The sequence below is a fragment of the Nymphalis io genome, chromosome 3, assembly GCF_905147045.1.
Source record: "Nymphalis io chromosome 3, ilAglIoxx1.1, whole genome shotgun sequence".
In the NCBI taxonomy this organism is placed as follows: domain Eukaryota; kingdom Metazoa; phylum Arthropoda; class Insecta; order Lepidoptera; family Nymphalidae; genus Nymphalis; species Nymphalis io.
In genome coordinates, this window is record NC_065890.1 from 7,485,586 (window position 1) to 7,557,674 (window position 72,089).

The following is a 72,089-nucleotide window of genomic DNA, read 5'->3' on the forward strand; positions in this document are numbered from 1 at the left end:
TACAAGGTAAACCTATTCAGAGAAAAGTGTAATTTCTCCAATAGATACTAGATCAATTTTCTAAAATAATCCAAAAGTCGATGAAAATGAAACACAATTGATTTCGTAAAAAAAGCAGTTTGAAAAATGACTGTTTGAAAGGTATTAGTAATATTCAATTCTCGTTTATATTTCGAATATATTTTATTATAAAATATAAATAACAATTTTATAAAATACAAAATTGTTGACGTAAACTACTAATAGTTGACATATTTGAAATTATTTTTGAGCACGTAGGGTTGAAAATCAAAATGTTTTTTCCCATTTCATTGCATCGCTATTCAATTCTCATTTATTTTTCGAATATATTTTATTATAAAATATAAATAACAATTTTATAAAATATAATTTTTTTGACACAACAACAATGATGAATATAAAAAAAGACTTTTCAAAAGTATTTGTTATTCAAATGAAAAGCATAATAGTGGAATTATTTAAATTTTCGCAGCACTTTATTCTTGAAGCACTTTCAAATGAACATTTTACATGATTTAATTCACCGGTTATGAGTGTAAACTCCGCAGAGAATCTTTATCATCAACCTAACATTGAATTAAATTTATATAACTTGCATGAAAATCATCTATTAATAATAATATTATTTTGTATGAGTTATACATCTACATGTATAATATATGCAAAATATTATTCCTTGTACAACTTTACTATACTTTTTAACCGACCGAAAGGAAATATGTGAATATTTTGTTCAAAAACTCTTGTAAAAATACTTTCTCATTTTGTTGACTCGATTCTTTTCGTGTAAACAACAACTTACGTGAAATTAGAGGTATAGAAAAGTTTGAAATCGTCTGATTGCATAAAGCACGTGGCGTTTATTCCATCGCATGAACGTTGCACGTTTGTGACAGACAAAGCTTGTTGTCCATGCATATCCCGAACCGGAGATCAATCAGCTTAGTGCATTTTTATTTCGTCCGAATGAACGGACAAAAGAGTTCTGATAATGGAGTTTCATTTTTAAACAATGCTTCGAATAAAACATACGTTACAAAATTATGTAACATTAAATATATATATATTCTATTTTTTACATTTAATGCTTAATAATTGCTATTTTATTTAAAGCTTAGTAAATTCTACTTATGTTTCGCTTTTGTTTATTCGTTATAATCCGGTCTCACTAATCTCCGCACTTGACTTCAACCCTTTTAAGAATAGAGAGAATTGGCTTCAGTTAGAGAACCGCATTCCACCTTAGACTTACCTAAGCTTTCTATCGCCCGATTCAGTAGACTGGCATTCATCTTCTCTGACAGTGATTAAAAAAACTTAAGTACTTACTTAAAGAAAAATTTACTCAATAATAAATTACTATTGATAACGTTTTATTTTACAAAAATATGACGGGATAACGAATAATAGTCTTTCTTTTAATTACTTTATACTTTATTGTACACCACAAAGAGAAAAAAAAATTAAAAACATACTAAATAAAAGTAGCATACAATTTTAGCGACCTTATCGCTACTAGCGATCTCTTCCAGGCAACCGACGGTGGCTAAATTGTCGACTGATGGTAAAATGGTAAACATCGCAAATATTAACTATTCTCAATATCGTCAATGCAACTAAAATATGCAAATCCAAATTTCGACAACCGCTGATTATGTTAAATCCAATGTGCCTGTAATTACACTAACTGAACACTTTAAATATCAACACGGCAGTACAACGTATTGCTGTTTGATAATAGAAAAAAAGTGAAAAGTGGGTGGTACATTATTACATCGGCTTGAACAAACCCCACCAAGCTAACTTAAAATTTATATAATTGTTTCTGCTCAATAATTTCCAAGCACACAAAATCCATAATTATTATTTTCACTTAGTGAGCCTTACACATTAAGCTTTACAATTTACAACGCATTGCTATATTATTAAAAGGTTTATCAACGTTATTAAAATCGCCCACTGCACCACTACAATCATGGAGTGTTGGTGCGTCAATGAGATATGAAATATCAGCCGACATTTATGATTCCATATCATATGCAAATATTTATAGTACAAGTGTGAATTTAATAAATAAGTATTGTAGCTGACTACAACAACGGGTTTCGTTACTTAATTACATTACTCTGCGTTGCGGGATCCACAATATAGGCGCAAAATAATTATAATATTAAACATTGTATAAATATTATACATTCACCTTCAATATGTATGTATATAATACATTAAATTTAAATTGGAATTTATAGACAAAACAAAATAAAAAAAACTCGAAAAATGCATGGACACAAAAATCTGAAAATACTATTAATAATAACAAAAATAAATGCAAAAATAGTTTCTCCTAATTACCATTATTTATCTGATTCTTACAACAAAAGCCAATACATATCAGTTCCCCTTATCATTTCGTCAGTCATTACTTTTAGCGAAACCATATTAATAAACCATAAAAATGATCGAATACAGTTGATAACAAACAATTGATAAAAAGCTGAAATCGAAAAAGCGTACCATAATCTAAATATTTTCGATTTACTTTCTAGTGGAACTTTTTACTCGTATTTAAACACAAAACAAAAATTTGTACGTAAGATTTTTTTTAATGTATGAAGATTTATTTGTTACTGATGGGCAATTTCGATATGCCTCGTGTTTGCTATATAATATTTACCTTTAAGTATACACCTATTACGTATTACGTAAAAATATAATATTAATTAATAAATATATTATCATAATATTATTATCATGTAATATAGATAGAATTAATAATTCAGCCATATGTATATTACTTTCAAAATAAAATATTAACATCAAAATAATTGTTCAACAGCTTTTGTGATGAAAACATTATCTTCATATAATATTATCAGATTATTACCGCATCATAATTATATATGAATTTATCAAAATTATATTTATAATTAATCAAAATTTCTTAAGGGTTTCGTACTGTTATTATTATATAAAACTTTAACTCTAACTTACGAGTCACGATGAAACAAACAATAAATTCATAAAATGTCGTCGAGAGCATACTAAATGTTGACAATAAAATACTGAACAAGAGTAAAACTGACTGCTCTTGAAAAAAAGAACAATTAGGAATTATGGAAAGCGAAGTGTTTGCATGAAATCGACCCTACTGTGAAGTCATACATTTTTTTTTTACTATTAATAGGCCAGCGTTTGACCGTTGACTTGCCTGATGTTAAGCATCGACACGGTCTAAGATGTAGCATGCTTGCCTATAAGAAACTTGTTTACTCTGGATTTGAAGACACTAACATTGTACAGTACAGTACAGTAACAGCCTGTTAATGTCCCACTGCTGGGCTAAGGCCTCCTCTCCCTTTTGAGGAGAAGGTTGTGGAGCTTATTCCACCACGCTGCTCCAATGCGGGTTGGTAGAATACACATGTGGCAGAATTTGAATGAAATTAGACACATGCAGGTTTCCTCACGATGTTTTCCTTCACCGTTAAGCACGAGATGAATTATAATCACAAATTAAGCACATGAAAATACAGTGTTGCTTGCCCGGGTTTGAACCCACGATCATCGGATAAGATTCATATAACCACTGGGCCATCTCTAACATTGTACCTATCGGGAAATACGGACTCAGGCAAAGCATTCCAAAGTTTCGCAGTGCGAATGATGAATGTAGACTCAAAGCGCTTCGTACGTAGGCGGGGAATTTCTTCTGTGTACCTATGGCGCTTTGGTCGCGTTTGCCTGGCCATACATTATGTTCAGAATGTTCTCTCTCAAGTCATTAGACAAGTTTACGATCCTAAAGACACTGAACAAATAGCAATTGAATTTCTTCGTTTAATACAATCAAGAGGTCGAACAAGTCGAGGTTGAATCGATAGTAACCAACCAATCTTACCCCTAAGGACTAAAGTTCTCAAAAGAACTTTTTTTTATTTCTAGTTATCTGAGCAGAGATGTTGGCTGCAATTTTCACAATAGGAAATGTCAAACATACATCCACTAACAGAATATTTTTTATACATTTTAGACTCGACTGTCTTGTTGGTCTTTCGGCTACCTCTGAGGCCGCATGTCCCGAGGTCCTAGTATTAACCCCAGTTCGTAAAGTGTTAATGGGCTTTTTAATCGAGAAATTCTCAGTAACAACAAGGAGTTTGGAAATCGGCAGTGCTATTCAGCATTTTAATCTATACGATATAATATTTATGTAACTTAAAATAAAACTATCAGAAAAACACATAGTTTTACATTTTCTACTTAGTGTATTATCTACATATTATATTTGTAAAAATCTTTGTCCATTCGGCACAACTTAAATTTGAACACATCATTATTATTAATAAAACCATCTGATATTGAACACGCTGCTCTTTTATTAAATTACTATAATTATTACTATAACTATTCTTTAAACTATAAATATTCTTTTACTTAAATTACTGGTATTTTATTTGTAGTGTTTTCTAAAATATCTTTCATCATCAAGTTATTTTAAACCGTGTAAACGAACATTATATCATTAGTTAGCATACGAAATGTTCAAGAATAAATAAAGCCAATAAGCTTAAGTTCCTTGTATGGCGTACATCTAGTAAAGTAAGTTCATTATTGTTTGTATTTTCAACCTTAAAAATAACTAATAGTTGTAGAAATTTTGTATCTACTTAATAAAAAACATAAACTTTTAATAGTTACTATATTTTTTTTAAAAAAACGACATAATCCTCGCTGTAGCACCTTTTAATAACCTAAAAATTATTTGTTATCATTACAAGAACTAAAACCCTTAGACAACACAAGTCCAGAGTAGCTTTCAACTTTCTGTCGTCTGTCAGATTTTAGCTGTTTTTGAGTTGGCAGTGAGTGCTCCACACTTTAGATTAATTTCAGTTCGTGTTAGATTCTTTTTAAGATACGACGGGCATTACGTTTTATTAAACTTTAAAAATATACAAAAATGAAATGACATTATGACTATAGAAGGTAATAAATATTACTTCTGTTTAAGCAGCTTTTATCGAAAAATTCACCTGTATTTTAACCTACATTGTTAATGCATTCAACCGTAGTATCTAAGATATTATGTTCTTTGTAATAGTTTTAAAAATATAAGTTGCTTTAATATTGTCAAATAATTCTGTTCTCTGAAGTGAAAATGATGGTTTCGTGCAAGCTCGTCTGCGTAGGTACCTATCACTCATCACATATTTTATCGCTAAACAGCAATACTACTACAACAGTATTGCTGTGTTCTGGTTGGAAGTCCGAAGGAGTCAGTGTAACTACAGGCCAAACGACATAACATCTTAGTTGATGGCAAATTTGTTATATAAGGAATGGTTCATATTTGTAACGGTGTCAGTGTCTATGGTCGGTGGTGACCTTTATTATAAAAAGAGAAAAACATTTAATAAGAAATCAATTTACATACATATTCTTCGCGTTAATTAGCACTTGAAAACATTCCTCTTCGTTGTTATTTTGATAATGATTTGAAGATCAATATAATATTTTATTTAAACGAATCATAAGCAAACTAAGCTAATATTACTGTTGAACGTACTGTTTTGCCGTTATTAATAAATTGTCCTAACCATTGTTATGATATATTACATATCTTAAATTATATGTTACATTTAAGAAATATGAAATAATTTCACCTTCGAATTGCGTTCCTGTTCAATCTGTTTCAAGAACAAGATTGAATCTGATATATATAAAAGAAAATTTGGTTGATATTTGTTTTATTTGTTTCATAGTATTTATTTTATTATAAATTTATATTTATTTTAAAGAATATTTTATTAATAAAAACATATTTGAATAAACGCATGAGAAAAACGATCTGAGACGTACAGTAAAATATAATCCTTAAAATAAAGTCCGAAATCTTGATTAGACTAATTTTTGTTCGAATACAAAAAATATTCAATTGTTATTTTTGTATTAAAAAAAAAGTAAAAAGGTAATTGTTATAAAAGTCCCACTGCTCAGCTAAGGCCTCCTCTCCCTTTGACGAGAAGATTTGGAGCTTATTCCACCACGCTGTTACAATGCGAGATACACTAAATAACTATTCATACACAAAAATAACTATTCCCTTACCAAGAAACAATTATCTCGTCGTAGAAATCGTAACACATAAATGTTAAAGAAATATTTATTTTTATATGAAACCACGGAAATTCCGAGAATGAAATCTGAGGTGCTATTGCAAATTTATAAAAAAATTAGCTGGCTCAGTTGCCCGTCAAACTAGAACAGAACAACACGCAGCCTTGGTGTATGGCGGTAGAATAACTAATTACGGGTGGTACCCATCTGTACCTCTTAGTAGCCAAATGTAAAGTTTTACATTTGCCTACTAAGAGGTAGCATTTTATGTAGCTATATTTACTTTAATAAAACAAAGAAACATTAGAATAATGGAATAAAAAATAATTACTCTATTATTTCCATTTATCTCCTGAATTTTTAGTTTGGAAAGTCGCATCGCGCATAAGCCCTTTCTCCGAAAGTAATGAAACGAAAAAGTTCGCCGGCTTGAAAGTATGGTATTAAAAGTTTTTTAATCGATATTAGTAAGATTCATGTTCATTCCATTATTAATAAAAGTTAGTATCCCTCTATTTAATAGGGCAATATTTTAATATTTTCCATTTCGCGTTTTCCATTTAAGAAATTTTGAAGTTTTCTTTAAACAACTAAAAAAAAAATCCAAAACATAACACAAGGAAAAGATTAAAAGCTATTAAAATAAAATCAGCTATTTAGCTGCATTCTGCACATAACTTAGCTCCGAGAAATTGGCATGTTCGTGTATATTTTTATTATTAAATTTAGAAAAAAAAATGCAAAATATTATAATTTAGGAGTCTGCTCTGACTGACACCATTTTTTTTCGCTGGAACTTAAGGCGCCGGAATACTCACTAAGAAATCAGCGGTACCCACTCCGTCTTTTCGAGGAGGCATCACGGGATCGCTTGCGTCCGCGAAACCGTACGGTACCGTACCGCTCTCACGCTCTAACAATTTTCAATTGATATGCGCTTATTCAAAACTTAATACACAGAGTGAGCAAAACTACGGTATAACAATAATACAATTAACTACATCTTCTAAATAAAGTATTTTTGTCAAAACTGACAAATCTATTTTTTTAAATAAAAACAACGTAGTCTCTGTGACTATGAGTTGCTTTATTTTTTAACATATTTATTTACTTTCTTTATTCACTTATATATAAATTATAATTTTTAATGAAAAGTCCAAAAATAAAAATCAACATCAGTTTAATTTAATTTATATAGATACATGCTAGTAGTTGGTAGTATAGTTATAATAATTATTTTTGAAAAAAGAAAACATGTAAATTAAAAAAAAATGACCAATAGGAATAAATGGATTAAATGTAGAAAACAATTCATTTAACCAGAGTAGAAACTTTATCAATGTAACAAAATTTTCAATATAAGGATTAATTCTATTGTTTCTCACGAAATAACCTCTTCGTTTGAATCAGAGTGAACGCACGCCTTGTGGTTTCAAAATGGCTGCTAGGAAGCTTAATACCAAACTGAACGTAAATTGCATTTCATATTTATTAATTAAGGTTTCATTACAAAGCAATACAACATTTGTGTATTTAGCTATGTACATATTATAGTAAATTGAAATTGATAAGTGGTCGAAATCCGACTAAAATCTATATTGAAAATCTAAGATAGAATTATATATATTGTAGGAATATATGAGGGTAGTATTGGGAGGAACTGTATAAAAAGGAGGGTGGACGGTAGACAGTGTCGTGTTGCTAGAAAATGTCTTCCGACGGGGCGTGACCTAGCGGCGCGACTTGATCACGTGATGATCATCGTGGTGGGGAATTGCCCTGCCGAGCTCATCGGCCAGCCGGGCTGGCTTGAGACACATCTGCTTGGACTCTCGGTGGTGACGGGTGTCTCCTGAATAATGTTCCGGTTGCTTGGTTTTGATTCCTTTGTTCTATTTGTGTTTATTGTTGTATAGTTGTTTTGATTTATCTCTTTTTAAAAAGACCTATTTCTATCTTGATTTCTAACAATATCTATAGGCTTTTATACGTACAATACACACGACAGATAATAATCTACCACATGTGTATTCACCAATCTTTTAATAACCTTTTAATTTCACGGTCTTTGAATAGCCCAACTGTCAAGACCAAAATAAAAATAATAATAATAAAGCACATTCTTATATTATTTTATTGCATTGCTTTAATTACAAAATTAATTTATAGAAAAATTCCCTTCCTTGACCAAGTTTCCTATACGCTGCCCAGCCCAGCTTTATTCTTCTACTTGCTTCCTTCTCAAAGTTGTTTCGACCCAACTGCAAAGTTTGCCCAAGGTATACATACTCCTGATTAACTTCGAGAGGAACTACGATAAGAGATATCGATTCCGGGTTAACGTGTTCATTGAACATTATCTTTGTTTTGTCCAAGTTCATCCGGAGACCAATTCGAGCAGAAGAATCAGCCAGGCTGCTCAGCATATATTGCATGTCCTGCACGGTTTCTGCCACGATGACGATGTCGTCTGCAAATCTCAAGTGTGAAAGGTACTCGCCGTTTATGTTTATGCCCCGCCCTTCTTAGTGCAGTGTCTTGAACATATTCTCTAATACATTAGTAAACAATTTCGGGGAAATAATATCCCCTTGTATCACTCCACGGTGCATAAGGATAGGGTTAGACTGCTGATTTTGTAAAGGTTTTCCTGCTACCTTTAATAGCTCCGTGGTAATTTCATCTTCCCCAGGGGCTTGTCCATTTGTAAGCTGCCCCAAGGCCATCACGATTTCGTCTTGGCTGACTTCTGGAAGCTCTTCTGTGAAGTGGGTTAAATTGGCTCCAGGATCTTCAGGGTCGGGTTGGGGACGTGGCGCTTCTGATGTATATAGTTTACCGTAGAAGTCCTGCACTTCCTTAAAAATCTCGAGCTTAGAAGCAACAACTTTTCCCTTTGAAGTGGTCAACTTTCTCAGATGGCTTCGACCTAGCTGTTGTACAAAGACTTTTGACGCCCGATCTCCTTCGATCACTTTATTTTATAATGCATGTATTGGAGTTTCGGAGGTCACGTCTTACTAGCTTCGATATTAGCTTATCTGACGAAGTCACTGTATGGTTTTCACGTCATTTTCACATTAGGTCTAGAGACTCTCCCGAAGGCTTGGACCTCTTCCCGGTGTTTTGCACTTGAAAGATTTTCCCTAAGAATACCCACCACTTGACAAGTTTCGAAGGCAGCGAACCGGTTCTCCAGTTTTAACTGAAATGTATTAAACTGAACCATACCTCCACCACCACCACCACCAGCTTGTAGTCGATGTTCATTAACCCTAAACACCGACTTGCACGAGGCACCCGCCTCGTACAAGTCGGTGATCACTACCTCGTGATCATGGAGACATCTCTAAATATTTGCCTCTTGTGTTACTACGCCTACGCCTACGCCTTTAACGAATGGTTATACCGCCATTAGTCGGTTGCCAGAGCCTCGTTTGTTGGTCGGCAGGGTGCACCACGTACCGGTGATGTTGGCTGGGAGCAGTTAGATTTAGTTGTGGTCCCTTACATTCCACACCTACCAACCTTACTAATAAAAAACTAAGATGCTATGTTCCTTGTGCCAATAGTTAAAATTGCTTACTCATCCTCCAAACCGGAACTCAACTATACTAAAATTAAATGTTGCTGTTCGGCGGTAAAATATACAATGAGTAGGTGATATCACCCCATGCGAGGTTGCACAAAGCTCTATCACCAAGTAAACTACACTGGCCATGGAGTACTATCGGCTCATCTATATTCTTGCTATAGATATATTATAAAAACATATATCACAATAGTGTTTATATGGAGACACGGTCTTACATTCAGATGTAAATTACGACGTTGACACAGACTTGTTGTGGAGTCGTGTTTATCTCACACGCTTAGAAGAAATCTTTTTGTAAACTGAACGCGTTTATAAAGGTATTGAACTGTTTATACAACACTTTACTCTGGCAAAGGTAAAGTGTTATGTAAACAAATCTCTTTGTTAGAATTATAGAAAACTACGAAACTGCGACTCAAAAATATTGGATATCGATATTTGATTAAAAAACATATTTGTATTTGATACACATAAAACAACAGTTAAATAAATTAATAAATCTAGCGTACTTTTTAATTCGATATTTTTATTGGCGAGATGGCCCATTGGTTAGAATACGTGAATCTTAGCTCAAAAAAAAAATTCCAGTGTTTTACAAATTAGGAGCACTTGTGAACTGCGATAGCTTTTTCTTGTGTAACAGGAACTTCTGTTCATTAAAGAAGATAACACACACTTAAAATATTTTTAAATAGCACCAAGTTATTTTTATTACTACATTTTTCAAGAATTAGACTTCGACCTCAGGCAGGAGGCATACATTTAATTATGCTTGTAGAACATTGCATTTTATCTCATATTAAATAAGCATAAATTAATAAAGAATATTGTAGTAGTAATACAAGATTATACACATGAAAAAAGGGTGGAGTTATTATCGTCAATTATATACATGATTAATAAATATATTATGTTGTTAATGACAATGAGTAACTATTTATTTTTTGACCGCTCTTCTCGATAGAATCAACATTCCGAGCCGGTGGAAGCGTTTAATATAATATAAAATACTTTAAACGACAATTCAAAAGTGCAAGTGTAAAAGACTTCTAGAATAAAGTACAAGTACTTTTTTCTGATTTTTGAAATTAGTATAGTAATAATATATAGTATGTTATCATATTAAAAAATCGTAATACTTTCACTTTTACATAGCAACTTGAAACTTTGCAAATATGGGATGTACGAAAGTTATCCAAGCGATACCGGTAAGATTCCTGTTACACTGCTACTATTGTCATCTGCGTCTATCAAATAAATGATTTCTTATCTAAACAATCTTTTATATTTAAATCATACATATGTTTATAGGCATTTATAGGAAAGATCTCGGTTCGATCCCATTTCGAATCAACAACAATACGTGATGATGTTTACGATGCATTAAGAGAAGCAGCCATAGATTGTACCAACCGGCATTTTTAATGTGTTTAGTTGATAACCGCGTGCCGCGCGTGGCGCTCGTGCCTCGATTAAAGTCACACAAGTTATTGTTGATCACCGTTCTCTCTATGACCCATTTTCACCGCGTATTCCTGTCTTTAAACTGCTACTTTGTTCGGAATAAACTTATATTTGTGTAAACTGCGGTAGCCTGCACCGAGGACGTTCCTACCTCATTGGATTATCAAGTTGTACATACTTGTAGATAAAAAGCGGTCGAAATTTTACGAGCAAGAGCAACAATAATTGATCAAGGTATATCGAATTTGATTTATATTATGTTGGTGTATACGTGAACAAGTTGTATGTGGACGAAAATTATGGAACTTTTTTTGCGTTTGTTATAATGATACGTCATTCAAAAAAGTAATCAAAAAATCATCTAGATGTAAAACAAAAAAAGTGTATGAAAAATAAATAAAAAGAGCGAATATTGATCACCGGCGATGCTAATGCAAATATGATTTTAAATAAAAACAAATAAAAAAAATCAATTTACCGTCTTATTGAGTCTAATGGTGGGTTAAGGTTTAAGGACTGGCTTTTTTTGTTCTTCATGGCGTCAAGTATTGGACCTGCCAATGGAAGAATAAAGATGCGTTTCTGTCACTATTCCACAGTCATTTTATAGTAACTTCTTATTAAATTATGTTTTGAAATAATTTTAGTAATATTTTATTTTAAATGTAAATATGAACTAACTTTATTGAAATGATATACGATTCATGAGAATTGTCGAAAAAAAACGAATGACTCCCATGAATGAAAGTATGATGAAAGTTATGTATTTACTGTATAATTACACCCAGATGATATTTTACAAAACTTTTTATTAAATATGGAGGCATACTGGCAAATAGGCCACCTGATTGTAATTACCACCACCGCCCATAGACATTGGCTCTGTAAGAAATATCAACCATCCCTTACATCGTCAATGCGTCACTGACCTTGGGAATTAAGATGTTCGTTGTACCTTTAATTTAATTACACAGTCTCGATCATCGTTTATACTGGAACCCAACAGACTAATAATTGATGTTGTTTGCTTGTTTAAAATAATATAATATATCTTTTATTTACATAAATATGCTACGGATTGCGACCCCGGCGGCTAATCCCAAAAGAGATAGCTATTTGGCTAATCTATTTGTGCATTTGTACAGGACATATTATAGTGCACAAGTGTGTGCAAATACAAACAGAGATGCTCTCTCTATTCCCGCACTTTCATAATTCGAAGGGACGGCAATACGACACGACTGGAACGAGTGCAGGCGTAGGACCACGGGCTTTACATGCTTTCCGATGCGCAAGAGTGTACTCACTTCCAACTTCCTCCAGACTACTACTGAGAATTTTTGACCAAAACCAAAGAACTTTTTTAGTCGCCCGACCTGGGATTTTAGCCCTGGACCTCGGGATCTGCGGCCTTATATCTAGCCACCAGAATAAATACGCAATCACTATCATGAACAAAATGTTTTAATGCGTAATATATACTTAACAATTTTACAAAAAATCTGTCGTAAATGCTCACGTAGAACTAAAGTAAAGTACGGTATCCGATATCCACCTCATGATGAATTGTAGAACCAAGATAGATAAACGTCATTATAACTAATAGCAACGTCTTACGGACAACTTCGGCCGTAGGAAGCAAATAAGATTTTACAAAATATTATTTTTCTAAGACTACCATACGAGTTTTTATTCCGCTTTCACCAATGGATGGAGTGTTTCATCAGGTCGATTAAGATATATATGACGATTATTGTTAAAAATGGCGGAAAAAAATGCAGGCTTGTAACTTTAATGGCACTGTATCAACCAATAGAAATATAATTTGTTACATAAACGTTCCATGTAGACACTTATTCTATCCTTGCGACGCGGGACGGGTAGCTGGTTTACTATAAATTTAATTATATTTGAGTAATCATATATTAAACTATTCTTGAAAATTCGTCCGAAGTTGGAATAGATGTATACTAATAATTAGACGAACGGATAAGACAATTTTCATAAAAAAGAGGAGTTACAGTTTGTATTGAATTTGTCTACGAGTATACGTTCTTGGAACTAATTTTATCTGGCTCAGTAAATTCACGAAAGTTTGGAATACGATGACTAGAACATTATCAAACTTCTGTCTTTCTTGCCTTAGGCATTTAAAACATTTTCATTTTACACAATGATTGAGTTTGAAGGAACAGAAGAAGGTTAAATAGTAATACAGGAAATGTTTCAATTGAAAACACCTTTGAGTAGTTACTTAAATTTAGTTATGTGAAAACATAAAAGTTACTTTATTTTTACTTAAATCAAGACCTAAACCACTTCTACTACTAACAGTAGTTACTAGAACTACTGTTCAAAACAGATGTCAGTGGTTCAACGTTATAAGGACCACTTTCCTCATTTGCACTCCTTAACTAAAGTGAAAAATTGAAAAAATAATAATTCCAAGAAACAGGTATTGATAGAAATCTGTAATATAAAAACAAAACTACAAAAGGGCCTAATGCTAAAATTTACAACACTTCAACTCCAACGATTGCTAAACAAAACAGAGGAATTGATACTAACTACTGTAGTCCACATTTTTGGCTTTCTTTAACGAGGTGGCATTAACGAGGTCATTATTTAGAGACGATAGTAATTGAAACCATTATTAATTATTATACAATTATTAAACCTATATTAATTGGTGGTCAACTAATCTGAAATATTATTCGAATTAATCAGTTTGATTAATTCTGCTAGAATTCATCGTTCACATTACTTTTATATAATGTTTACTCATAATCCAATGTCTGGCTAGATGTTGACCAAATAGTTACAAGTTTATCCTATATAGCTTTAAAAGGATAAATATAAAAAATAAAAGAGTAAGTTGGATTATGCTCCATTTTTCATCCAATATGGGATAAATGACATTTGAAGGGTTTTTTTAATTAATGGTACACATCACAACATACTAAATGAAATATGGTAGATTAATAGAAATAAATAATTCATGCAAAAACTCTGAAATAACACGTACTTGACGTTTTTTTTTTGGATTCAACATTCAAGGAGAATGAGTTTATTGCCTTTTAAAGAACAATAGAAAAGGATTAGTATAATTTTTCCACGACTTTTTTGTTCGTTATCTGTATACATGATACGGACATTTAGCTAATGTACATAAAAGCCGATTACCTTTTATATTAGATAAGCTTACTAAGCAATGCGTGCTTTAGCGGGGAGCAATAATAGCTATAGTTTTTATTCAATACAAATGTACCTACTCTACAGTTTCAAGCAACATTTATAGCAGAGAATTATTTTCTTAATTTTTTGGAACATTTTGTTTCAATAATATTTAAACTTCTATATATGTTGAAATTGCATTTATTAAAGAATGTATTGTTAACACCCCATATCCACATCAATACAAAGGATCTAACTACGTTTAAATTTTAAATTCAAGATGGGAGGAGGAAGTCGTTTGTCTTTTTTATATAATTTTAGTTATTGCTATTAAAATCTTCAGTGCAAATGACCTACACTACACTGGTGGTAGGGCTTAGTGCAAGCTCGTCTGGGTAGGTACTACCCACTCATTAGATATTCTTCCGCAAAACAGCAGTACTTGGTATTGTTGTGTTCCGGTTTGTAGGGTAAGTGAGCCAGTATAATTAAAGGCACAAGGGACATCTTAGTTCTCAAGGTTGGTGGTGCATTGGCGATATAAGCGATGCGACCAGTTACCATCAGGTGGCCCATATGTTCGTCCGCCTGCTTATACTATTAAAAAAACCTAATAAAGGTTATTTCACTACGTAAAACAACATAAGTTCTAAATCTGGCTATGTATAAAGCGTCAACTTTCAGTTTATTGTTCTAAGCCTTTTTGCTTAAATGTTTAATGTGCTTTACGATTTTAAATTAAATTATTTGCTTTACGTTCAAATGAATGTACAGTGTTCTTAATTGGGCTCAAGGTTATTAAAATATTTGTACCCTACAACAGATAAAAGTTAAGGATTAAGCAGGCGAGAGACTCGAAATTCAAACCTTCTTTTAGGGCTTAAGTTACATTTAAGCAGCATTTGTTTTAAAATAAAATCAGATACTGTTTGTATAATTTTCACACTTACGCTAATTTATACGAATGTTATTTTTCGTCTGCTATTTCGTGATAAGTCTTCTTCGTAAGCCTATGATCCAAACGATAGATCAAGTTAGGAAACGAAAATCGTTAGGTTCAACGATTTTCGAATTTAGACATTTAAGAATGAATTTTTAAGTTTTTTTTTCTAAATTAGCTAGTGCTATCCCGCAGTAGTAAAGTACGAAACAATTGCCGATACCTTCATTCCTTCCTCTATAATAAAGGCGATATTTACACAGAGTCCTCCATATTTAAGGGTTGTTATTTTACTTTTAATTTAAGAGTAAAATAATCTCTAAACTGGCTTTATCTCAAAAATATTGTATTATTATATGAATTGCCTTTGTATCTAATCGTCATAATCAATCTTAGAATACTGACGATGTTATTATCAACTGCCACCATAGATATATTAAATATAAAGTTATGTCTTATTGCTAGAATAATGTTGCAAATAAATAAATGCTATAATATTTATATTGTCATGATTAACACAGCATATATATCATTCGAAATAAAATCAATTCATGCGCATTATTTACAGTTTTGAATGAGCCGACCTTTCGGTACACGACATTCAAGAAAAATCGTTAAAATAATCGTAAATTTTAATTTGAAATCATAGTCAAATTATAGTCTATGTATGTAAGCAATTTAATCAGTATACTGTGGTTTCTTATCAATATAAAAAAAAACAAATCCGTAACGTAATTCAGTGATGGTGTTACTTAATACCTACTATATTAGAATTAAAAAAAAAACAGTTTCTTGCGCCAATTATTGTCGGTTCTAAGGTATATTCATGACGTGGAACTAACAAGTAAGTGTAAACAGAAGTGAAAAGTCAGTAAAAGTTCTTATTCAATTTTAATTACAAATTAATCATAAAAAAAATCAAAATACATTCCTTAAATACAAAAACTCTGATTAGTCGAGTTAATGTATTAGTTCAACGAAACGGTCAAACTAACCTCACGTCTACTAAAATGCAGTAAAATCTCATATATTCAGTGGTTATAGTTTTATAGTAAATTTAACCCGCTTTAAATGTTACAGCTCCGCATCCGTGGGTCATGTCGTGATGTTATATAGTCCACCTACTAATCTACCTCTATTAATAAATGGGATTATCAATAACGCAAAAATATTTTTGTAATCGGGTAGGTAGGTTAAGAAATTAGCGGATGACAACAAACAACAGAGAAGCTTTTCAGCTTTGTATATATATATATATATATATATATATATATATATATATATATATATATATATGTATAGAAATTTGTAATAATAAAAAAGTACGCTGTTTCTTATCGGTTATTCTCAGTAGAATCAACTTTCCTAACTATTAGTAGCTTTCCACTCCTGATTAACATTAAATGAATATCCAAAATTTAGTACAATTTTACTTGAATTTTATTTTTTATAAACAAACAACGTTCTTCGAAAATAAATATTTTCTAAGAAAGCAAAGATTATTAAAAATATTTACAAACGTAATTTTATACCATTATCGTTCATTTTTGTTTGCGCTGTTTGTTTATACAGATATCGCTGTGGAAATTGGCGTGATTTTCGTGTACCTTTAGTCCCCAGGAGACACCAATGGCCTACAGAACTCTTTAGAATATTAATATTGGCCGCTTGAAACTGATGAGGACGATGTTAGTGCTAAGTAAAATAATAGATCTATCTATTATCACGAGCTTAAATTAATTATTGAAATACTTTTTTTAAAGTACCTACATAAAAAAGCCTCCTTAATTTTTTTTGAAACTCAAATTACATAGTTTATTGTCGTTTAAGTAAATAGTATATATTTTATTTTATTCTAAATTTTTTGAATGTTTAATCTTTATTATTTCGCATACCCTAAAAGATAACTTTTTACGGACTATTTACTGTGTATTACATAGTTTATTGTCGTTTAAGTAAATAGTATATATTTTATTTTATTCTAAATTTTTTGAATGTTTAATCTTTATTATTTCGCATACCCTAAAAGATAACTTATTACGGACTATTTACTGTGTAAGCACTAAGTAAGCACAATTTTCTACTTCTTAGTACCTAAAGGTAATAAATGCCCTTATTCTATTACAAGGGGTCGGCACAACATGTTTTTTTTTACAATTAATAGGCCAGCGTTTGACCGTTGACTTGCCTGATGTTAAGCATCGACACGGTCTAAGATGTAGCACGCTTGCCTATAAGAAATCTGTTTACTCTGGATTTGAAGACACCAACACGTATTTTCCTTCCACCATTCATACTCATCACCCTTCTAGTAACATGCTTTTCATCCCTTCTCATCACATGTCCACGCCGCGTTAATCTAATACTCTTCAACTTTTTATATTTTGGTGCTCCTTTCAGGCGTCATCTGGTTTACTCCTTTCTTATCCTGTCTATTCTAGTTACACCGTACATCCCTCTTAACATTCAAATCTGTGCTACATGTATTCTTTTTACTTCCTTTGCTGCCCAACATTCTGAACCGTATATCACGACACGACAGGTCTTATGATGGTCTTATAAATCTTCCCTTTGATCTTCAAAGACATTCGTGGATTACAAATGGTCCCAGAGACCTATCTCCATTTCATTCAACCTGCATTTATCCAGTTCCTCACGTCCCTGTCAAGGTAACCATCGTTCTGGATTGATGTCCACCTCGGTTGCATTTTCACCAACGAGAACAATATCGTCGGCAAAGAGCATACACCAGGGTGCCTCCTTCTATATATCCGATATCAAAGCATGCATAATGAGGAGGAACAAATAAGTTAAATTCGTTCTTTGAAAATCGGATTTCAAAACAACGAAATTTACTATTCATTACCCGTTTTGCCTCTTACGGAAAAAACAAGCTCAATGATTATTGGTTTATTTGAAAGAATATATAAAAGAGTGAGTGCTTTGTTTTAAACAATAAAATAACTCTATTGATAAAGACACCGTTAGTTGACCTTGTATACCAAAATTTAAAAATATTTTATGAATATATCAGAATCTTTACTGAAGTTGCTAGTCAGCGAAACATTTCTAAACTAAAACTTCTGGAAAAAAAAATATTTTATCATAATAGCATTTTTAGAACTCGATAACTCAAAACTAAGCAAAATAATGCACTAACAGAGGTAACATATAAACTAACATCAATTTTTAATTTATAACAGTATTAATAATTATTATTTATTAATATATTGACAATAATAGAAAATGTGGTGAATGGGTGGTACATAGATAGTTAGTAAGCTTCGCACAAAACTCTACTACCAAACAATAATATTAAAGTGAGTGAACGTTGTTAATTAGAATAAAATAAGAAAATATTGATCTCTAAAATAACGAATGTGTAAAACTATAACAGTTTTATTTATTTTTTAAAAAAAAATTGTGTAGCGGTTGTATAATTAAACAGCGCTTTGTCTTCTTCTTTCGAATGTCAAATTACTGGTGATGGAAAGAGAGAAATCGGTGTGTAATTATTCACCGATGTACAACGTTATAAACGTTGTACAAGTAAGATTGTATAATAAGTATGTACATCGTGACTCATATCCAGCTATATTTTTATTACGTGTACATAATAATTATTGAACATAATACACAATTTTGTAACATATTCGCATATTTCAACATAATAATCCTTTGCATTACTAAGTCTAGATACAAACAACCTAATTATCGTACTTATACAAAAATCTTTAATCTATTATATCTTATAACAGATATAATAATATGCAATTGTTTTTATGGCATTTTGCACAATATACATACAATGTCGGATGACCTTATACATACGTGTGTGTCCATTATCCACTTAGACTTTTTATACATACAAATACTAAAGACGAATACAGTCACATTGATGTAAATATTATCTTTAAAGTAAACAGATAATTTTTCAAACCAAACATATCTAATATACATTTGATATATTGGTCAGTAATAAAGTAATGGTAATGGGATGTATATAACTTAATAATCACATATTTATAAATGTATGTGTGCGTTATTTAATTCTAAAATTTAACTATATTCACTTACTGGTGGGCTAGTTCAGTTGTCGCCCCGAATGTCGAATCTTCGGAATAGAAATTGCGATTCAACGGAGAAATGCTGTTAGCATTCCACGGGGTCTTTACTTGTACAGTAGCTATTTTTAATCTTGATTTGTAAATTCTTATTGATGTCCTCAATGTAATGTAAAAAAAATCAGTAAAAAACATGTTTTCAATCAACATAATAAACTTATATTAACAGATGCAAATTCCTTCATTTATTTTATTTTAAAATAGAAAATATGACGTGATTTTTAAACTACCAGCTACCCGTTCCAGCTTCGCACGGGTAGTACAAATGTCTACACGAAACGTTTATACCGCAAAAATAAAATACATAAATACATTTAACTATAGGTTTACGCGGCGCGCTCCCGTAACTAACAGTACGATTTTTTTCGAACATCTTCAACAATCATCGTCATCTGCCAATTTACTCAAAATCTTAATGAATTACACATACGAATACACCTAAACTATTCTCATTTATCACCCCGTCCAATGTTGTATGCAATGGTGGAGTAGAGCAATGGTCGAAAACGTATGAAAAACCATTCGGTAGTTTTTGAGTTTATCAGACAAGCGGAAAGGATTTTGTTTTATTTGTTGGAAATTTTGGATTAGTCGTTATAATATTTTACTGGTGGTAGGGCTTTGTGCAAGCTCGTCTGGGTAGGTACCACCCACTTATCCAAACCTACTACCCGCAAAACAGCAATACTTGATATTGTTGTGTTCCGGTTTGAAGGGTGAGTGAGCCAGTGTAATTACAGGCACAAGGGACATAAAATCTTAGTTCCCAAGGTTGGTGGCGCATTGGTTATGTAAGCGATGGTTGACATTTCTTGCAATGCCAATGTCTAAGGGCGTTTGGTGACCACTTACCATCAGGTGGCCCATATGCTCGTCCGCCTTCCTATTCTATAAATAATAATAATAATAATAAAGAAGTTAGCTTTGTTTTACAAACGCTCAAAATGGTTAAGTAATTTACTTTAACAAAATAATGTTTTCACTGTAACTTATCTAATAAAGAAACAAATGTACACGTTATCAACGTTTTACTTTAATGTCTGCACATTTTAGAAATTTAGAAATCTTGCATACAAAGTTTTCATGCATTTGTTATAATTTTACCAACGTTTGTTTGTAAAGTTGTAAAGCATCCGGACCGACAAGTTTCTTTTCGATTACGTTGAAATAATAGGCTATTACCTCGATAAATATGAAACATATACCTAAACAAGATACCGTGATGAACTAACCAAATTAATCATAATTTGTATATTATTATTTGTAGTAATTACAGGCACAAGGGAAATAAAATCTTAGTTCCCAAGGTTGGTGGCGCATTGGCTATATAAGCGATGGTTGACATTACTTACAATGCCAATGTCTAAGAGCGTTTGGTGACCACTTATCATCAGGTGGCCCATATGCTCGTCCGCCTTCCTATTCTATAAAAAAAAAAAAAATTCTCTATCAATCGGAATAAAAGTTTTTATAAATTAGTATGATTAAAATGGTTTGCAAGTGAGAGAAATCGATCGTAGCTATTTCATCAATTCACATATTTTGTTAAACTTAGGATTCTCATTACAAAATATATATTTTTTTATTAATTTGATATAATTTTCAATTAGAGCTTAAAAAATAAAATATACCTAAGTATTTAATGGACAAAAGTCGCAGTTTATTCATAAAAGGATATAATTAAACGACAAAACATTTAACAAAACGGCTTATATAATAAACAAGAAATTCTTACAAGACGGGCTTTATTGTTAACGATGAATGAAGCCTTTGAAATGTTGATTACGAGTTTATAAAGTAATACGAACAAAACACAGTGTATGGACGCAACTTTATAGTAATTAGATCTTTAATTATAATTTACACTCGTAAGGTGAGGGTTAATACGTCATGGCATTGCTCTTTTGTACTCATTTCATTACCATGCGAAAATTATTACATAATGAGATGTTAAGCAACTCTGATCACGTGAACAATGGTTGTGGAATTGTAGATATAATACGATGTATATACAAATACTCCTGTTTACTATTTTTATTAAGGTATTTTCAGAACATTTGTGTTTTATACGTTTATATGTTAGTTATCTACAACTAAATATATTTTATATGTTTTCGCTTGTTATCTAAAAAGTAATAGAAAGAAAGTTCCCTATAAACATTCATCTTAGTTTAGTTGATTTTAAGTAATTAAAGCTCAGTATTGTTATGATATCCTCTCTAAGATAAATATAAATATAATTCTAAAAACAGGTTGAAGTGACAAACAAGCTACCTTTATATTACGAGTACCTTACCTTATATTACTGATTTTCACCCTTCGCTTCGCCCGCATATTGAGGGTGATCAGGGGGGTTAGGTATATAAATAGTAATAATCGTTCTTTGGAACTCAATCTTGCTTCATGTCAAATTTTATCAAAATCGGTTCAGTGGTTTAGCCGTGAAAGCGTAACAGACATGCAGACTGATAGAGCTATAATTTCGCATTTCTAGTACATGTATTAGTAAAGCATATGCAATAAATAAAATATCTGCTAGATTATTTTTTAAGAACGACACGATCGCAACGGCGAGGTGATAAGATTATAGAAAATACCGTACAATACAGGTTCTTATATCGAATAGAAGTAGAAGAAAAATTAAAGAATATATTATAATCCCAAATCTCGAATGACAAGACTATATCAACAGTAACCTGGGTTTCCATGCTTTCAACAAGAAATGTTATGCTTTCTATACAATTAAATAATATCAATTGTTACCCACACCAAAAAGTAATCAGTTATTAATAATGTGCGTCAGTATTATTAAATAGCACCTCATTTTATTTTATACATAGTTTAGGTTAATTAATTATAATAAATGTTATCAACACTATTTTGGAGCACGTTGTTTTCCAGTACCCGGGGTTACATTTAAACACAATATACTAAATTCATATTTTCGGATTTTTATATTTACTTTTATTGGATCTTATTGTTAAATTAATAAATAAATGGAATGTTTCAGATATATTTGTAAAAGCATTCATCGAGATGAAATGAAAACTTTTACTTACTCTAAGAACCTATCTTATAAAATATTCCAATAACAAAAGTCTGTTCGGGTATTTGATTAGTGATCCCACCTTTGTACTACGCAACGTTGATGTATACAAAACTCTCAGTGTAGTAAAAAAATCTTATTTTAATATAAGATTGGTTATATGGTAAGATAATTTATAACAATCACAAAATATTAATAGAATATGACACGATTTTCTAACACTGACAAACAACATACCCAGGCCCAAGTCGTCCTAGTTTTTAATTTGTACCCACCGGTAAAAGATTGCACTCATATATATTTTATAAGTTTTGCAAATAACATGATTTTTTTATATACACAATAGGAATTGAAGCGAACTGGCCAATAAGCCTTCGTCCTGTGCTAACTTACATCGTCAATGCGCCTTGGGAACTAACATGTAATGCCTCTTGTGTCTATAGGCTCACTCATCCTTCACACAACAATACTAATTACTGTTTGGCGCTAGAATACGTGTTGAGTTGTTGGTACCTACCCAGACGGGTCTAGGATAATTACAATGGATTCTAAAATAACGAAAGTCGTAAGAACAAATAATAATAATAATTAAAAAACTGTTTTCATATAAATGATGAAGTCACAAAGTAGATGAATTAAGTCGGGATGGTTGGCGTTCTATGGGGGAGGCTTTCGTCCAGCAGTGGACGGCAAAAGGCTGAAAAAAAAAAAAGAAAAAAAAAAACTTTAGATAGGACTTCCCGATCTGAACGAAACGAGGGTCGTTTTCAAAATAAATAATTTATGATAAGCTGCTCATTAGCATAATAGTCCATTAAAAGGTGTTTTTAATTTAGCTCAGGATTTTTTTTGTATGTTTATATTACGTATATATGTATATGACTCCTCTTTATAGATATAATATTCCAACCACTTTAATCTGAACTTTATTGCAGTCATAGAACCGCTACTACTCTAGTTAAAACAATAGACAAAATAAGATTAGGTGTAGACAATCAATTGGTCACTGTGTTAACTTAGTTTGATTTCAGTCGTGCGTATAACACTGAATAATTATTCACAAAGTAGAGGAATTGTCGAATTCGACATATTGCTAAATTTTTTTAGCATAATATACGCTACGCTATGCTTACTTATTTAAGTCTACTTTAACATATTTCTGTTTTGGGTGTTTTTATAAATTTAAAATCGAAGTAAACATTTAGTATTTTATATATAATTAAGAAACCCAGGGCGCCGCCAAAGCTAGCACGCTGGTATACAATCAATATAGACGTTCCCTAAGGTAGCGTGATGTTTCCTCTTTTATTTTTTATATTTATGTATATTATTGCAAATAAAATATTTTCTCATTTCTACTTCTTTTCGGATGATCTCATAAACCTACATATACAACTCTCTGAGTGTATTTATTTATCAACATTTTTCGTGAAATATCTATATACATGGAATAAAACTTATGGTTCCAGTATTCCAAACCAATAAGTTTATATTACATATTTAAATCATTCATTGTCAACAGTAAAGAAAATATTAGTTCGTTGATTGACACATCAATCTAGAATAGATGATATCTATATATAAATCCGCGAGTATATAAAACTTGTACCTGTGAATGTTAAACTTGCTTAAAGAGTTAGACTTAGTTAATTTTTTAGATACATAGATCTCCATGGCTACCGCAAGTAAATTAAGTTAGTAGGATGATATTTGTTGCAATGGGATCGTTTAATCGGTTAGCAACTTTCTTCCTACTCCCACTAGTCACGTTAGCATACTATGTTTTAGCGGTCCTCGAATGTAGAATACTTACATTTTTTTTCTTCTCTATTTAATATCCAGCTACTCATCTCTATCTCAACAAAAGGATTGATTTCTCCAGTGAAACTGACATGCGGCGTCTCCGATCGTTCAGACATTAGACAAAATTCTTACCACAAACTAAGTCTGTTGAAGCTTCAAGTGTTGAAAATACCTCATATAATTACTGCCAAATGGTTGGTTAGTCTTTACTATGGGCCGTGACCGTGAACCTGTCGAGATAATCGAATAAAATATATTATCCACAATGATAATTATGCATTGGCACCAATCAAAAAAGGGCTCAAAGCAAAAATCTTAAAACGATATGTGAGGAGACAGTAATTCTGTTTAGAAGCGTACATAGTTATCTCGCCGTCGCGCTTCATCAGTTTCCGTTTACGAGCGACTCCCGCGTACCGCGTAAACAATTATCACGTTATACAGAGAACAAAGAACTTATGTGTGAATAAAAAGATATTTTAGACGTACACATTAAACATGACCTTTAAACTAAATTATGCTTATTGGTACGATTTAAACAGCATTTATTGTTATGCAAGACAACAAAAATTTTTACGATCATTTTTAACTAACAAGAACACGGACAGTTGAGTAATATTCCGAATTCTTTGTTCATACGACCTGAACCCTATCTTCATCTTTACACTTTTATTAGTCGCTAGATGATGTTATAATAATAATTAATATATAAATAATATATACTATATACTCGGCATTCAATCTGAAGCTAATGGTTGTGACAGGATATGTCGAAAGATATCTGTCTTGTTCTGTCATTAATTTTACAACTCATTGTCTTGTAAATCTTGCCCATTATATGTCTTGCCCACTCGCTATCTTTTTTCCACTATCTCTTTCTCTATTCTCTATACCTTTATCAATCAAAAGCTCTTGAAAGAACCGTACACAATTAGTTCATATTTATAATTCGATACTGATATCGAACAGTACGAAATTATAAACATCGCTATAATTTAATTTTAAAGTTATACATCATTCATTACGAACATTCTAAAATTAGGCGTTTAATGAGATAGAAATAGATGTTGCTTGCTGAAGACTAAAGACGTCTCTGCCCTAAATCTCTTATATATTTCAAAGAACAAATTGTTTTTCATGATGTTCTTTTAATGATAATGTTGTAGTATTACAGTCGTCTTTTAATGTCAGAGCTGTTAAATTATGGAATGCGCTGCGCATGCAAATCGCTTCGTAGTCCTTAAATAAGTTCAATAGTCGAGTAAATACTAATATCCGTCTCAATAACATAAATACATATTTTATAAATTGTTCTAGTCTTTTACCTGCAGATTTATTAGTTCTCGAGATTGTCTGTAATATATCGCTTTCGTTTAAGGCGACCCGGGCCTGCCTTAGCGTGCAATTTTATATTTTACTTCTTCTGTAAAGTTTGTTGTTTTTGTAAATGAGCATTGCATCCTAAAACAAAATCTTCACATTACGGTCTAAAGATATGAATTATTGTATAAGAGATGAATACTTCGATTACATTAAGCATTATATCGAATGACAATGTGACCTCCCGCAAGAATAAATACATATTTGATGTCACCTGACATCGATAAATGTATTTGAATTTTTTGACGAAGTAGACAATACTTTAAGAGTAAAATACACTTTAAGAAAACTACACGATTAATGAAACGATACATTAACAGTATTTATTTTTGGCTATGGTAATAAATACATCATGTTAATGAAAATAGTATTCTAAAGTTACAAAAAAAAGAATCCTATATCATTATTAAAATTGAGAGAGAATCTTCCGACATCTCGTTATTATTAATTTGAATTATTATATAACCACCGTAGCACCATAGTTGTAGTTTACCGGTGGTAGTGGTCTTTGTGCAGTTATTGTGCCACCAATTGACAAAACTTCATCTGATGTATGCCTTACTAGTTACCGCCCGCGGCTTCGCCCGCGTATGATATCCTCTTATGTACACCTAGCAAACTGTATGCAAAATTCATGATGATCGGTTGAGTAGCTAAGATGTGAATTCCAAACAAACTCACTTTCGTATTTTTAATATTAGTTAGGATGTATTGTTAGTGGCGAATCTGTCTCTCTCTGTAATAATTATATTATTGGAAGTAATAAGATCGCTTAAGAGCGTGTCTAAAGTCAGCAAAATTTCAGATGTCACCCGTCCGTCCCTTACATATTCCTCTCGATATACGACCACATTTCTATTCTTTTTCTAATTACAACAAGAGTTAAAAATAACTTTGAAAGCACTGTCAAAATAAATTTTAATTGATACTTATTAATATTAAGTCCTTGCATATGAAATTGGCGTTTTGTACGGGAGGAATATAAAGTCTTTTTTTTTTTGTAAAATATACTTAATTAATCAAAGTATGCACCGTTGTTATCTATGCACTTTTGCCATCTCATAGGTATTATCCACATTGATCCCTTTACTAAAAAAACCGATGGGGCCGAGAATTAATAAACTCTTTGGTTTGGACTGCCGCATCGGAGTTGAATTTTTTTCCTTGTAAGAAGTTGTCCAAATTCCGAAAAAAATGGTAATCTGTTGGAGTAAGGTCCGGACAGTACGGTAGATGTCGGAGACATTCCAATTGTAGCTCATCTAACTTAGTGGTTGTTTGTTGTGAAGTGATGGTCTTGCGTTGTCGTGAAGCAGTAGTGGCCTAGAGCGATTGACCAATCTCGGTTGTTTATCAGCTAGCTCTTCCTTCATGGCTTGCACTTGCTGACAATAAATATCTGCCGTAATCGTTTGGCCACATTTTAGAAAGCTGTAGTAAACGACACCGGCCCTAGTCCGCCAAACACTCACAAGTAACTTTTTCCGAGTCAATTTTCGTTTATCGTACAGTATCCAATTTTCATCACAAGTAATGATTCAATTTTAAATCCCTTCATTATTGTATCGGTTGAGCAAAGTAACACAGCAGTCGATGCGTGTTTGCAAGTTCTCAATTCATGAGGTATCCATCGTTCAAGTTTTTTTACTTTTCCTTTTGATTTGCTTCAAGTGGATTAATACAGTTTTATCACTTACCCCGAAGCCTGCAGCTATCTCTGAAGTGCTTTGCGATGGATCCGCTTCTACAATAGCCTTTAATTCTTCATTTTCCACTTTGGTCTCCGGCCGTCCACGGAGTTGGTTCTGAAGGTCGAAATTTCCAGAATGAAAACGTTGAAACAAAAAACGTACCGTGCTTTCTTTTGCGACACCAGCACCGTAAATATTATTAATCCTTCGAGCTGTTTCTGCAGCACTGGTGCCACGGTAGAGATCGTACTCGTAAATATACCGATATTTCATGTTTTCCATTGTGCGGTAATCAGCGACGCCAAAGAAAAAAATAATTAGGACAAAACAAACAAATGACTGTTTTCAAAGATCAAATGTACCAGCTAAATGAATTTATAAATTTGAATTTGGAATTCTTAACCAAAGAGGGGTTATTTCAGATCAGACAAAACACTAATTTCATATGTATGGACCTTACAATGGACTTACAAAAAAATAGAAATGTCTGATTTACTGTCACATGCTTTTTCGATGGGTAAAGCAATTATATATGTTATCCTTTAAAAACACTTACGTTTCGTTGCTGTGGCCTGTTTAAATTATGAGAATGCCAGTGTACATTAATTCTATGGTGGGTGGTGTATATCATCATCATCATCATCATCACCAGCCGAAAGACGTCCACTGCTGGACAAAGGCCTCCCCCAAGGATTTCCACGTTGGCCGATCTTGCGCTGCCCGCATCCAACGGCTTCCCGCGACTCGTTCTAAGTCGTCGGTCCACCTTGTAGGGGGCCTGCCCACGCTGCGTCTTCCGGTTCGTGGTCGCCACTCGAGAACCTTTCTGCCCCAGCAGCCGTCGGTTCTGCGAGCAATGTGTCCCGCCCACTGCCACTTCAATTTAGCAATTCTTCGGGCTATGTCGGTTACTTTGGTTCGCCTGCGGATTTCATCATTTCTGATTCGATCTCGCAGAGAAACTCCGAGCATAGCCCTCTCCATTGCCCTTTGAGTGACCTTGAGCCTTCTTATGAGGCCCATTGTGAGCGACCACGTCTCTGATCCATAAGTCATCACTGGCAACACACACTGGTCGAAGACTTTCGACTTGAGACACTGCGATATTTGGGATGAGAAGATATCGTGTAGCTTCTCGAACGCTGCCCAGCCGAGTTGAATTCGACGATTGACCTCTTTCTCGAAGTTGGACCTACCTAGTTGGATGGTCTGACCTAGGTAGACATAGTTGTCTACAACTTCGAGTGCAGAATTTCCAACCTTGACTTGAGTGGGTGCAACATGGATGTTCGACATGATTTTCGTCTTGTCCATGTTTATTTTTAGACCCACTTGTTGGGAAACCCTGCTGAGGTCATCGAGCATAGTGCCGAGGTCTTCCAAGGTCTCAGCCATAATTACAATGTCATCGGCAAATCGAAGATGAGTGATGTACTCGCCGTTAATATTGATGCCAAGTCCGTTCCAGTCCAGAAGCTTGAAAACATCTTCCAATGCAGCGGTAAACAGTTTCGGATATATCACGTCTCCCTGTGTAAGACAGGTGTAAGACCTCTCTGCAGTTGGATAGGTTTTGAGTTCTGATCCTGGAGTCGGATCGACATGGTGGCGTTCTCGTACAAGCACTTTAACACCCTGATATACCGATAATCAATTTGGCACCTTTGAAGAGAATTCAGCACGGCCCAGGTTTCGATCGAATCAAAGGCTTTCTCATAGTCCACAAACGCTAAGCAAAGTGGCTGGTTATACTCCTCAGTCTTCTGTATAACTTGCCGCAGCGTATGTATGTGGTCTATGGTGCTAAAGCCTTTCCGGAATCCGGCTTGTTCGGGTGGCTGGAAGTCGTCAAGCCTTTGCTCGAGACGATTCGTAATGACTCTCGAAAACAACTTGTAAACATGACTCAGCAGTGAGATGGGCCTGTAATTCTTCAGAAGGGTTTTATCACCCTTCTTAAAGAAAAGTACCACCACACTTCTGTGCCATGCTTTTGGCGTTTGACGGTGGTGTATATACGGTGTAAATATACGGTACCAGAGATTATTGGCGAACGTGACCACTTACCATCAGATGGCGTATTGTAGTCAGCATTTGTAAAATAAATTCGTACCAGCTTACTATATCAGCGTGGCAGTATGGTAGATCTATTATAATTAATTTGCTATATATAATTGTTATTGACGTTTACAAATAATTTCTATTACTACTTGTATATCGTCTTCTATCTATATAAATAAATTTATCTGTTTGTCCTCTATATGTTCCTAAGCCATTCATTCATACTTTGGTAAGTTGTTTTTCGTATGCCTGAGAAGATTTTTAACCTTAAAATCATTTTTTTTGTATTCATGACCATCAATATGAACGTTATATATACCCTTTTTATTCTCGTGCAAAGCCAGGACGAGTACCTATATATATTGCGTAGAGAATTGTTTTAAAACAATAAAAAAAATATTCTACCTACATATGTACTTCCGAATTTATCAAGTGACAAAATCAATCTGTAATCGTTTGAAAAAAAATAATATCTTAATTACCAGCTTGAATTCCACTACACGTAATTGCGGTAATCAATCAAAGTAATTCGGATCATACATTTAAGTAGGTTTGATATAAAAGCAATCTCATTAATGACTATAACAAATTGTTTGCTAGTAAGAATGAGGGGACTAATTACTACGTTAAAAACATATTCATTTAATGAGCATTACTTACATGAACGTATTTTTTAGTTCAGGTAATTTTAATTAATTTTCGATGTCAATAAAGTTCACATACAAGATATATAAAACAATTCGCTACATTCAAAATGTTTTGGTTTGTGTTTTACGCAATAAAAGATCACTGACCCAAGTGTTTAGTTTATGTGGTGTCAATATGTACTAATCCAAAGATTCAAATCCGGCGACAGCGACGATGAAATGCGTATAGTGAATATAGGAATAGAAATGAGGTATAGCGTTGATTATTTATTAATTGATATAACATATTTTCTATATATTATAAACGCGAAAGTTTGTATGGATCTTTGCTACTCTTTCACGCAAAAAACCACTAAATGGATTTTAATGAAACTTTACAATAATATAGCTCACACATCAGAATATCATATAGGCTATAATTTATGCAGCTATTAATTAAAGTGGCCAAAATATAACAATAAGTGTAACGTAAGTCGGAAAAAAATCTCCTATATGCGAGCCATTCTGGCGTGCGCTGCAAAAACCGTAAGAGTTATACGAATATGTATTTTTTAATTCATTCTAGAAAAAAATCCACGACAGCATATATCTATCTTTTATGTGTAAGCCATTATCGCTAAAATAGTGAAGCGAAAATACAATAAAACTTGATATTTATTTCCAAAATGCATATTTTGTATTAACAAAATAATTCTTATCGAAAGAAATACTTTTATCACTTCTGATATTTAAAGTAGATAAACTTTGTCTTTTACACTATATCATTTGGACAAATATTTTAAAGTTACGACGATGACAATGTGAGCGCGCGCCGCGCGGTGCTATGCGTGAGGGCAGACGTTGTTGATGGTTGCGTCTGTTTTGCGATATTCAAGGCCCTAGCGATTTGTTAAAGACGCGCTATACCTGTGTGTAATGTAATAGATAGGTATTGGATGGTTTTTTATATAGTTAGTTACACTGACAACGAGTTATTTAGTTTTTATTTGAACTACATAGATAGGCATTTGATTTTTTGTCTTGTTTATAATATAAGCTAATTACAATAAAACTGAGAAACCGTTACTTAGTAAGTTTACTTAAAATATTAAATTGTTAAATATTAAACTTAAATTAAATTATTACTGTACTACTATTATTACTTACTGTATGCACTGATCGCTGTCTGTACATTGAAGATATATATATATTTTTTTTTTATAGAATAGGAAGGCGGACGAGCATATGGGCCACCTGATGGTAAGTGGTCACCAACGCTCTTAGACATTGGCATTGTAAGAAATCCATCCGTCAACCATCGCTTACATATCCAATGCGCCACCAACCTTGGGAACTAAGATTTTATGTCCCTTGTGCCTGTAATTACACTGGCTCACTCACCCTTCAAACCGGAACACAACAATATCAAGTATTGCTGTTTTGCGGTAGAATATCTGATGAGTGGGTGGTACCTACCCAGACGAGCTTGCACAAAGCCCTACCACCAGTAGATATACAGTAGTAGTAGTATATCAGTGAAACGATTACCGGGGACCGTTATCAACGTAATAGAACCCAAAACAATAATTGTTAGAATTTTTTTTTGTCTGTTTATCTGTTTGTCTGTGCGTTTGTGCAAGCTAATCTTGAAAACGGCTTAACGGATTTGAGTGTGATTATTACCAATGTGTTATGGCTAACTTTATTTAAAATGTAGTGATTGTTTTATTTCAATCCGTTCATAAATAATAGAGTTATGTCAATTAAAAGAATTACGTTGAACATTTATTTGATAAAATTGCTATAAAATAACTGTTCAGTAGAATTAGCTGAAACTTTAGCTACCTATAACTGATAGTCTGCAAAATGATGATGATATATTCTAAGATAATGTATTATTTGCAAATTAGTTTTTATAAAATATTAATTCTTATGAAAGATATCGAGATAAGACCGTAAATAGACATAGACAGTTTTTATTACTTTTTATAGTTTTGACATATTATTATAACGGGTAGTTGAGTTGGTTGTTTGAAAGTACTCATACATACATACGTATTTATTTTCTTGAATAAATACTAATATCCTACGAAAATAAAACTAAAAATGTTGTATATACTGAAATATTATATCTGCTCTTAGGGATTTTTTTAAGTTATACGCGGGTGAAACCGCGGGCACAGCTAGTACCAAATAAACCTAATGTTAAATAATGATACGAAAAACCATCGCAGTTTCTACATTGCCCTATTTCAACTACTAACGATTCAATATCATTATACCATTATACCTTAAACACTGTGAAGAAAGATTTATCATAATTCTAAAAGGATAATGGCTAGTCTGGAGTAAACACAATTTTTGTTTGAAACACTTAGCATATCTCGTATTGTAATGTAAATAAGCACTTTAGACTTTAGCTATTACGCGCCATTGTTCCCTCAAAGCATGTGATTTATCCAATTACAAAGACGCAACCGGGGTCACGAACCATTTGTTACTCTATTCAATAGCATTTTTCCTATAACGCGAGAACGTTTTTCGTCGTTTACATAGAACGTTTTTGAGTACCTACTCTTTTATTAAAATAGATATTAATTATTAAAATAGATCATTAGAATGCACGTGAAGTAAAGTTCACATATTAAAAAATAATTTAAGTCATAATAAAGGGCATATAATTTTATTTACCAAACATAGTGAAAACCAAAACGATGACTGTGATAAATAAACTAAAATGACAAACGATCGGAAATATGCAGATTGCGTTTGAAGCTCGCTACAGCTGCGACGCTCGATGCACCGCACTGCACCACACTCAATCTGTTATATTTAAAATTCTTCAAATATATAAAAGCATTGTACAGATTAATAATATATCGTGAATTTATGCAATAAAGTTATTATATAGCATTATTATACATATTATTACATAATATTAAAGATTACATAGATTGCGCTCGATGATGACAAACTTTGGTTAAAATGAAGATAGGTGCTATTAAATAAAATATTTCGTTTTAAATTATTGTAAGTTGCCAACTCAGATTTAACTTTCCGCCTTAATTATGAATAAACAAAGAATTATAATTATTATATGTATATTATTTTAAAATATAAAAACATATGCATGCGAAAATTTTAACGATAACATAATGATATCATGACAGACCTAAACATGTCGGTATCAAATACATCGAAAAAGTTATTTATGAAGTAAAGTTGTATTCGAAGTTGTATTCGAAAAGCATCTCATGATACAGGTAGTCGTAATTTATTCTTTAGAGATAACTCGGGCCGTTAGTAAACAGTTAGACACTGTTATCATACTGATGCGGTAAGGCCACTATTGCCGCCAGATGACGACGGGGCAAAGTCCTTCACCCATTAACAGCTCCCTGAGCTTAACATTCCATAAGCAGCTTAGATTAAATCTATGACCTGTGATATATGAAAAAAAGTGTTGAATATTTCCCACCAAAAACTTTTTTAATTAATAAATTTCGGCAATAAACGTTAACATCATATTATTCTTATTGTTACGTGTTTTTTACTCAATAGTTACAAACAAACAAGTTTTTATGCAGCTTACTTAATATTGAAACAAATATGATTATAATATTAATATTGTATAACGCAGCAATCAGCAGTCATATTGTATTCTCTTATATAAAAGAAATTCCAATTTCATTGTGTCGTATGCGTTTCCAAATATGTAGTTCATCCGAATGAGTTGATTTTTTTACTGCTGTTTCTGACAAACGCGTGAACATTTCTGTCGTACTCATTATACACCAAGATACAATAGATGAAGAGCACGAAGAATTAAAAAAAAAAATTAAAAAAAAGGAAAGAACCACGCAAGTAAACATATTTTATTGCCAGTCCTGTCATACAATATTAAATGATTTTAATTTTTCTACTTATAGAACTATTTTTATTACAGACACCAAACAACTCCTTAGTTAATAGCAATCTATATATTTAATTTAATAAGAAAACTGTTCTTGTCCCAAAAATTATTTGTACAGGTAAAGTACCTTACGTAATAAATACTCTCATAATGTATTTGATTGCTTTTTGAGATAATTGACTAGAAACTTTGCCAAGTATTCTTAATAAAACACTGAATTACGTCTATTGTTGTTAGTTATTTAAGATATTTTTATTTATTTTATTTTGTTTTCTGGAAAATTAAATTAAAAAAAACATAATGCAATTTTAAGTTAAACGTAGGGTAATATTATTGTACTAACTACCTAGCTATTTCTACGTATTCTTCTAAACATTTTTTATTTAGTTTTGATCACAAAATCGAAACAGTTTTTTTCTTACTGCGGACAATATACATACATATTTCTTTTATGGTTCCAATAACTAACCAAACCTAAGAGACAATGGCGTCACTACTACATTTAATAAGTAATACTCAATCGTTTATGTTTTTTTTATCTAATACTTTAATGGAACATTCGGCGGAGTGTTTTGTTTATACTTCCATTTTCCTGAATATCGGCGAAAGCCGAAGCCTAGTCGGAGTATCTTCAGTCCGATACTTGTTATAACTTCGATATTTTACCCACAATATTAATTAAATATCCGAGAAATACGGCGTCCGCCATTCTATTTTGTTTGAGAGTAATCACTAACGCGTTACACACTAATTACTAAAAGATAACTTCAGCGGGCTACCTTTAAAACATTAATACTTATTTAAATATCTTAAAGTTGTTTTGAATTCCATCTTGATAATACAAGTTCTTCGCTTATTCACTTCTTGTGTAGTTTTCGTATAGCATTTATATATTTATGATCTATTGCATTTATATATACGAAGGGTATTAAGAGGCCATTTTGATCGATATCGGACACTCCATACATATAAATTAGACAATAGTACATATTGTGTAAATTGATTGAAATGCATAATTTTTTATAAACCAACAGAAATCTATTTGACTAAATAATAATCGATAAAATATTATTCTTGTATAATACTTTTCATATTCGCAACCGAGACAGTGCCTTTTATTTTTATTTCTTCATACAGGTGCAATTCTTATAAATAATCATTGAAATCTACCTTCATTTTATTAACCTTCTATTTTCTGAAGATTTCAAAGGAATGGTAACAATAGTAGTTTTTTAAGGAATTACTAATATTCCTATTTACTCCTCCAATTTAGCGTTAAGCTTGTGTTAGGAGTGGGATAACAAAAGCCCAAGTGGTCAGTATCAAACCTTTGTCTTTAAATATAATTGACCACATATTTTTTTTAAACGACAAAAAAAATATCAGTTGGTTTTAAAACGTACATAGATCGTGTACTGCGGCGAGCTACAAATTTGTTCTTACAGAATAGACCTACAGCTATTCGTTGGCAAGTACGAAGGAAAAGTTTTGACTCGTCTCATACTTTTGTAATAACAACAAGTTGTACCGAGATGCAAGTACCCACAACATGAGTAAGACAAATTTGTTTCAATTTCAATTAAGTACTTTCATTTTAAATCCAAAATAACCATAACACATATTACACGTGCGTACGTTAGTGAGGAAATTAATAAATCGAGCGATTTCATCCGCGTTCTTAGAGCATACAGATACAAGCCTGTTTCACATATCATGATCATTAGTAACTACTTACGTACAGTTTGTCAGGTGGTTATTACTCCTCTGCATAAGGTCATACCATGAAGTTAAACGGTCTAATACCTTCATCATTAAACGGACCATATAATACTTAAAAATTTCATTTCTGAAATGGACGCGTTCAACAAAATAAATTATACAACTATATAATATTTGTTTCACTCGCATTTAGCGTTAAAGCTTCACCCTGGTGTTTCGTTATGTAGATAATACACAGTCTACATATAACCTCTAATTAACCTTTAGGTACCTATAGTTACATAATAAGTTAATGTATTAAATTGCAAATATTTCAATAAAACACTATCCGTATTTCGTCTTTTGTAATACTACTACGATACGGATACATTTTAAAACTATCCTTTGCATCGTTTAATCTACACCAAAAGTAGTTTACTATATATTATCTTTGCTTTAAAATGATTGGATAATTATTACTTGTTCAATATTTTATTGTTTTCAATTACTTTCGTTGAAGTATGTATGTGAGGCGAAATTATCCTCGCTTCGATGCCTGATTAAGTATTCTACTGGCGTGGTGCTTATCAGTAACATTGAGATGTTGAATTAACATTGCCGGCGCGACGACGACCACGGTCGTCACCAAGTATCGCGTTACACGAACACTCCTGGATAGCATCACTAATGCGATCGAAACCTACTTCATTATCCAACCGACCTAATTTTCTGGTCAACATTGAAATTTAATTTGAATTGCGGTTGAGTTCATATGCAATTTTTTGTTTATTTAACACAATTTGTTTATTAAAATATTTTGGATATTAAGTTTTATTATTTTAGATATTTATTTTTATACAATAACTTGAAAACAACCACCAATAAAACATATTTAAATGATTCGCCGACTTAAATTTTGTTTTCATTTATTTACTCATGTTCACTTTTGGCGGATTTCTAACTAAAAACTTTCATTGCCTCGTTGGTGTCGTGGCTCGCTTATAAGGTTTAAAACCCAGGACGGGTTCAAATTACGGAAGCTGATAAAAACCAATTGGGATTTTCGGTCAAGAAAAATCAGTGTTTTTGTTTTCTGTGAATTGGAATATACGTAAAATAATGTAGTACATTGTTTGTCCTGCGCTTGAACTATACTCGTACGTCTTCGGTCCCCTCGGATAATGAGAGTGAGAGAATGGACTAGTCACCGGTGTTTGCGCAAACACTTGTCAACTATAAGTATAATAGCCCTTACGAGTCTCCGTTGGAAATGGCAGCCATGACCGAAATAGATCAGGGAAACATATAAGCTGATTTCTAAATAGACTTCAAATTTTCCAATGCGGATTTTTTTTCTGAGGTTACTGTTTTTTTTTTTAAGCAAACAGATATACTAAAGTAATACTACTTTTTGTTGCATTTTGTGTGGTTCAATAAACTTTGCATAGTATTCGCATTCCAATTGTATTATATTTTACATTAAAAAAATCTGACTCTACACATTAGACTAGTAATGATTTATTATCCACTTATTTTAGTAATTCATACTTTTAATGTGACAAATTTGTCAATGACTTCTGGTCAACCTTCTGTCAATGTTATTTTTTACTGGCAATCAAAAGTTAAATTTAAAAACTACTAATAAAAATTTATTGAGTGTACATTTTTAAATTCAAATTATATTATTGAATATAGAAGCACTCGTTGATATCAAAGTAAAAACTGCGATTGTTCTAATTTTGAAATTAAAAAATAACAATTGTTATTTGCTAAGATTATATTGATAAATAAATTAAGAATATTATGTGATCGTGTATATTACTTTATATATCCCTGAACTGAAGTACAATACTAAATTTAGTCTAGATAAAAGTAAATTTAAATGATGAGTTAGCGGCGTAGTAATCCCAGATAGAGTGCATTGTGAAGTCCAATGCACTGCAGACACGATGCTGTAGTGCTGTATTTCCACTAGCCACATGTTATTTAATCGACGAAAACAGGAAATTGCAGCGTTTGGAAAATCGTGACCAATTTGTGTTGTACTTCCTCTAATTCTATAAAAGTATAAGTATAAATATAGTATAATATTAGTATATATATATATATATATATATATATATATATATATATATATACTATATAAAGTCGGATAAATTCGTTTTCCGACAACTTAGAAGTAAAATACAACTAAAAAATTTCGACTTCTAAATGTAATTTTTAATAGTTAAAACGATAATTTATTAGAAGTTATTATTTTATAGTGATCTTGAATGTTGTCGTAAATCACTAAAGCCTCAAAAGTTTTAATTAATTACCGTTCGAACCTCAGGTTCTGTTCTTTTTTAAAGTTTCAAAGATTTTTTTGTATAATGTGTATTATATTTTAAAAATATAGCAGCAGGTTAAATTTTAAGTTAATATAAATTTCATGCCAAAATGTGATAAGTTGTGACGATAAGTCTGTAACTTATACTACAAAAAAACATCGTGTTTTAATATTTAATAAGATTAAGATAAGCCGATACGCATCTGGTGCCGTAAAAGAAATTCCATGTAGAATAAATTCATGAAGAAATTATATCTTTATAAAATTACTTAAACAATTTTAATATGATTTGAAATTTTAGGTAGATATATAAAATATGATTGGGATCTGTGACGCTTGTAATTACACTGGTCCACTCACTGTTCAAAACACAAGAGTAGCTACTAAATATTGTTGTTTGACGGTTGAATAAGTGGTTTGTGTGTACCCAACCAGATCTAAACTACATTTTCTGGTTTCAAAAAAAAAAAACTATTTACTATGAGATATAACTATTTACAATGAGATTTGGTGTCCCCCTGAACAACTTCGATCATGGTGGCCATTCTCAAGAAACACCAACCAACTGCGCAAACACAAGTACACTCTCTATTCCCTCACTTTCATAAATAATTTGATGGGACGGCAATCAAACACAACCGGAGAGAGTTAAGGCCTAGGGCCAACGGCTATCCGACGCACAAACAAAACTTAATACACTGGGAAATTCCTAAATTTGGACTTAATACAAACAATGCAATTTCCCATTTTTTTTATACAATAGTACAGTACAGTACAGTACAGTACAGCAACAGCCTGTTAATGTCCCACTGCTGGACTAAGGCCTCCTCTCCCTTTTGAGGAGAAGGTTTGGAGCTTATTCCACCACACTGCCCCAATGTGGGTTGGTAGAATACACATGTGGCATAATTTCAATGAAATTAGACACATGCAGGTTTCCTCGCGATGTTTTCCTTCACCGTCAAGCACGAGATGAATTATAAGCACAAATTAAGCACATGAAAATTCAGTGGTGCTTGCCCGGGTTTGAACCCAATACATATATACAATAGATTATAATTGAACTTTACTGTATTTTTAATTAAAATAATGATTTCCTCGACGGTATTCATTTTCAAATCGTCTGACGTGATTACCTCTTTAATCAATATCACTAGGGACAAACGTCCCTAGTGATTAACGCAATTGCTACTAGAATTAACTTTAATTTGGTTTTACAATTGTCCAACATTTTTGTCGCCACCCTACTATTAATGAAATGCCAAACATATTAAATTTCACTCAAATAGCAATTGAAGGCAAATGACTACTTACTATACTTCACAACAAATTAATAGCGAAGAAAGTAAAAAAATAATTACATATACAAAAAATTGCTTAAAGACGTTTTTGTGTTTGTAGTATTGCACCATTACATTTAAATAAATAAACAAAAACTCTTTATAATAATAATATCCTGGAATATTATTCGCACACGGCCTTCTGATCCCAAATTAAGCAGAGCTTGTGCTATAGAAACACTGACATACTGATATACTGCATATACTTTTCCTTCATAAATAAATACTTATTTGATGATTACACCCAGACTCAGGACTAACAGACATGTTCATGTACACTCATGAACACTCATGTCAATGTCTGTCCTGGGTGGGAATCGAACCCACAACCTTCGGCGTGAAAGACAAGTATCTACTAACCAACCAAGCGGCCCGTCTTTATTTAAATTAAAATTATCTTTAAAATAAATTATCTGTATATATGTATGTACAATTATACACATATTAAACGTAATTTTTATCAATGAATATCTTCAACTGCAGATATTTTGTAGTAATCCTATTGTCGCTTTTAGACGATAAATTATTTATGTTGATGATAATTCGTTCTGATATTGTATCAAAAACCTTGTCTCTACCCTCTTCTCCTCTTCGGTAGCATATACACATGTCTCCACTCATTACAGTTATGGCACTTAAGTTTTAATCAACTAATGTAATTATAGCATTTATATTAACTGTATTTTTTGTACTTGTTTTATTCGATGTAAGTTTTCACTATTCGCCATTATGAACTAATTTGTAAGAAAAGAAAAAGAAAACAAAATGACTAAACTAGAAAATTCTAACGCTACTTATGCAAGAGTTCGAGGCATGTGGTAGCTAGTGCAAATTGGTTTATTTCGATTTTAGTCACAGTACTACAAATATATATATTTGAAATAGATATCATTTAATGAATTGTACAGATAAATCAGCTTGAGGGCTTTTGCATTTTTAGTATTAAAGATCCAGCTGATAAAAACGTGTTCTATCCAATCCTATCTTAACGGAAAACCGCGTTCGGTTTCGCACCACTGACTTTTCATTTGCTTAATTAGTGTTTATAATAATTTATCTCGTGCTCAGTAGTTAATGTTTACATCGTAGTGACAACTGCACGTGTTGTAAGATAATCTGCTGAATGAATATGAACCAAAGAACCAACCGTAAGCGTACTTTTGTACTACAAACTGGCCTTTGCCCAACTTTGGGATAATTTACAAGCTGTGGCATATCCCTCCCATCCAACCCCATGTTTTACTTGAAAACGCAACAGTAACCATTTGAAGTGTTTTATATGGTTTTATTGATTTTTATTGACTATACAGTAGATTCGTCTGTAACTTATTGCAACATAATTATTAATAAACAAATACAGAACGATATAAAGTTATTTTAACTTAACAAAATAACTAAATTTTTACTTCGCTATAACGTAAAGTGTTAATAAAATACATATAACATATAAATGAACAATGACCAATTAACGATATATGAGGATGTCCATAAAATCCACTCCACAAATATTATACACACTCGACATTTATATTGTCAGATTTAAAAGGATGTCTGTAATATAATAATTGTAAATTTAAAAAACTCTTTTCCTTTTAGGGAGAAACTTGGAGCTTAACTCGCCACGCAGCTCTAGTGCAGGTTGGCGGATATATACTCGAACATAAAGCAGTTACTATAACACCTGACTCATGTCGCAATCCTCGACATATTTCAAATTATAAAGAGAAATTAAGCACATGACACAGTGGTCTGTCCAGAATTGAACCTTCGACTTTTGATTAAGATCCACGTGTTCTATCCACTGGGTTTTTTTGGCACTTGCTTATATCTGCGAATATTTCTTTTTTCTCTCATAATTATGTCAAGGACGAATTATGATATCTCCAATTGAATTTCATCCGACGCGTTGTAGTATAATGAACACCTGATTGAGTCTGTAATGGGAATTTGATAGTCAACAAGATCACAAGCTGGCAATTTTATTGAATCCAAATTATACTATTTATACAATACGTCGATTATAACTTTAATAGATTGAGCTTACTTCTGTTACCTATAATAAATAATAAACTGATTTTTGAAAGAAGATTAAGATATCATTTATTATTTTTATCCACGTAAGTACGTGTGGTTATTTTGGGTCGCTTATTTTAATTTAATTTACCACCACCATTGCAATGCATCAGGTTTACTCGCTGCGAAATGTTTTCGCTTATACGCGACATACCGACACGGTATATCTAGAGGGAGGATATGAATTTAATTTATTACATAATGCGTAAGATTTTAAACATTTTTGAGTCAAATAAATCACCGCTAAAAATATATTTAAATTAAAATATAATAAACGTGTTATACATAGTTATTCATTGTATCAGTAATTATTGCAGAAATAATCATAATTTGTTTGACAGAGAGAATGTTTCGCTAACGTATTAACTGCCAGGTTGTTGATAAAATTACAAGAATCCGAAATTATTAATGAAATAGTTTGATAGTACTGTGCGCTCTATTAAAATGGAATATACGCTTTTAAAATAGTAATTGTAAAAATAGATGTACAAGATGTACAAAGTATGTAATAATTGTTATGAATATTAAATAAAATGTCGTTAGTATGCCAGGCATTTTGGGCCCACTGCTTAATTAGGCTGACTCATAGTAATGGTATGACCAAACCAGCATTAAGACAGAACATTTTAACATCTAATAACCTAAAGCTACAATTGCGCTCGTGAAATCTTCGAATATTATAACGAACACAATGATACCTTAACGAATATTAAACCTTACAATATTTAGTAATAAAACGAATTTCACATAGCTTTTTGTTATTAAAGTATTCAAATATAATACAAAGAAATTAGTATATTTGACCAATTGATTCATCCTAAAAAAGATGATACCTATAAGAATTATGATAATATGATTGTATGTGTGTGTTTATTTGCTTTCAGATAGGGCCAATCACAGAATTGCGATGGCCATCTGGTGGAAAAAAAACTCAAGAGGACAACAACATTGCAATTCATGTCATTCCACCAGATGGAGAAGAAGATGACGAGTTCGTGCCGCCGTTGCGCGTGCGACGAAAACTCAGCACACCTCTCAGCTCAGTCCCCGGTTCGATGGATGGATTTTCGGGTCAAGGTAGAAATACCTTTTACATTTAAATACATTGTTATAACAAACTTGTTAGCTACAATGGTAAACTCAAACATTATTTAATTTTTTACTTACCTACGTTCATTTTAGCCTCGTAATTACAACCCATAAAAACATTTCTCCCGTTCGTTTTTTGTATCTAATTTCTTATTAAAAGAACATACATGTTAACCTTTACATTACCTATAATAACACATACTGTTGTCTACCTATATATTACTGGATATATAAATTATGATATAAAACTTCAAAAATAGGCAGCCTATCCTTTTTCAGAATTCTAGAATTTAAAAGTAGTTATTAAAATTACGTACAAATTCAAATGCACGTATTTTTTGCTAAAAAAAAGAAAAGGAGAATAAAACTGTTTTTCTATTTACAGATCTTCTTCGTACATCACCAATGCGCTGTCTGTCTCCTTTAGATCGTACCAAACGCCGCTTTAGTACCATGGTGTCCAGTGCTGCGGCCGCTGCCGTTTCGCGCCGACTTTCCGCCACCATCGGCTGGTGTCTCGCGACATCAACACAAGTGAAGCCCCAGATCGTAAGACAGGGACGAGCGTTATGCCTACAATACATAAAAACTCAAATACGCCGGTCGCCTACCTGTCCAAAAAAGGTAGACTTTTTTTTTCTTTCATATAGCTTTTGGGATTGTAATTTAGCCTCCTATCATTCCGCCTACTATGGTACTTTCATAATGAATCGAAAATATATATTTAGATATCTGTTTCATATGTAACGCAAAGTTACATAATACATCGTATACGTGACGGCATCCATTAACTAGTTACATTTCACAGCATAAATAATCTAATGAAATGCAAACTTTGTACCCTCATCATCATAATATTATGCAGTCACTTATTCTCGTTTCAGAAGACTGATTTGTATTATAAAAGATGATATTTATTCAGAAGCTACATAACGTATCTTATTCTATAGAATAATTAACATACAAAGAATCCAATGTTGGCCTATACATATATGTATTATGTCGTATGCCAACATTGAATTTCTAGTTACACTTTAAATTTGCTCATTGGACGATGTAATCGGAGGTATTGATTATGATAAAATATAAAGTTAATAATATTCATGATTTCATATGAACAAAGATAAGTTGAAACCTGGCAAGCACTAAAGGGTTTTCACGTGAATATTAAGTGATTAAAACTCAAGTCATTATACATTTGACACCTCGCCTATTCCTAATATGATAATAGCATTGGCTGGGCTTGCGTCATATTACAGTAATTAAAATTTTCAGCAAATAGTTCTTAAGCGTCTTCAAAGAATGTTGGAAACAGAATGCGGAGAAGAAGCTGTTAATAACACGGACACTGGAGTGCTCGCTGCTTTACGCGCCCTCTGCGCTGCTTTAGAGAGGAAAAGGCCTGACGCTTTCAGACATGTAGCGAGGCAAGCTACCCGTGCTCCATCCGCTATGTTGCGTTCAGACACTGCGCTCGCTGAACTGACCCTTGCACTTGCCCGCCGCATCACCAGAGAGAATATTACATGGTCCAAGGTAATCAATATGTCGGACAATATTTTTTTCTATTTCTATCTATACGCTAAAAGTTAAAATTTAAATATGATAAGTATCCGTTATAAATTTGGTAAACGTGTTCTGCACACCTTACCAAGTTCGATGTTTGCGCTTCCTTCTGATCTGTTCACATCGTTACTGAAATATTCATCGCAAGCGGACGTATGTCGACATTACTCAACGATAAGTTTTATGAGAGCGCTAACCCGCAGCTCAATATTTATATTCACAAAATATTCAAGAAAATATTCGCATGCTAGAAATTTAAACCTCTGCAATAATTCTAGTTTTTTTTTTAATTTCTATTAATTTAGTATTTTCTCTTACAGATTGCAGCCGTGTACTGTATTTGTGGAGCTCTAGCTAAAGAGGCGGCGGAGGCTGCAGATGGCGAACCAGCTCTTGAATTGGTGGCAGCACCAGCAGCAGCTATTGCGGATCTGTTTCACGAGGATCCAGGATCATGGATCGCCTCACACGGTGGATGGGTATATGACTATTAAAACTCTCACTATTATATATAAATAATCGTAAAATATGGCTTTAAAGGTTGATACATTTTGGTTTTAACAAATCATGAAGTATAATAGTCTATAAAAAATCAAATGACTTGTCATGCCGAAAAGCTAACATTAAAATAATTTTACAATACGACTATCGTTTAAACGACGTTGTTCTAGGGCGGCAATCTACTATCAAAGACTTAGGAGTCTTGATGAGTGATATCCTGAGCTTTACCGACCATGTTTACAATATTACAAAAACGGCATACAAATCCCTAGATTTTGTTTTGAGGCAGTCAAAATACCTTGAAAGTGTTGCTGCGGTCAAAATTTTGTACAACTGTTAGAAGAAGCACGTTAGAAAGTAACTCAGTTATTTGGAGTCCACATGAGGTAAAATACAAACTCATGGTGGAGAAACTCCAAAAGAAATTCTTGAGGTGGCTTTACCACAAGCAATACGGATTCTTCGTAGGGTTATTGTTATCCTAGTTTATTTATACAAGGAATGACATGATACGATTCTCTCGAAGTGCGACGACATATGGCCTTGCTAAGCTGTTTCTTCCTGTTACTCAGGGGTACCATTTTCAATCCCTCAATGTTAGAGCTAATATCATTGAACGTTCCTGACAAATACACTCGCGCTCGTCGACACAAGCTATTTGCGGTTCCTGGCTGTTGATTGGTACTGGTGAGCGAGTCACCTTTGATTCGCGCGTTGACTTTGCTCAATGGTGTCCTGGCCTGGAACCAAGCCTCGACTTGTTTAACTCATCACCTGCTGTATTTCGCAAAACGGCAGCGGAATACATACAAACAATAATAATTAAGGAATAAGTGTATTAATTAAATAAGTAAATGCTTTAGGTTAAACCTGTAATGTTTACTTATATTTTGTAAATAAATAAATAAATAAAATTTTTTTTTTCATGTGTAGTAGGCTCGTGACAATCAATAGCATTTTATAATACACAGCCGTTTTGCTGGTTTTTTTTTAAATTGACACTCTCACAGACTGACACTGACACTTCATAAACATGTTTATCGGTATAAAAGACGTATGACGATAAACATGTTTTCCAAATATATATAGTAATCATATTTGATAAAATATCACCAATCGCCTACAGTTTTTACATGGTTGTGATAAGCATTCTTTTGTAATGATTATTTTCAAACATTTTTATTCTTTAGGTGCATAAAGCAAAATTGCTAATATTATATTTGATTTTGTATGAGTAAATCGACTTCAAAGTTAAAAATAAAATAATGTATGTAAACAAGAAACAGGGTTGTTTTTGATCAAAAACAAAAGAATAAAATTTTCTCGATAGAAATAAATTACGAAATGTCCTTTAATCTTTACATTTTTAATTTATACTCGCAATGCTTATAGATCATTAAGCCAAAAACTGGACAATTATTAATATTCAAAAAAATCTAAGGTTGCGAAAATGGACTTTTTTAACTCTTTCATGTTATTTTTATAGCACCAAAACATTTTTGCGCTTACTCCAATACCATAATTCAAAAATATATTTGTTTTTAAAATAATTACAGTGCTTTGTATTAATTATGATATTATATTTAAAAGAACTATATGTATATAATAATTTTTGAAATATTTGTATCGTTGGTAGTTAAAGCATAGAAATGATATCTCGTATCGAGAGAGGCATATTAGGGACGCGAAAGTGAAAAAATAAATTCTATACATTTCCAAAATTTATAGGTGCTTTTACTTTAGCTTTGTTTGTGAAATTATTCCATCTATCCGTAAATTAAGGACGCGACTAAGGTAGTTATTATCCTCACCTTTTATACCACACGAGAGAAGAAAAAGGCAATAATTTATGAATTGCGAAGAGCCCATTTTTGGCACCATCATTAGTCACAAACCACAAACGATTATTTCGGTCCAACTGTTTTGATAATAGTCAATACAATATGCAGTACCTTCCTATTGTTTTCCCGTGAATCAGGACAAAATAAACAGTTATAACTTAGCTCTTTGTGACCTTGTGACTTCGTACAAATATGACGAGACGTTTTGTAACGCGAATGAATAGTAGATAAAACTAAAATATTTTACTTAATTCTATATTTCATAGTATGTTTTATTTTTTTCAGAATGGACTTATAGAACGTCTTCGAATAAGTGAACGGGATCACCGATCTGAAAAGACACTTCGAGTAATGGTTTCATTCTTTGTGATGGCTTGTCTCGTTCTACTTCTGTTACGATGGGTTCTACGTGCACATCCGGCTTATTATGATTGATTATGTACCTTTATATAAATAAACACTAAAGTCAAACTGATTTTTCAAGGACACCAATCGAGGTATTTGATAAAATAAATAAAAAAAAACATCAGCAATTACATTTTCTTATAGAAATGTATGACAGGCATGTAGCTTCATTTCGTTTAGTAACTCGTCTTAACAATGCTTTTATAAGTTCTGAAAATAAACCAAATTCAATAAACGAAAAATACCTACTCGGTTTTTTTTTAATACTATAGATCTATCATGGATTAATCGATAAATAGCCAATTTTTGAAACGCCACTTATAGCATATTATGTAACAAAAAATAACGGGCCTAAGCTCTAGTAAATATTTTATCATATCTAATGAAAACATTATTTAATTTACACAACATATAGGTTTTTATGTATTTAATATGTTCGTATATTTAAAGAAGGCATATATCGTTTTTATGAAAACTCGCCTGCAATTTATCTTAAAATATTCACTTGTATTTTAAGATAATTGTTCCTGCAATGTATTATTAAATTTATTAACAACAGCTGCGCTGTTTGTGTGCCTTTAATATGAAACTAGAAGGTAAGTACTTAAATAACACGAAAACTTTATATAAAAATATTTCGTTGTAAATTTATATAAAGCATAGTATTTTTTTTTAGATAGGTAATAACTTTTTTGTATATAGAGGAAAGCTTTTGCTTACCTGCTTAAAGTATTATAATCTTCTTAAGTCTGTATTAATTTATAAACAATATTTTATGCATAGTTTAATAAATATATATTTGTATGTGATTCTGTATTATTTGTCAACCTCGTTAAAATGTTTATAAATCTACACAATCCATTCCGCACAAATTGCTTTAAAATATACCAACACTTAAGTACAATTTTATAAATTATAAAAAAACAAGTGCTAACGCATCTATAAAGTGCAATAACCTAACCTAAACCAAATTAAATCAAAATCGCTTATTCGACATAAATCATTACTTTAAATCAAATCAAAATAAGAAACTACAACCAGTTAGGAAAATAGATACCGGCGGGAGAAACTTAGTAAGCTCAGTTAGTATAGTTATAGGTCAGACACCCCTAAATTAACTACTTGTGTACAGTGTAGTAGTATTAATTAATCTATAATAATAGTATAAATGGGAAAGTATGGCCTGCCTGTTACATTTTCATAGCTAAACCACGGAACCGATTTTAATGAAATTTGGTATAAAGTAAGCTTAATCCCCAAGAAAGGACCTAGGCTACTTTTATTTTCCTAGTCCCTGAGAAACACGAAGGAAAAGTAAATTCCAATAGAATTTAGTGTGACGACGGTGTCGCACTATGTTACATCAAATTTAAATTAAAAACCTACTTTAATTTTGCCTCTTTAAATTTGTTTGAAAAACTATCGTACGGTAAGACTTGCGCTATAAATAAATTTTCTGTGCTGTAATGTACTCTATTCTCATGGCGATTCATTGATTTGCACAGAGTTAAGAGAACATAATTAGATATAACGTATTATTTTCCACCCGCGGCCTCGCCCACATGTTAGAGGGAGAGGTTGAAGTTTTAGGTAAAAGGCCTATGTAGTTGGGGTTGGGTTTCAAGCTAGCTCCATAGTAAATCATGAAAATGTAACAGACAGAGTTACTTTCTTATTTATAATATTAGTATAATAAATTGATGAATGTTAAGACGTTAACTGATGTGCTACAGCGCCATCTAGCGGTGAGTTACACTTGCAACAAAGTGGATTGTGTATTCCCTATGATTTTGTACAAAACTTGAAAAAATACATGTACTTTTACTTACCAACTGTCATGATGATTTGTCGAAATGTTATGAAGTCTTATCATTAAACACAAAGCATCCATTTTTTTATAAGAAAACACATACTGGTACCACGCTGGCAATCCCTGTCCATATTTTTATTATTGGTAATAAATAAATAATACTAGTCTTTGGATTCAACATTTGTACTGAAAAACGATTTCATTCTTTTATTAAAATATAGAAGTAATAAATACAGTAAATAAAACATAAGAGCCATCTACTCTTATAACATTCTATTTTAAAAATAATAATAATGCAAAACATTTTACATAAAAATACATTTCATTTGAAACATTTGTTAAAATTACATTTTAAGATTTATTTAAAGATAATAATTTTGCTATTTCATTAATATGCTCGATTAATTATGTAAATAATTTATCTGTGCCTTACAACATAATCTGTGCGTTAGGAAAAGAAAAAAATAAATTATAACAATTGACTTACAGAATTGAATTAATAGATATATAGTGAAAATACAAGTTCTTTAAGCATTGTACAACTGTAAATTTTACTTTAATTGCACAGGATAAACAGCGTATTCATGTAAGTCCATTTATATTTTGTATTAATATATGGAACGTCATAACGTGAAGTGGCGCTGATGTATTGTCGAAATTCAACAACTATACGAGAGAGAAAGAGATGTGCTGTTATTTTATTTGTCTTAAATACTCATCTCCATTCCTAGTTTTTATAATACCACGGATTGAAGTCTAAATAAAAATGTTATCCTAAATGAAGTATAAACAAGGCAGTGCCACATAACAATTATCTTCAGTATATAAACTTTGCGCCGCATTTTTTATGGAGTGACGTTTTGTTTCACATTAAATAAATCAACATTTTTGATTTCAGATGTGAATGTAAAAGTAACAATGAAGTATACTTGTGGCTGTAAATGAAGTAATAAAGACATTTAGAAGTTTATTTAGTGTGTTAGATACCAAGTTCGTTGCCGCAATGATGAAGAGTACGTTACCTAAAGATAAACCAGGCAAAATGAGGATCAGAGCCTTTCCCGTAAGTATTTGTTTTATATACCTGTGACGCATCCATTTCCTGTCATATTTATTTATTATTAAAATGATATCACTATGAGACGAAATTGTTAAAAAGGTGTCAATTTCTGTAGGCATTGTTTATAAATTTAATTGTCCCAGAAAAACGTATTCCATACTAAACGAAAATTATTTATTTTTTACCTTCCTAAAAACATTTTAATTACAACAAGTATAGCCTTCAAAACAAAAACATATACAACCTTACAATATTACCTTGTGAGGACAGATCAAATGCATTATAATATCAAGAGTGTCAAAAGGAGTCAGTGACACTAAATTCAAAATTAGAAATTTTTGGTGATTTCAGTTAACAAAATTTTTGTATTCAATATGTCATAAACACAATTTTATTTGACAAGTGAGAAAATCAATTTCTATATCTTAACTTTCAAAATCATATATCTTTATTCTTGTTACTATTTTACAACAATGCTCGCTTGACACTTCATATGTTTGATCTATGAAGATGACAAGGAAATTTCAAGTATGGAATTATTCAGAAGCATATTACCAAATGTACCCTGACACATGGGTCTGTACCGCATTGATCTTTATAATTGTAATCATCAAGCAATTTTCTTGTATGCCTACTGTAATCATCAAACAATTTTCAATTATAAAGTGTACCTATATGTATTTCTATATTTTAGCTTTTTTTTGTAAAATTAGTAGTTAGATTTAGAGTTAGTATACAGCTATACACTTCATCTTCGGTATTTACCCTTAAAGTTGCTCCTTTACACTAATTATATAAAAATATGATATTCAAATATAGGTAAGGCAAAAAATATATAATTATTTTTAACATTAATATATTTTATCTATCATTCTATTTTCTATTTGTATTATAAAGTATATGGTACATAATCTTTTTGTGAATAACAAGAAGACAACATCAATCACTAGCTGGTAAATTGTATCCTCTATAATATTAGTAATCTTGGAGATATAACATTCTTCATAGATAATTCAATATCACCACAAAATTAATTTGTCATCATCATGTAATAGAATAGAATAAATAAATCTTGATTTTAAAAATAATTTAACGGATATGCATAAGTAGAAGAAATGTATTTCCAATTTTATTCTAAGGTTTCTAGTGCATATATTGTGTTTGTGAGTGTTACTTTATCTACAATTTTTCTCAGAAATAAACTTAAGATTTGTGTATAATATTTTATAATTGCTTGGCAAAAATATTACACAGTAAACAGTAATTAGAAAAAAGATTTTCTTTGGTAAAATAGGAGTAAACAAAGTTATTGGATTTCTTTAAATTCTCAATAGCAGCTCAACTTTAAACATTTGTAATGTTTACTCTCCCAAGCTTAGAAAACATTTGGTCCAGTACTGTACTGCTAGATATCAAGCTTCAATAAATGATCATTAATAAAGTTCTTTTTTAATAAAATGTACTCTCAAGTGTGATAATTTTTAGATGACTATGGATGAGAAATATGTGGAGAGTATATGGAGTTTACTTAAGAATGCAATACAGGAAATTCAAAAGAAAAATAATTCTGGTCTTTCATTCGAAGAACTTTATCGAAATGCATACACTATGGTCCTACATAAGCACGGAGAAAGGCTCTACACAGGCTTGAAGGAAGTAGTCACTCATCATCTAGAAACAAAGGTAAGCACAAGAAAGTATATTTTTAACTAAAAATAGTAAATTAACAGTTACTTATAAATGTACAACTTAGCATTGAATATATACTCAGTTGTAACTTATATCTAAAGTGGAATTACTTTTATATTAAATATTTTTGTATGGTGATTTTTATGTTTGCAAATTTTATTTCTTACCTCTGACTATTATTTGAAATTCTCTACAGATTTAAATGTATATTCATGCATATTTGTACCTAAAGTAATAAGTAAATTTGAAATAGATTTTATAAATGTGGTAGGTATAAAACTTTTAATAATGTATGAAAATGTATTTTACTGGTGGTAGAACCTTGTGCAAGCTCGTCTGGGTAAGTACCACCCACTCATCAGATATTCTACTGCAAAACAGCAGTACTTGGTATTGTTGTGCTCCAGTTTGAAGAGTGAGTGAGCAAGTGTAATTACAGGCACAAGGGACATAACTTCTTAGTTCCCAAGGTTGGTGGCACATTGGTGATGAAAGCGATGGTTAAGATTTCTTACAATGACAATGTCTATGGGCATTGGTGACCACTTTCCATCAGGTATACATATGCTCGTGCCTTCCTATTCTATATTTTTAAAAAGAACAAATCATATAATGTATGTAATAATATAATGTATGTGTATGTATGTATGTATTTAATGACGCTTCGATCAGAATGTACATTCCTTTTGTAAGAACCAGTAAGGAGGAAGTTCTTATTGAACTTGAATTTGTCAATATAGCTGACCAATGTCACAATACATTGTTCAACAACAAAAATGTCTACAGACTATTATTCCATTTAATATCACATGAAGAGAAACAATGAACTTACACAACTTCAAAATATAATTAAAAAATTATAATTATTTCCAGGTCCGGGAAGATGTACTACATTCTTTACATAATGGATTCCTACAAACATTAAACAATGCCTGGACCGATCATCAAACTAGTATGGTCATGATCCGTGACATACTTATGTATATGGACAGAGTATATGTACAACAAAACGATGTCGACAATGTGTATAACTTGGGCCTTATTATATTCAGAGATCAGGTAATAAATATTTCTTATTTTTGAGTTACTTTGACTTAATTCAATTACATTAATTTCAATATTTATTGAGCTAAAAGAAATATTATGTTTCATATTATCACAAAGTAGACAATTAACTAAACATCATTGTTATATTTATATATGAAATAAATGTATTCAAATAAAATTAATAGTTTTCAGAGAGTAATTTTCATAATAACTTTCTATAGGTCGTTCGCTACGGCTGCATCCGGGACCACTTGCGGCAGACGCTCCTGGAGCTGGTGGCGCGCGAGCGGCGCGGCGAGGTGGTGGACCGGCTCGCCATACGCAACGCGTGCCAGATGCTTATGGTGCTCGGCATCAACTCGCGCGCCGTCTACGAGGAGGACTTCGAAAAGCCTTTCCTGCATCAATCTGCTGAATTTTATAGGGTGAGTGGTTAGAATCACCGAAAACTATTGGATGTTCATATTAATTTCCAACTAGTATTGTAATTTAATTTTATTTTATTTTTTCTTACGCCTTTCTTTATTACAGATGGAATCTCAAAAGTTCCTCGCAGAGAACAGTGCAGCGGTGTACATCGCCCGCGTGGAGGCGCGCATCAGCGAGGAGGCGGAGCGCGCGCGGCACTACCTCGACGAGAGCACCGAGCCGCGCGTCGTGGCCGTGCTGGAGCACGAGCTCATCGAGCGACACATGAAGACCATTGTCGAGGTATTGACTGATTCATATTCGAAACGTATACCTTTATCTGTACAATTGTGAGTATATGTGAACAGACATTAACGTAAAAGAGTAACTGGTGATTGGTGTGTTTAATAGTCACCATAGACTGGTAAATAACTTTTTATAAGTGATTATAAGCAACTACTCGATCATAGTAGTATTTGATTTAAATTGATATTTTAATCCTGGGCCATTAAAAAGTTTTTTGTAAAACAAAGAAATTTTTGATTGATTTTATTTAAATCAAGAAAAATAAAAATAGAGAAATTCAAAATTAAATATGCATCGTTGGTTTAGATGGAGAACTCAGGTGTTGTGCACATGCTGATGCACACGCGCACGGTGGAGCTGGCGTGCGTGTACAAGCTGCTGTCGCGCGTGGGCGAGGGGCTGCGCACGGTGGCCGACGCCGTGTCCGCACACCTGCGCCAGCAGGGCCGCGCGCTCGTCACCGACACGCACCACAACACCAACGCCATCGCATACGTGCAGGTACTTACTTTGATAATAACTTTCAATTACTCTTGCTTACATCTTTTATTTATTATAAGAGTTAATTTAAATGAGAAATCGATTGTTCTCTCATGTGTTTTAATATATTTTTTTTCTTTGCTTACAGAATCTGCTGGATCTGAAAGATAGATTTGACCACTTCCTTCACAACTCCTTCAATAATGACAAAATATTTAAGCATATGATTGCTTCCGATTTCGAATTCTTCCTTAATTTAAATAATAAATCCCCCGAATTTCTCTCACTATTTATCGATGGAAAGCTCAAGAAAGGTGAAAAAGGCGTAAGTAGAGAATATACTTACACGCGGGTTTTTTTAAATTAAATACAAATTAATAAAACATTAATTTGTAAAATATGTTTAATAAACTTTCATATAACTATCATACACAAAACTAATCAATAACATACACAAACATAAGCCCACACTAATTTTTTTTAATAAAAAAATAAGCCAGGTCCATATAAAAAAATCTGTTATCAATTATAGATGAGTGAGCAAGAAATCGAAGCAGTGCTGGACAAAACCATGGTGCTGTTCCGCTTCTTGCAGGAGAAGGATGTATTTGAGCGCTACTACAAGCAGCATCTCGCCAAACGACTCTTGCTCAACAAATCGGTTTCAGACGACAGCGAGAAAAATATGATCTCCAAACTTAAGGTAAGACATTGAACTTAATACATTATCATGAAAATAATAAACAACGTCCTCATACATACAATGTGGAAATTAACCTAACTAATTGCTTTTTCAAATTTGAAAAATAACTAAACAATTGATTATTTTAAATGATAATGACAATAGTTATTGAGACTAACATTCTCCAGAGAGAGGGTTTGTTGAAAGACGTGGAGCCCAGGGATTTTCACTGCATTATTGGTGATGTTTCCCACATTGAAAACTCGATCAGTGACTTACAATAAAGCAACCTACTATCTCATTCATATATATCTGCAAAATTCTTTACCAACGCCTATGGACAGTAGTTGTAAGTGTCCTAAGATATCTATAAAATTGTTGTAGTTAATTGTTTCAAAATCTTGCTTAAAGTCTTTTTATGGAGATCTGTGCATTAAAGCATACAGTAAAGAATTTTGCAGGTTATATATTAGAAGACTTTAAGCAGGACATACATTTTCATTTATAATAAAACATGAATGTGCCATCATTGTAAAAATATGTTTAATTAGTTTATAGACTTTATTTGTATATTATAATTTAGATTGAATACAAGAACTTTAACTAAAAACTATCATAATAACTTTTATTATTTTGTATTTCAAACTGTTGTCCTTTTTAAATTTCAAACAGAACTACCAATAGCCAAATTTATCTAATATTATAAAGTTGATTGAAATAAATAGCAACAAAAAGTAACACAATTTCTTAAATATTGAAACTGTGATTTAATTATAATATTTATATTTATGAATACAAACATGCATTACAAGTCCGATTCATATTATATGTAGTTGATTATAATGTCCCATCTCCAAATTTTGCTTTTGTTTACATTCCGTGTTATGTTTCAGACTGAATGCGGTTGTCAATTTACGTCAAAGCTTGAGGGTATGTTCAAAGACATGACAGTATCCAACACTATCATGGAGGAGTTCAAAGAACATGTGCTGTCATCTGGGGTTAATTCATTTTTTTAAATTGTTTTTTTTAGTACAACTGTTATTGTTTATTACTTTTTATTTATATTTAAATTAAAAAAAAAATTAAGAGAAGTTAATAACATCATAACAACACATCAACTAATTACGTTTAATTTTCTTCAGACCAACTTGCACGGGGTAGATCTGTCAGTGCGCGTTCTCACAACTGGATTTTGGCCAACACAGAGCGCCACTCCCAAGTGTAACATCCCGAAAGCTCCAAGAAGTGCATTCGAAGTCTTTAGATCGTAAGTTTAATTTATTTATTTTAGTTATCATCAAAAGTACCAGGTGTTTGAAAGCATTCACTTGAAGATGTAATGATACTGTACTACTATGATCTTTTGGAAAATTGTAGGTTCTATCTAGCGAAGCATTCGGGGCGCCAACTGTCGCTGCAGCCGCAACTGGGCAGCGCGGACCTGCACGCCACGTTCCGCGCGCACGCCGCGCCCGCCAGCCCGCCGCGCTCGCCCTCCGCCGCCGCCTCCGCGCCCGCGCCCGCCTCCGCCCCCGCCCCTCGCAGACACATCATACAGGTCTCCACCTTCCAGATGTGCGTCCTGTTGCTCTTCAATAAGCGCGAGCGTCTCACGTACGAGGTAAGCGTACACTCTCTCCATATATCTATGATGAGTAGCTTTAACTTCGTTGAAATTTAATGAAAACCTACGTGAAAACTTCAGGAAATACTCAACGAGACCGATGTACCTGAAAAGGATCTTGTGCGCGCCCTGCAGTCGCTGGCCATGGGCAAGCCTACACAGCGAGTGCTCATAAAACACCCTAAGACTAAAGAAATAGAACCATCTCATCAGTTCTATGTCAACGATGCCTTTACTTCTAAGTTGCATAGGTATATTGTTGTTTATTTTGAATATAAGTCCTATATTTCTGGAAGACTTTTATTACTTGACTACATTACTTGAAATTCTCGTAATTCAGAGTAAAGATCCAGACAGTAGCTGCCAAGGGCGAATCCGAACCAGAGCGACGCGAGACTCGCAACAAGGTGGATGAGGACCGCAAACACGAGATAGAGGCCGCCATCGTGCGCATTATGAAAGCCAGAAAGAAAATGGCGGTAAGAGGGAATTATTTTTTCGTTGACGGTTTTAAAATCATAAAATCAATCTTAAATAGTAACTAATGTTTATATATCTGTGTTCGCACAGCACACGTTGCTAGTGGCGGAAGTGACAGAGCAACTGCGCGCGCGCTTCCTGCCATCGCCTGTCGTCATCAAGAAGCGAATCGAGGGCCTGATCGAGCGGGAGTACCTCGCGCGCACGCCGGACGACCGCAAGGTCTACACCTACGTCGCATAGGTGCGTAGCGACGCGATCGCCTCCACAATCAACAGTAACAAGCTTCAGTTTCTCCCCGTAATATCCATTCGTTTACATTATCGTCCCGATGGATCGGTTGCCGAACCCGCATACGCGGTCAGCTTTGTCTGCTTATCTCTCGTGAACCCCTTTAACTTTTCTTGTGTCTTAGTAAATTCATATATGTCCGGCACATACGAAAAAAGGCCGACAGATGTAAGCGGAGCCATAGTTTGTAAGTTAAGACAGATTATTCTCAAACTTAAGTACAGATTGAATTGTAAACGATGTAAAAATATTGTATATACAAAATATTGTGGTTTAGTCTGATCATTTCGATGTGTACTATAAGTGTTCCTCGTAATTTCCTAGAGTAGCTGTTATGTTAAATTAAATTCTCTTTTATAACAACTATGTTTCATTGCAACAAAAACGCAACCCGCAACGTGTTATTAATATTTCGTTACTAGGTTGTTTAAACCTAATGGGTTTTATTTTCAGGCCATCACAATTTCAAGTCTTTGAAGGGTGAATGCCAAGTTAAAGTGATAGAAGTAACAAAAGTATTTAAATTATTTCAAAATAAAAATTATTAGTTATTACAAAGTTATTTTATTTGCTTAAGAACAAAATTGTACATAAATATAAAAATAAAGTATGACGTGTAAACTTGCAACTCCCATTACGAAATGGAAAAAATAAATTCTTAGAAGAATCAGTATTGAAAGATGCGCCAACATCACCGCGCGTACTTGCATCTAAGAAATTAGTATCCACGGTTATGATCGTCGACAAATCTTTAACATTAAACGTAACATTCTTCGTCGTGCCTTCAACTATTGCATGCAAAATTTTATTTTCTTCTTTGCCGACAACAATATCGGCATATGTGAATATATAGGCAAATCGTGTCATTAAATTGTAACATTGCAGCTGGAATTTCTTCGAACTGTATTCACCGTAAACATTACTCTTATTAAATCTATGAAGACGTACCCATTCACTGTCATTGAGGTTGTTTGGATTCCCATAAGGCGAAATAAATACATCGCGGTTTAATCGTAACAACTCAATAATTTCCATTTGAATTAATAAACACCCATCAGTTTTTTGTATTGCGTTATTTTTTGTTAATGCTATTCGACATTTCAATCTTGTGTTAATACCAAACTTTACAGTATTATGTGTTATATTCGTAATAATACATTTACCATTTTGGTTTAAAGGAATCAAAAGATTATAACTTTTTCCCTGTGTATGATTGTAAAAATTCTTTGTATGATTGCTTTCAGAATAAGATACTATAATTGGTAATTTTGTTATGTAGCCCGGATTTCCACTATATGCAACAATGTCGTCAATAGAATCATTACCCATGTAGAAAGTAACTTTAACTTCTTGTGAAACGAATCCGATGTCCATAGAAACTTGTCTAATGTAGAGTTTCAGTATTGCTCTTGTAATAACAGACGCGTTACAATAAATGATGTATTCTACTTTTACTCCTATGTTAATGCAATAACTTTCTGAGCATGATGGTTCATGTAAACTTTTGTTATATTTAATGCAGTCGTCGTTGTTACAAACAAGAACAGTCCAATTAATACAGTGAAATGTTGAACAGTTCTGTAAATAAAATGTCAAGTAATAGTAATTATTTCCAATTCAAAAGACAAAAAATAATTAAATAATTACCAAAACTGTACTGTTTGTTGTAATTTCTGTTGGACTTATAACATTTGAGTCTGTAGAGAGTTGTAAAGCATATAAAAAATGAAGGTTTTCGATTTTCACGTAACATTTGATGTACTCATTTGTTAAAAATTTAATTGGTTTTTTGCCGCTACAGTAACTATTACTCACTGTTATTGGTAGTGCTAGAAACAATCCATTAGTATTAAAAATTATTCATATTTAGATTTATATTAATAAAAAGAATTTACTTACATATTATATAGAGAGTTTCATTTTTCAAAAGCCATACAGGTTGGCTATACACATATATGTTTTTAGTGAATTTATATAATGGTACAACCTCTTGACTAATATGCCACTTAAAATATTTATTTATGTCTATATCTTCATGCTAAAATAAGACAAATTATTGTGATTTACACTCACAGGTTAACGAAATACATATTTAATATACTAATAATATATATCATTCAAACCTTATATGTTTTTCTTTTATTAGGTAAATTTACTTTATCAATACAAAGAAAGTGATCAAATATGTTGCTAGTATCTCTATTACATGTATCTTGAAAGAAGCAAAAATATTGCAACTTTGTGTTATAATTAAAACACTGGTCTTTATTCCCCCTTTTACAATTTTTGAACAAATCGCGTTCTGCATCAGTACACTCGCTATCACAACAACAGTTGACATCACATTTATTAAACTGTAAAAAAAAGCCATAATTATAGTGTTCTTAATTCATGATAACATTGATTTTGACTTTATTATAATACTCACCAATAAATCACATGCACAATTAATAGAATTCACATTTTTCTTCAGTATTTCGGTTGGTTTGGGTGTTGTCTTTATGTCAAAAAATGTTATCTCAGTCACATTATCATATTCTGATTCATTATAATTTGTTTCTGTGGCTAAAGTACTCTCAGTCATTGAAACATTCTCATCGTAAAGCAAATCAAATAAAGTACTTGTAAAATCTGTTGATGTTGGAAATGTGGAAATTTGTATAGATGAATTGCTGTACTTTTTATTTTGCGTTTTATTATTATTCTTTGATAATCTCAGTGGCTCATCCTTATAGTAGAGTGCATGAGGTTGTTTCTTTATATTTTTTAACACATAACTTAGGTTTGTAGCAACAGATTTTTTGTGATCGATAAAAGTATGACCAGACTGAATTCTATCATTTATAAAGTCCATTAGACAGAACTGAATAAGTAGAGACATTAAAGTAAAACACAAATATGTAATAGGCTTCATACTTCACTTATATTCTACCCCAAACTGAGTTAAATTTCTTAAAACTAAGCATATATTTAATTCAATTTCTCCTTTTGATTGAGTTATTAGCTTGAACCTGTTAACACAAAAAATATTATTATTTTCTTTGTTATTAAAAATATATTAAAAGTAAACTCCCGGAGCAAACCTGTCACTTCCGCAGTTAATTATGTCTGTTTGTGTCAATTCATGGCCACCACCAATGAAATACTGTTTTAATCTTTCAGTCACAGTTGTTGCAGCTGGAACCCAACAAGGAACTTTAATGGTATGATATCCTGGAGTAGAAGGTAAAGCGCAGCAGCCGTAGCCGACAACCCACGAGCGTCCTATTGAATCAAGACAACTCACTTGTAGAATTATCTTCGGCCAGCCTATAAACAAAGTATTTAAATACATTAACATGTAAGAGATTTTTTGTTAATAATAAAAAACAGGGTTTTACCTTGAATGCCTTTACAAACATAATGTAAATCTAAGGGATGGACCCAATCGACGCTATTTTTGAAGTTTTCTTTACCTGATGCTGTTTGTCCTTCGGAATATCCAGAAATAAGAATCCAATTTGGGCCTACAAAAATAAATAGATCCCTATAATTATGAAAAAATAACGGTTTCCGCAATGTTACATCATCAACTTACCAGTATGGAACGAATATCGGCAAAATAAAGAATTTGGATCGTTAAAGTCTGAAGCACTTTGCAATTGGCCAATAATATGAAGTTCAGCCATTAGAAAACTTCCATTTCACTAATAATACAGCATATTGACAAAAATTCAAGACAAAAAAGAATATCATTAGGTTTTAATTGAACTTTTTCAAAGTATATTACGAACATTAATTAAGAAAGTAATTGTTATTATACTGGTTACCATGGCAACGGAAATGTATATAAATGTAGGAAAAAAAGGCAATGACAATGACTCTACAGCCTATGCTATTTTTATTATATAGCTACAGATATTTTTACCCATAAATCTGCTTTTTTAATGAGTTTATTCGAAACTAGTTGTGCCTCGCGGTTTCAACTGCGTTAATGTTATGCCTATGTTACATACAGGTTGCTATATTGACTGTGTGACTTCTCTACTTCATAAAATCGTAACGTCAAAAAATCTTGCCTATTAGACTTTAACTTTTAACGTTCAAGACCTCTACTCTAATACAGTTAAAGATTTCAATTTTACAGTTTCATTGGAGTATGCCAAACTTTTTAAACTAATGTTAGTAAATTTCTCCTATCCGTGGATTTCAGTAAATTTAAATAACGCTATGCTTTCTCGGACTGGACACAATGATGAACACTTATGTTACAGAAGTAAATAATTTAGTTACTTAGTACTTATACTTGTATTTTATTATATAATTATTCTCAATATTGAAATGTAGCTAAAAAAGGTACTATAATACTAACCTCAGATTATTTCATTCCTATTTTATTTTCATTCCTATTATATAGGTTATATTATTCTTAAAAACAAAAAGTATTGGAACAAAGAAAGATTTATTTGTCATTTATTAATCTTTTATTGTTATTAAAAAGATGCATTGATCTGCACATATATATATATTTATGTAACGTGTAGTTTGGCAAAGGTTTTACATTTATCATGTACTAAGTGAACGTGTGTAAACTCCACATTCAACTTTGAATTATAATTTAAAAACGATCGCGTGGAATAACTCCAATCTAAGTTATTTTTTCATGAGAAGCATGCTAAAAATATGCTTTTATGGTTAACCAAAAATACACACCAACATGCAGTTTGCTTTTAATAATAAACTTTATATTTACTATTAATTAAATATAAATAGATTTTTAACTACTTTTTACCGTTTAGTAATAATATAAAAATAAAGAGAATGGCTAGTACTTATAAAATCAAATATGTCAAACATAAAATGGTTACAGTATAATAATGATAAAAATATTCAATACAAAATGAAAGTATTAATAATATGTTCACGAGGACACAGAGATGGCAGCGGTTACAGATAGGGCTGCCAGCCGTGGAACAGCTGGCACAGGTTGGCGGGGTCGGCGGCGCAGCGCAGCAGGCGCGCCACGTGTCCCGCCACCGACACGCCGCCCGGCGCGCCGCCCGCCGCGCCGCCCTCCGCGCCGCACAGCTTGCAGCTCACGGCCAGCAGCGCGCGCGCCGCCAGCCCCGCGCCGCTCGCTACACATGACAATCACCAAAATATATTATATCATGTAACGTTGATGTTTCTATAAATTTTTCTACATTATCATAAAAATAATTTTGTTTCGTTTTCGTTCAGCAAGATAGCGGTGTACAATATTTTATTTGAAATGACTAAAATTGTAATCTACTTCTTTATGCACTAAGAATAAAATACGAATGCACTAGATAGAGCTTCTATTATTCTAGAGAATTAATAATAAAATAGATACAATAAAAAAAACTGTGCTTACGTGGGGTTGACTTGGCGTCTGGAGTTGATGGAATAATCCATAGATATAAAGGATCACACAGCAAAACCTCCAATATAGTAAGTAGCGTTTCCTGATTATCTCGCAGTAATTGTAGAGTTTTTTCACAACACCTGTTTGTTATTTATATTAAAGTTTTTTTTTAATTCTAACTTGATGACAAGAAATATTTCATCACAACGAGACATAGACATACCTTCTAAAAATACCCTCAACGCCACTTGATCCAAAACCGGCAACTATGTCTTGTGTCAAACGGAATGGCACAGTTTCTGGTGTTGGCAACGTTCTACCTTGATCGAATGCAATGCCTTAAACAAAAAAAAATACCCTCAGAGTAATATCGTATGACGTAACCGTATATGGTAACGTTAAGTAAAGTATCAGGATTACTATATCTGAGGCGAAATAGATCTAGAATGGATAGTGAATACTAAACAATTATATGCATATATTAGTAATATATGAATAATGAATATACTTCATGTATGTATATGACGAGGAAAACATAAAAAATAATCAATTATTATGCATACCAAAATCAATATGAATTAATTCAGCCGTTGTCGTGTCAATTAAAATATTTTGTACATGTCTATCACCCAGTCCCATTATATATCCAACCATAGAGGATGTAGCCACACTAAAATATACGAAATATTGTAAAAGTTAAATAAATTTTGTTTATACATATACTCCAACAATTAAATAACAATTAAAAAATTAAATTACTTACCTTCTAGTGTATGCAAGTCGGCGTTCGTACCAAGTAACAGGATCCAGATAGTATTCAGTAAAGAAGTTATGAAAAACTGGTTTGAACTCCTTCAATATCTCTTTGAAAACATGCAATTTATATTTATTGGACTTTCTTTGTTCTTGACAATCCTTAAGTTTCGTGCGAGCAGCCGATGGTGTTATATCCTGAAATAAATTTGTATGCGTAAAAAAAAGTTATGCCATCAAAGACAATACCGAGTTTTATTTATATACAATTTATTTAAAAAAAAAGAAACCACCGGTTGGGAAACAAATTATAACACAAAATAATTAGTGAACTGCATTAATAGTGTGCACATCATCAGAATAACAACAAAAAATCAAGAACTGATTTAATTATATTCAATTGCCACTCCGATTATAACAAATTATATAACTGTTAAGAAATTACTTGAGGGCGGTATTTTATATGTGCGTTGACCAAATAAGCTCCCATAGGTATCGTCCCCTCGCACCACTGCAACACTCCTGATCGTTTCGACATGGGCACCACCTGAAAATCAAACGTTTTTTTTTAAATAATTGACTTATATTTTATCGAACAAAATTAACATTTCTTAGATTCTGATTATGTTAATGGTTAAAGATTTATTTTTAATTTCCAGGTGTTAGATAACACCTGCACCGTTGTGGCACAAGAATGCAACACTGACAACTTCTTAACACCAGGTAGCTAGACTGGGCATTTCTCGACTGAAATTTCAACCCAGGCTCTAGGTACCTTCTGCAGCATTATAGCTACATGTACAATGCGACATTTATTATAAGCTCTTCATAACAATAACCACTTACTTGATGGTTGTGTGTTATGCAAGCCATTCTGGATAAGTACTACCATCCATCACATATTCTGGTGGTAGGGCTTTGTGCAAGCCCGTCTGGGTAGGTACCACCCACTCATCAGATATTCTACCGCAAAACAGCAATACTTGATATTGTTGTGTTCCGGTTTGAAGGGTGAGTGAGCCAGTGTAATTACAGGCACAAGGGACATAAAAACTTAGTTCCCGAGGTTGGTGGCGCATTGGCTATAAGCGATGGTTGACATTTCTTACAATGCCAATGTCTAAGGGTGTTTGGTGACCACTTACCATCAGGTGGCCCATATGCTCGTCCACCTTCCTATTCTATAAAAAAAAAAAAAAAAATCTACATGGCGTGTGTGATTAAGCCAATAAGAATAACAAGGGAACTAACATCTTTGTTCCCAAGGCTGGCGGCATATTGAAGATGTAAAGAATGGTATGAAGAAATATTTTTCACAGCGTTAATGTCTATGGGCGGTGGAGACCACTTACCATCACGTGACCTATTTGCACGTCTGTATAGATTATAAAAAAAATATTATAAGTTACCTTATATGTCCGTATTAAAAGTTTGTTTCGTTTTGTGACAGGACTTTTTTCGAGTAACGTGTTAACTATGTTAAATACTTGCTGCATAACTGCATCTTGTCGTAAATCGTCCTTGCCCTGTCAACAATATATGTATATGATATACATTTGTGGACCGCAATTAAACGCTTTAATATGAATTAAATTTAAAATTGCACCTTTATTAGAAGAATCCTCTTTTTGCCGTCAGAACTTAAACAAGAAATCTTTTTAGGGTAATTAATTCCTCCAACTAGTTCGAAAACATTCTCAAACGATATGATTGCTGAAACGATAATTGAAATATTAATTAATTATTAGGGAAATAGTCAAATAAAAAAAATTAAATAGTCGTTATTCTTAAGAATTATTAATACAATTTGTAACTTACAATTCAAACGCGAGTAGTCGCAGTCTTTTCGAATAGGAATGGTATCGGTGGGGATAGGAATAGCGTTCAGATCACGCAGTTTGGAGATAGCTTCCATTTTTGGAACAGCTTGCGGTTTTAAGTCCTTAGACACCGGTACGCAATAAGCGAAACTAATCATAGCTGAAAAGTATTACAATCATTTTTTAACGTTCAATAAGTTTTTTTTATTTATATTCTCCATCTGATTACCGATGATAATAGAATATTTCGGAAAAAAAATTAACTCTTCTAGAAAATATAAATCAAATGAAATTTTAACACTAACAAAAAATTACGTTTGAGAGTCTACGTCGTTAAAAAGCGAATTACGATTTAAAGATCTTAGAGATCAAGATAATGTCAGACATGCAACAAGCAAGGCAGTACCGTCGCAGAGGTCGTCCGTCTGCGCGACGACGCGCGCCAGCGGCCGCAGCCCCGCCAGCTGGCGCACCAGCGCGCCGGCCGCCCGCGCGCGCGCCTCGCCCGCCTCGCCCGCCTCGCGCGCCTCGCCCGCCTCGCCCGCCTCGCGCGCCTCGCGCGCCTCGCCCGCCTCGCCCGCCTCGCCGCACACGTCCTTGTCGGAGTTCTTCAGGCTGAACAGCAGCGGGAGCGTGTGGTGGGGATGGTCGATCGCGCACCTCTCTGAGAAAACATTAATCACGATTAAGTGGATGACTATACTTCGTTATGTACATAGTTAATTGTGAATTACACGAACTCATAATTTGTCGCAGATGTTCGGCGAAGACAGAATTTTCATTGGAGATCCGTGGGGCTAGCTGTGGTAGGACACTAATGAACTTCCAGGAGGGTATCGCATGAAGCAGTCTTCCGAAGCTGCCATGTTCCTCGTCGTCGAAGTTGATACCGGGGTTATCCAGCCAGAGCGAAATAACCCGAAACACGGACAGATTGTTGTCATCGCACTGTTTTAAAGCCAGAAGATAATATCTGGAACACAAGGAACAACTCGATTGTGTATTTGTCCCATTAATTTTTTTTTTGTTCAATGCTAAAAAAAAAATTACCTCATAGCTAATTGTAAAAAGCTTTCTTTTTCAGCTTTTGTATTAGCGATTTCTGCTTCGTCCAGTTCTCCAAAAACGTTATTGACGCGGTATTTTGCTCGAATAACCGCTTTCTCTTCGGTGCTTTCATTCTTTCTGTAATTTACGTGTTTTTAATTATTAATTGTTCAGTTACCATGATATTTTAGAACATACTCAATGATTTATGAAATATTATAAATTAGAAGAATATATTTTAATTACCTAGCAAGAGTTTGCTGGGAGAACTTCAACGACGCTGCATTGCCTTTCATACTCTCAATACATTTTATTTTATTTTCGAACACCGAAGAGTTCATGTATGAAACGACCTATAAAATATTATGTATATAAAAACTTTTTTGAAATTAAACTTACAAGTAAAGTTAAAAGAAAAAGTCTCAACAAAAGATTCACTTCGGTTACGTGTACCAAATAGTAAATTATTATATTTACGATTATATATTACTTATAATAAAACAAATATACCTGTTTATATTCAGCGTCAGCAAATTTCGCGATATCATAGTAAACTTTTAAGCGTGTGTCGACGTCATCGTTGCCGCTTAGAGTCTTAAGACTCTCTTCCAAATATTTGTGTATAATATCGCGCCCAGTGTCACGTTTAGACTCTGCCATCCAAAGGCCATATTGCCTATTTGAATAAAAGAAACAATCTTATTAAGGTAACACAAAATATTTACAAGAGTGTTAGGTATGCGTGTCGATGCCTACAATGCACGAGGAAGAAATATAAAAAGATGGACTAACTGACTGTATGACATGTATTGATATGCGTAGAAATAAAGACGAATAAATACACGAACGAACCTTAAGGACATTGCAGAAAGTTTAAGGTCATCGGATTCTTGTGCCACAATACTGTGAAGCAACGATAGAGCTATATCGGTATGGCCCTTAGCCCAAGATATTTGACTCTCTAAAAGGACGACCCGCTTTGACTCCTCGAGGTTCTTCACTGTTGCTACGAGACGCTGTGCCATCTGTATTCTATTATTCGATAGCCCCAATTCTAAAAAAACCGAACCTGTTAAATTCTTTTATAATTAATTAGGTATTTTAGCGACAAAATACGATTCCTTACCAGCATATTGCAGCTGTAGCTCATTAATATTCGAAAAGTTTATTGAGTCGGCTTGTGCAATATGTTCAAGTATCAAGCTTCTTTGAGATATAATTGCTTCCAAATGTTTGAAATCATTAAAAATAGGAATATTGTCGACTTTCCACTCGTCGACGAGTTCCGATACTAGTTTTTTATCACATCTTACTGAAAAATAAGTCTCGATATCGCGGAATAAGTGTAAATTTGCAACAATTTTGTAAACATTTTGACAGTTCTCCATGTTCAGACTCTGGCAGAGTCTCGCTACTGCTAATTTTGCTCTATTTAGTGGTAACTGAAGTTTATTACTGACTTCGGCGGTAGTCTGCAAATTAAGGCAGTCTTTAAGACACGAATATCGCATAGCTTTTATAATTGAATCTTGAATACAATTGCCCTCTTTCGATTTTTCTTCCAGTTCAGCGGTATCAACAAAGTCACTCCAATCTCCTGAAAAATGGAACGTAGACAAAAATAAGACACAAAAATGTTTTCGAAAGTCAATAAGTCGTCAACTCACCCAGATAAGAGAGACAATCGTACTTGATATCGTCGAGAGTATCGTCCTCAGGATAAGATTGAATGTACTGCAAGGCGAGGTGATGCATGCCCGAGCGATGCAGCGCCGTCACGGCACCGTGTGCCAAGTGGCGCGTGCGCGAGCGAGACAGCGCTATGTCGTGCAGCACCAGCGCGTCCGAGAACTGACCCGTGTTCATCAGGTGCTTGCGTTTCTCCTGGTCACTCGTCAGGTGACCGATACCGCATCCGTCTATGGCATCCATTTCTCCAATCGAAACGTAGCACTGAAACCAAATAGGCAAAGATCAATGATAAATACTACTTTTTACTTATTATAATAGGAAGGCAGTAATTGTACTTCAACTGACGCTTCTTACCGCTCAAACCGCAGGTGTACCGTACCGAGTACAGATGTGTGGCCGCAGATTAGGTTATTAGTGTATAAATCTCAACCAGGAGCACATGCGCACCCCTATCACCACAAACAAACATAAGTAACGAGACTTATCTCTGGTCAAACTTCATCATCACTTTAGACTGAGTGAGTGTACCGCATTGCCGACGTACTTCTCTAAATATTCTGCGGACGAGGTCGAGCTCGCCGGCGGCGCCCAGCTCGCCGTAGTAGAGCGCGGCCCAGTGGCGGCCCGCCCGCGCCGCCGCCGCCGCCGCGCGCACGCAGTCCAGCTGCAGGCCCGGCGCCGCGCCCGCGCCGCGCGCTCGCCCGCTGTGCACACCTTACTAAGTACTTCATAGGCAAACTCATTGTACAATACGTGGATATACATATATGTTGACTGCCTCGTTGGTCTAGTAGTGGCTCGATGTAAGACCGCAGACCCGAAGGTCCTGGGTTCGTTCCCAGGTCGGGCCGATAAAAATTTATTGAGTTTTTCTATCAGAAAATTCTCAGTAGCAGCCCGGAGTACGGATGTTGGAAGTGTGTACACTCCCGTGCCTCGGAAAGCACGTAAAGCCGTTGGTCCTGCGCCTGAACTCTTTTCGGTCGTGTCGGATTGCCGTCCCATCTGTTTAGGAGAGCTAGGGAAGAGAGAGTATGCCTGTGTTTGCGCACACACTTGTGCACTGTAATATCTCCTGCGCAGTTGGCTAATCTCTCTTGAGATTGGCCGCTGTGGCCGAAATCAAGTCTGGAGGACATTATTATTATTATTATGTATGTATATATATTACGGCGATACGCTTCCAAACATGGGTTCTAAGATTTAATTTGTGCCTATAATTAAATGAACCTTGTGGCATATATTTAGCCATTTGTAAATTACACTTACACGAACTCATAACAATTACAAGAAAGCGATTAGACAATAACATTTCATACATATAGTATTTAATTAGCTTATATACGTTATTATATTCCTTGTAGGTACTACAGGCATTTCAGTAATACTATATTTATGGTCCTACAAAAATAGAATTCGAGTATTTTATGACGTAGATTTTCTGATATATTATTAATGTTCAAAAGTATTTTTACCTGCTTTTATTTTTCAATTGCCATTAAAATAAAAAAATAAAAATATTTCACACACATAACACATTTATGAGACTTAGATGAAAATATCACATCCTAGCCGATAAGCCGCTTTCCTATCAGCAATAATTTTCTGACACTATGATTCAGTAATATTATTGAAAACATACCTTTTTTTGTACTGATTCCTTTGTATACGTACAAAATTTACAACGTCTAATAAATAATGAACGATAATCTTGAGATCATTGTCCAATTTAGTCGACTTTTTGTGAACACTACCGGCTGTACTGCTGTCTACATTGGCATCATAACTCAAATCCCATATGTATTTGAAAACTTGATTCAATTGTTCTGTGTAAACATTCGCATGTATTTCCGTCGAACAATAAAGTATCAAGCCGAATATAGCTGGCATGACTTTTCGGCAAACTTCAGGCTAAAAATAAACAATAAATTAATATTAAGAATAAAAGTTATTTACAAGCATTACACTTTACATAGATCGAAATGGCCCAATGGTTAGAAGAAACGGTTCGAACCGGGGCAAGCAGCACTGAATTATCAAATGGTTAATTAACGTTAATTTTGTTTTTTAATGTTTGTTTTAATTCACTAGTGTTCGGCGGCCAAATTTGCATGTGTGGAATTTATATCCAATGCTATCTAGGTTTCTATGTTGGTATCTTAATAATTTATGGTGTACAATGTAGATACGCTATCGTCTACGAGAATAAGCTAATGTAGCAAATAATCTTATAAGAAATAAGAGAAAAAGACGCATCCTACACGCCGAGTAGAATTATACCTTTTCTTATTATTCTGATTTGTGCTATAGTAAGAAAAAACAATAAGTAAACACTATTTATTTTATTAAAATAAAAAAAAATACTGACACTAAATATAAATATGTTCAATGCCTCTTAAGAAGTTTAAAAATTCATATCATTTATTGTCTTGACGATTTACACATATATACTGTGAAACATGCTCCTATACAGCTAAGTATCATATTTATATCCATATTACCTTGACTGCACAAACTGCACTGAGAGAATTGATGTAATTGGTAGAGGATGCAATTGTATCCAACAAGGCCAAGGTTATCCGAGTGATCCATTGCGTGTGCCTTTCATCCTTGAGAGGTATCCAATATTCAATAGCATTGTATTTATCAAACTTATTATTATCGATTTTATATTCGGCATGAACTTCGCAATCAGTCGACACTAGGGATTTCAATATTGCCGTGTCGATAGTCACCATATCTGCATTGTAATATAAATCACTATAATATATTTGTGAAATATAAACGCTAAGTCAACAAAGTAGAAATATATTATATATTCATACCTAAAGCCGCTTTACCATCGCGAAACTTCAAGAGACGGTTTAGGGCTTTTGTCACTTTATTGCTAACCGTCGGATCTTCATCAAATAGTTGCTCGGATAGAGATCTCAATACTAAAATAGCGATATACTGCTTAGGATTTAAATCCCTCACTCTCGTAGTATCCGCAGGCGGCACAGTCACGAGAGTTTTCATGTCGTAAGCGCCAACTTCAGCTAAGCAATTACATGCTTCTACGATTATCTGTAAACAATATCAATGTATTTAATATAAATAATACGACGTCGACATTTTTATAAATCAGATGATACAAATTACCTTTTCATCAGTTTCACTTTTTAGCACATTGGTCAAAGCATAAATGATTTTGTGTAATAAACTCGTTTCGCAATCTTCCGAAAATCCTTTGACGTTTAAATCTGTGTATAAGTCTTTTATAAATCGTTTATTGCGCTTTAAAAATTGACTCATTTTATACAACGAACTCTGGCTGAAAATAACATTTATATTTATAAATTTGTTTATCGATTTGTATGTGTGAAATGTTTTTGTATGAAAATATATTATGTTATGTTATAACCTTATTGTTCTACTGGCTAGACACATGGCCGCAGATCTCGATGTCCTGGTTTCAGGACTTCGAGACAGTACTTGGTACTGTTGTGTTCCGGTTTGAAGGGTGAGTGAGCCAGTGTAATTACAGGCACAAGGGACATAACATCTTAGTTCCCAAGGTTGGTGGCGCATTGGTGATGTAAGCGATGGTTAACATTTCTTACAATGCCAATGTCTAAGGGCGTTGGTGACCACTTACCATCAGGTGGCCCCATATGCTCGTCCGCCTTCCTCTACTATAAAAATAAAAATAAAAATTCAAATATAAACATACCTTGCATTTGATAAACTCAACGTATATGTTTCGAGTTCATTCAAGAACATACGTTTCGAAGTTTTCGTAGCCACTTCGACCCCATCAGACATCAAGTTTATGTAATCAACAATATCCACGCTTTCGGTTAATGTATCTTTCAAGTCTGTCGTTATGTAATCCAGTAAAGACTTACATTCAGTGTAACCCTTATAGAATTTTATGTTCAAAATTGAGACAATTTTAGACAATGTTGATCGTTGGATGTTTTCAACATTTATTGGTGTCCGAGTTAACATTTTTACAATTATAATTTTAAGTCCTTTGACAAATATTTTAACTTCATCCTCACTATGTGAATCTTTGATAGCATGGGCGACGCTCGTACATAAAAAGTTGCACAATATTGCATCGGACGTATAGCCTAAAGGTATATGGTCAACAAATGACAGGTACGCGTGAAAAATCAGTACTTTAAAGTCGAAAACTTTCTCACGCAACACATTATCCCAAAGTTTAAATAGAATATTAAGGATGACTAGTGGCTGATTCTCGCATAAATATTGCATAATGTTTCCATCTATTAGTTCCTGAAATAAAATCATTATTAAAATCTTGAATAACTCTGTAATTTTTTTATGTTTTAATTTTTTAGGACTCACCCCAAAAAATTTGAGTATTGCGGAAAATACACGCTTAGAGTATGTATAGGTATCAGGTTTACATACAAAATGCACTTGAAATAGTTCGGCGGCACCGTCGTGATCGCTTATATGCATTACAATTAAAAGCAGGAGCTCTCCCAAATTTTCGACGAAGAGATTGCTCCACCTCTCATTTTTCAAAATGTGTCTCGTCGAATGAAACATTATATTTGCATGCTCCGTCGTTTTAATACTAAAATGCTTTTCATTTACCAGCTTATACTTATCGATAACTATATGAGGTAAGCATAATAAAATTATGTTGCAGAAGCACATCTGAAACGAGATTCAAAATTATTTTGTATTCTTTGCTTTACGTCAACTTCGATAAAAAATATGC

The 72,089-nt window shown here is 33.0% G+C and overlaps 4 protein-coding genes across 11 annotated transcripts in view; 2 read left to right on the forward strand and 2 right to left on the reverse strand.

The window, feature by feature from the left end:
* The first annotated feature begins 11,180 nt into the window (after positions 1-11,180).
* Positions 11,181-47,606, forward strand: LOC126780977 (uncharacterized). The gene is made up of 6 exons (XM_050505704.1): positions 11,181-11,431; positions 42,280-42,472; positions 42,870-43,108; positions 43,760-44,020; positions 44,371-44,529; positions 46,678-47,606. The coding sequence occupies exons 2-6, from the start codon at positions 42,451-42,453 to the stop codon at positions 46,825-46,827; spliced, it is 831 nt and encodes a 276-aa protein (XP_050361661.1). The 5' UTR covers positions 11,181-11,431; positions 42,280-42,450; the 3' UTR covers positions 46,828-47,606.
* A 1,437-nt stretch (positions 47,607-49,043) lies between these two features.
* On the forward strand, positions 49,044-60,055 carry LOC126780967 (cullin-3). Of its 6 annotated transcripts, none has more exons than XM_050505683.1 (16): positions 49,044-49,193; positions 49,506-49,670; positions 51,153-51,350; positions 52,230-52,415; positions 52,625-52,828; positions 52,935-53,114; positions 53,424-53,618; positions 53,746-53,922; positions 54,130-54,300; positions 55,173-55,280; positions 55,425-55,549; positions 55,660-55,903; positions 55,988-56,157; positions 56,247-56,385; positions 56,477-56,629; positions 59,840-60,055. In XM_050505683.1, the coding sequence occupies exons 2-15, from the start codon at positions 49,611-49,613 to the stop codon at positions 56,627-56,629; spliced, it is 2,310 nt and encodes a 769-aa protein (XP_050361640.1). In that variant the 5' UTR covers positions 49,044-49,193; positions 49,506-49,610; the 3' UTR covers positions 59,840-60,055. The 6 variants fall into 6 exon arrangements, with proteins under 6 accessions (XP_050361640.1, XP_050361644.1, XP_050361643.1 ...); XM_050505687.1 differs by having other exon boundaries at positions 59,846-59,976; XM_050505686.1 differs by lacking the exon at positions 59,840-60,055 and adding an exon at positions 57,131-57,290.
* On the reverse strand, positions 57,242-60,700 carry LOC126780968 (B9 domain-containing protein 2-like). Of its 3 annotated transcripts, XM_050505688.1 has the most exons (6): positions 59,761-59,873; positions 59,106-59,688; positions 58,801-59,031; positions 58,577-58,715; positions 58,325-58,506; positions 57,242-58,255 (listed from the first exon to the last, which is right to left on the reverse strand). In XM_050505688.1, the coding sequence occupies exons 2-6, from the start codon at positions 59,589-59,591 to the stop codon at positions 57,242-57,244; spliced, it is 2,052 nt and encodes a 683-aa protein (XP_050361645.1). In that variant the 5' UTR covers positions 59,592-59,688; positions 59,761-59,873. The 3 variants fall into 3 exon arrangements, with proteins under 3 accessions (XP_050361645.1, XP_050361646.1, XP_050361647.1); XM_050505689.1 differs by lacking the exon at positions 57,242-58,255 and having other exon boundaries at positions 58,305-58,506; XM_050505690.1 differs by lacking the exons at positions 57,242-58,255; positions 58,325-58,506; positions 58,577-58,715 and adding exons at positions 60,058-60,183; positions 60,255-60,700 and having other exon boundaries at positions 58,807-59,688; positions 59,761-59,986.
* Positions 60,701-61,103: 403 nt separating this feature from the next.
* LOC126780962 (serine-protein kinase ATM) overlaps positions 61,104-72,089 on the reverse strand; it is a 19,691-nt gene continuing 8,705 nt past the window's right edge. Inside the window, exons 12-35 of the mRNA XM_050505668.1 lie at positions 71,708-72,025; positions 71,067-71,635; positions 70,496-70,667; positions 70,180-70,420; positions 69,856-70,094; positions 68,997-69,265; positions 67,899-68,058; positions 67,330-67,615; positions 66,789-67,259; positions 66,515-66,716; positions 66,173-66,338; positions 65,909-66,015; positions 65,666-65,800; positions 65,356-65,588; positions 65,022-65,279; positions 64,614-64,775; positions 64,402-64,508; positions 64,205-64,321; positions 63,241-63,342; positions 62,806-62,993; positions 62,606-62,712; positions 62,266-62,380; positions 62,052-62,182; positions 61,104-61,794 (exon numbers count right to left, since the gene is read on the reverse strand). Coding sequence (XP_050361625.1) covers positions 61,604-61,794; positions 62,052-62,182; positions 62,266-62,380; positions 62,606-62,712; positions 62,806-62,993; positions 63,241-63,342; positions 64,205-64,321; positions 64,402-64,508; positions 64,614-64,775; positions 65,022-65,279; positions 65,356-65,588; positions 65,666-65,800; positions 65,909-66,015; positions 66,173-66,338; positions 66,515-66,716; positions 66,789-67,259; positions 67,330-67,615; positions 67,899-68,058; positions 68,997-69,265; positions 69,856-70,094; positions 70,180-70,420; positions 70,496-70,667; positions 71,067-71,635; positions 71,708-72,025 — 5,046 coding nt within the window. The 3' untranslated portion in view covers positions 61,104-61,603. The remainder of the gene's footprint in view (positions 61,795-62,051; positions 62,183-62,265; positions 62,381-62,605; positions 62,713-62,805; positions 62,994-63,240; positions 63,343-64,204; positions 64,322-64,401; positions 64,509-64,613; positions 64,776-65,021; positions 65,280-65,355; positions 65,589-65,665; positions 65,801-65,908; positions 66,016-66,172; positions 66,339-66,514; positions 66,717-66,788; positions 67,260-67,329; positions 67,616-67,898; positions 68,059-68,996; positions 69,266-69,855; positions 70,095-70,179; positions 70,421-70,495; positions 70,668-71,066; positions 71,636-71,707; positions 72,026-72,089) is intronic.

Excerpts from the sequence above, each read along its gene's own strand:
- LOC126780967 (XM_050505683.1), top strand. The coding sequence starts at position 49,611 with ATGATGAAGAGTACGTTACCTAAAGATAAACCAGGCAAAATGAGGATC. Across the intron at positions 55,281-55,424 it reads AACATGTGCTGTCATCTGGG|ACCAACTTGCACGGGGTAGA; the intron begins GTTAATTCATTT and ends AATTTTCTTCAG. Across the intron at positions 56,386-56,476 it reads AAGCCAGAAAGAAAATGGCG|CACACGTTGCTAGTGGCGGA; the intron begins GTAAGAGGGAAT and ends GTGTTCGCACAG.
- LOC126780977 (XM_050505704.1), top strand. The coding sequence starts at position 42,451 with ATGGATGGATTTTCGGGTCAAG. Across the intron at positions 42,473-42,869 it reads GGATGGATTTTCGGGTCAAG|ATCTTCTTCGTACATCACCA; the intron begins GTAGAAATACCT and ends TTCTATTTACAG. Across the intron at positions 43,109-43,759 it reads CGCCTACCTGTCCAAAAAAG|CAAATAGTTCTTAAGCGTCT; the intron begins GTAGACTTTTTT and ends TAAAATTTTCAG.
- LOC126780968 (XM_050505688.1), bottom strand. The coding sequence starts at position 59,591 with ATGAAGCCTATTACATATTTGTGTTTTACTTTAATGTCTCTACTTATT. Across the intron at positions 58,507-58,576 it reads TGAAACTCTCTATATAATAT|CACTACCAATAACAGTGAGT; the intron begins GTAAGTAAATTC and ends GATTGTTTCTAG. Across the intron at positions 58,256-58,324 it reads CAACAAACAGTACAGTTTTG|AACTGTTCAACATTTCACTG; the intron begins GTAATTATTTAA and ends TTTTATTTACAG.